Consider the following 72,089-nt stretch of genomic DNA (forward strand, 5'->3'; position numbering starts at 1 on the left):
GAGAACTCTTTAAAAAATCTTTCATATGACCACCATTTATCACGTTAACATATGCCCAGATGACTCCAATTCCTATCATATTCTTCTTACACCCACTCAGCCACATTTATTGTTATTCTATTCACAATATCTTGAAACTAGCAACAGTCTACATATACTTCAAATGGCAAATGAATGATAAAAATTGGTACATATGCAATATGGAACATTGAGTTGTAATTGGAAATATAATCTTGAGGATTAAAGGGAATAGATGGAACTAGAAAGTATATTGACTGAGACTTGGAAAGACAAATGCTGCATATTTTTTCTCATTTGAGGCATTTATCTATGAGTATTCAGTTCTGAGTTTCAAACATAAAATAAGCATGAAACAAGGAAGTAAAACAAATACAATGTGGTATAAGGTTTAGAGGTGTATCATAGAGGGTAGCAGGAAGAAATACAGGTAAAGAACGTAGAAGTAGAAAAAAATGTTGAGAAGGACTTTTGTATTTCTTTCCATTGGTGACAGTAGTATGTTGAAGTCTCCTATTTTTTCTTTTTCCATTTTTATTAGATATTTTCTTCATTTACATTTCAAATATTATTCCAAAAGTCCCCTGTACACTCCCCCTACCCTGCTCCCCAACCCACCCACTCCCACTTCCTGGCCTTGGCATTTCCCTGTAGTGGGGCTTATGATCTTCGCAAGACCAAGAGCCTCTCCTCCCATTGATGGCCACCTAGGCCATCCTCTGCTAAATATGTAACTAGAGACACAGTTCTGTGGGGTACTGGCTAGTTCATACTGTTGATCCACCTATAGGGTTGCTGAACCCTTTAGCTCCTTGGTTACTTTCTCTAGCTCCTTCTTTAGGGGAACTGTGTTGCATCCAATAGATGACTGTGAGCAAAACCTTGCTGGCATATGCAATAGTGTTTGGGTTTTGTGACAATAGTTCTTTTACAAATGTGGATGTCCTTGTATCTTGGACATTCATGTTCAAAAGGAGGTCATCTTGATAGATTTTTTTTCTTGGATAAGTATGAAGTGTTGCTCTGTATCTCTTTTGAGAAATTTCGCTTGAAAGTAAATTTTGGTAGATATTAGAATGGCTACTCTACCCTATTTTATGGATCTCTTTCCCTCCCACCCACCCACCTATTCCTGCCTCCCTGCCCTTGTATTCCCCAACATTTTTATCATTGATATTAGGTTTTGTTTGTTTCGTTTTGGTTTTTGATTTTTCAGACAGGGTTTTGAAACCTTAGAACCTTTGCATACTCAAAAATGCATAGATCTTTTTCTTTAGTCTTCTAATCTGAACCATACCTCAATTATTCGCATTCATCCAATAGGAAAATCAAAATAAGAGAAATATCATGGACTTATTTCCTGAACCTACCAGGCTTCAGGTAATGCCTTCTGTACAAGCAGTATTTGTATGTTACCAAAGAAAGTAAGGGCTCCTTGCTTTCTTGGGATGCTTCATTGATATGTATTTGTCCAGGTACTTTGTTAAATGAAAAAAATATCTAAACTTATATTCTGACAGACAATATGCAGTGCTTGAAGTGCAGCATCTAGAATCAGTGTGGATTTCTTCATCATATGATAGTTAATGAATGTATTTCCTATGTAAGGTTTATTATCAAGCCTCAACCGTCAGATGGTATAACTCCAGCAGGAATACTGTCAAATCATATTTGGCATGTGGATGTTACTCATTTCTGCAGTTTGGGCAAGTCAAAATATGTAGGTAAAAATCTTATGAATATAGGTGATCAACCTTTTACTTAGAGCCTTTGCTATATCACTTCCCTGTGAAAACTGACAATTCTCCATATATTACCAAGCATTTTCAGGGATTTTCCCAAAAATATGCTGTAATTTATGTCACAAGCATTCAATATAATGCCAAGAAACATTATTTTCTGAAAACAGATAATGGACAATCTAAGCATTATTTAAAAATGAATGAGGGGAGGAGAGTAGGATGGCTACTCCATTATAATATATTTCATATTTTTATGCCTTTTTAAAAATTGTATAAAGATGGTATATTGCTGAATAATATTTTTGACCTCTTCAAAACAAATTTAAGGTCAAGGTCCTTTGTTGAGATCTTATGTCAGGTCATTGAAAGTGCCCAGAGCTGAGCACTGGCTAATTTACTAGAGCTGGGCTTATGTTTTGTGTTTCATTTTTTTTTCACTCATAGTGTTGAACATGAAGCACTTATGCCTTATATGAAGTGCTGAATTGTGTTCCTTGCTATGTGGTCTCTATTTAATGCATCTGGTACAGCTAATAATAATACACCCTACGCAGTGATGTTAATATGTCAAGTATTAATTTCAGGCCTTACACATTGACATATTAACTATTCAGCAGTGAAATTTAGATTTCCTCCTTTATTGATGCACAAAACCTAGCAAAGATTTTTAGTCATTTTTTAAAAATGTCTAATTGGTCTTCTACAACATGGTCCATAAGAATGCCTTTGGGAATTTTGATTTACAATTCCATGTCTACTTTAAATTTGACTTGCATACTTTTAAATTATATGTGGCAGTGATATTGGTCTTGTCTAGCTGGATGGAATTGCTTTTGCCGTATGGCTTTCAGTTTAGAGTTCATAGCTCCTGTGAAACTGTAGGATTTTAGATCCTGACATCAAAAACACTTCCTCAGTAGTGGAGTAATCATACCACCTGTGTCTCTTTTCATTGCCTAGACATGGGGAAAGCATATAGAATCTTTCCAGAACAATTAGTCTTATACATTAATCTTGTGTACCCTTGTTGTACCCTCCAACTACATTTGTATTGTTCCTGGAAACAACCATCATATTTTGTTTCTAATGAAGGTGTAAAAAATCTGATTACATACAATAAACTTGTGACAACCTCATGCTTTGTGTTGTCCTTCTATCCTGTGCCAGATAGATAAAATTCCCTCAGACGATAATAAGGTAACCTGGCTTGGTAAGTGTTTATGCTTACACCAAGCCAAGGAACTTTTGAGTCTCCTAAGGTTTGCTCATATTTATTGATTCTATGTTGAAACTGTAGCCCATTTTGACCTGCTGTCATTTTCAAAATCAGTAACCAACATAACATACATCATGGGAGTCAGGGCAAGGTAATTTATAAATTATAATAGACATATGTGAAGAAATGACAAAGTGAGATGATTATGTAGGCATCTGTATTTGCATTTAAAATTTCATCTAAAACAAACAAACAAACAAACAAACAAACAAAAAACAAAGAAACAAACAAACAAAAAGCCAGGCAGTGGTGGCATACGCCTTTAATCCCAGCACTTGGGAGGCATAGGCAGGTGAATTTCTGAGTTTGAGGCCAGCCTGGTCTACAGAGTGAGTTCCAGGACAGCCTGGGCTATACAGAGAAACCCTGTCTCAAAATAAAATAAAATAAAATAAAATAAAATAAAATAAAATAAAATAAAATAAAATAAAATAAAATAAAATAAAATTTCATCTCTATGAAATCCCCTTTCCTTTTCACAGGTGCCTCATTTCCCACTGGAAAATGTTTATGACTGTTATTGGAAATAAACAAACTCTTCTGCTGAGAGCAGACCGATCTTTTCCTGCCTTCTCTCTTTCTACATTGCCTCAGAAACACAACAGTCCATGAAGTTAAGACAATCTATTGTGCCTCTCAAAATCCTTACTTTTCAATTATACCACAAAGGTAGCAAACCCTCTATCAGATAAACTATAAGGGGCTTGACTTGTCCAAACTACATTAGCTAAAACTGATTTGCATTGATGACATTTAGGATGTTACTTGAATAAGAGAGCTTAATATCTTTTTTCACAGAGCCATAGTATTTCTCAAGGGTACTGAGTATCCAAACATTGTTAGTATGATCATGTTCAAAGTCTCTCCCTGAAGTTATTATAAATAATATTTTAACTTCCACTGTCAATTACTCATGACATCTACTTCTCCAAGAAAAAGACATAATTTTTTCAATGAACTATATGTTCTCAATATTATTCTGCTGTATAATTTTAGGAACACCGTCTTCCATAATGCCTGTTGTTAAACTGAGCTCATCCTACTTGCTTATACCCCAAATGCAATATAATCATAACAGACTAGGACACACATCCTTTTCCTGAGCTGAGTATTTCTAAGCAATACCCCACATCAAAAGTTTTCATTTTTCCTCATAACAAAATCATGAGATATCAAAATACTAAAATATTTCTACTTTCTTTCTAAACGATGAAATTTTTCTCAAAAACATAAAAAAGGAGCCTGTTAAATGGATGCTTGAGAGACAATCTGCTCGTATAATATTCAATTTACACAGAAAAATATAAGAGATTCTTCAGGAGTTCAAAAACAAATGAAATCAATGACAGAATATTTAATTTTTCCTTTTTTTAATCAAAGAAGGATAAAATAAATACAGCATTGCTTCAAATGGTGACACATGTTAAGCCCTAGGAACTTTTAGGCAAAGGAAGGCAGACACACATTTGCTTATGCCATACTGCACTGCAGGCCAACAAAAAATACTTTGTAATAGTTCCATACAGAAAAAAAGTATAACATGAATCTCAAACATGAAATAAAAATTATAGTTCCAGCACAGAGATTTGAATACAATCATGTAAAGTATTATGAACCAACAGAATCACATCATATTATACATAATTAAGAGATTTAGAATGGAGTGGCACTGCTTTCAACCATTGTATTTAATTTATTATCATAGTTTGATTTTTAAATAAAATTTAAACCATTATTCCTTTTTGAATGGGATTTATGTCTGATGTCAACACAGACATTCTTATCTGGACTTAATAAAATAATGTAGCACTTGGGGGCAAAAATCAAGCTAAGGAGAGCTGTACTGGAAGCCAACATAGAGAAGGCTTCCATAGCCACCATTACTTTTCCTTTTGTGCTATGGTAGACAGGGAGGAAGGTGATCCAGACACAGAAGAATACTTGCATGCTGAATGATATGAATTTGGCTTCATTGAATGTGTCAGGCAAATTCCTGGAAAAGAAGGCCAGGGTGTAGCTCACAAGTGCCAGGGAGCAAAGGTATCCCAGAACACAATGGAAGGCAACTGATGAACCCTTGTTGCACAAAATGATGATGTGACCATGTTCAGCATGAGCATTTTGATCAATGAAAGGTGGAGAAGTAATAATCCAGATTCCACACAAGAGCAGTTGGATGAGTGTGCAGATGGGAATGATGAAATTAGGCACCCTTGATATCATTAACCGCCTCACCCTTCTATCTGGAACAGTGACCTTGAATGCAATAACCACTGTAATAGCTTTGGCCAACACTGTGGAGAGAGCCACAGTGAAAAAAATTCCAAATGCTGTCTGCTGCAATATACAAGTTGCAGTGTTTGGCTGGCCAATGAACAGCAAGGAACTGAGAAAGCACATGATGAGTGTCAATAAGAGTGTGTAGCTGAGTGTCCGATTATTGGCCTTGACAATGGGTGTGTGTCTGTGCTTCACAAAGACTACAAGAACCACGGCTGTAAGCACAGATAAGCACAGTGCTGTGGTGGTGAGAGCTATGCCCAAGGAGTCTTCATAGGCCAAAAAGCTCACAGATTTCTGGAGGCAGTGGTTCTTCTCTGAGTTTGCATAGTGAGTTTCTGGACATGTCATACACTCATCCATATCTGTGCAGAAATGCAGATAAGTGTGAGTCAATCCCCAGGATGTCTCCTTTTTCCTAAGGTGATGCTCAGCTGCAGCTCTTTGAAATCCTTCCTGAATCACCCTTTTTCATTATCATAGAAAGAAGTATTTACATATTCTTTGAATCATTTCAAATCTTTACTACCCTCACTGCATATACAGTCACAAATAAATTAAAAAATGGCCAGTGCCTTTCCTATGTTTTTGTATGCTTTTCATAATTTTCACTTTGTTGCATCTATTTGATAAGTCATAATATTGCAGAATTATACTGTATGCTCCTAATTTGACTCTGGCATTATCTTACAAAGCTTTTTAATTCTAGATTACATGTTTTATAGAATATACATTTTTGAAATTCATTTCCTATATTTTGTTGTTAGATTTAGGACCCATATTTACTTATTTTCATTGAATCCATTGTGTCCTCTAATTTAGCTCATACTCTGAATGAGTTTGAAATAGAAAATACCATTAAAATCTTGAATCTTAAATTCTTCCATATTACTATGTTGTTACATTTGGCTATATCATGATTTTGTTAACATGTAGAGAAAGAACTATTAAAAGATTTCAAGGTTCTCAAAAAAAAGACCAAGTTTTTAATACTCTGCTTTTAAACATTTGTGATTCTTATCTTTAACTAAAAAACATATAGTCACCTGCTTGCTGAGTTCTCTGGAGAAAGCCTACCTGCCCTGAGCCACCTCCTATCCCACTGAGACCTTTTTTCTACCACCTACATTCCGTTTTAGTCAGGAAGCTGATCATGAGCCATGCAGGTGATCTTTCCTTCTTGATCCATCTTCCCTGCTTCCTGGGTCCTCTGGAGCAAGCCAAACTGCCCTGAGCAGCCTGCTATTCCAGTGGATAATGCTTTTTCCCATCACCTCACTGCTCATCTTCATTGAATCTGAGGCTCCTGAGCCATACAGACCTGCAGATCCTGAACATTACAGATGTGAAGAGCCAGAACCATACAACACAAGGAGGCCTGCCACACCAGGGCAACCAAGGTTAATACCTCTCCCAATATTTACTACAATAGGAATATCTAGAGACCTAAGCCATCCAGATGGCTAAAGTTCCTTGAAAGAACACAACCAAGAAAATCCAGGGAAATATGATGCCTTCAGAGCACAGCTATCTTTCTTTTTCTACAGCAAGCCTCAGATATCCTAACACAATTCAAATACAAGAAAATGACCTTAAATTCAATCTTATGAAGATGATAGCCTCAGGCCTTTAAAGAACAAATGAATAATTCACTTAAAGAAACACAGGAAAATACAATCAAACAGGTAGATGTCTTTAAAGAAGAGAAAAGTAAACCCTTTAATGATGCACCAGAAAATACAATTAAACAGGTGAAGAAACACTAAGGAAGTGAAAAATCTCTATGATAACATCAACTCTCTAAAGTAAGAAATTGAAGATCTCAGAAGATGGAATGTCATCCCATGCTCATGGATCGGCAGGATTAATATAATAAAAATGGCTCTTCTGCTAAAAGCAATCTATAGATTCAATGCAATCCCCATCAAAATTCCAACTCAATTCTTCACTGAGTTAGAAAGGGCAATTTGCAAATTCATCTGGAAAAATAAAAATCCTAGGATAGCAAAAACTATTCTCAATAATAAAAGAACCTCTGGTGGAATCACCATGCCTGACACTAAGCTGTACTCCAGAGCAATTATGATAAAAACTGCATGGTACTGGTAAAATGACAGACAGGTAGATCAATGGAACAGAATTTAAGACCCAGAAAGGAATCCACACAGCTATGGTCACTTGATCTTTGACAAGAGAGCTAAAACCATCCCATGGAAAAGAGACAGCATTTTCAACAAATAGTGTTGGCACAAATGGTGGTTATCATGTAGAAGAATGCGAATTGATCCATTCTTATCTCCTTGTACAAAGCTCAAGTCTAAGTGGATCAAAGGCCTCCACATAAGACCAGGGACACTGAAATTAATAGAGGAGAAAGTAGGGAAAAGCCTCGAAGATATGGGCACAGGGGAAAATTTCCTAAACAAAACAGTAATGGCTTGTACTGTAAGATCAAGAATTGACAAATGGGACCTCATAAAATTGCAAAGCTTCTGCAAGTCAAAAGACACTGTAAATAAAACAAAAGGTCACCAACAGATTGGGAGAGGATTTTTACTAATCGTAAATCTGATAGAGGACTAATATCCAATATATACAAAGAACTCAAGAAGCTGGACTCCAGAAATTCAAATAATGCCATTTTTTTAATATTATTTCAAAGCTAAACAAAGAATTCTCAACTGAGAAATACCGAATGGCTGAGAAGCACCTGAAAAAATGTTCAACATCCTTAATCATCAGGAAAATGCAAAACAAAGCAACCCTGAGATTCCACCTCACACCAGTCAGAATGGCTAAGATCAAAAATTCAGGTGACAACAGTTGCTGGCGAGTATGTGGAGAAAGAAGAACACTCCGCCACTGCTGGTGGGAATGCAAGCTTGTACAACCATTCTGCAAGTCAGTCTGGAAGTTCCTCAGAAAATTGGACAAAATACTACCAGAAGATCCAGCAATACCTCTCATGGGCATATACCTAGAAGAAGTTCCAACTGGTAATAAGAACACATGCTCCACTATGTATATATCTAGGGAAATATGGTGCCTTCAGAGCACAGCTATCTTTCTTTTTCTACAGCAAGCCTCGGATATCCTAACACAATCCAAATACAAGAAAATGACCTTAAGTTCAATCTTATGAAGATGATAGCCTCAGACCTTTAAAGAACAAATGAATAATTCACTTAAAGAAACACAGGAAAATACAATCAAACAGGTAGATGTCTTTAAAGAAGAGAAAAATAAACCCTTTAATGATGCACCAGAAAATACAATTAAACAGGTGAAAAAAACTAAGGAAGTGAAAAAATCTGTATGATAAAAACTTCAAGTCTCTGAAGAAAGAAATTGAAGAAGATCTCAGAAAACGGAAAGATCTCCCATGCTCATGGATCGGCAGGATTAATATAATAAAAATGGCTATTCTGCCAAAAGCAATCTACAGATTCAATGTAATCCCCATCAAAATTCCAACTCAAATCTTCACTGAGTTAGAAAGGACAATTTGCAAATTCATCTAGAAAAATAAAAATCCTAGGATAGCAAAACCTATTCTCAATAATGAAAGAACCTTTGGTGGAATCACCATGCCTAACATTAAGCTGTACTCCGATATGATAACAACTGCATGGTACTGGTACAGTGACAGACAGGTACATCAATGGAACAGAATTTAAAACACACAACTATGGTCACTTGAGCTTTGACAAGGGAGCTAAAACCACGCAGTGGAAAAAAGACAGCATTTTCAACAAATGGTGCTGGCACAACTGGTGGTTATCATGTAGAAGAATGTGAATGGATTCATTCTTATCTCCTTGTACAAAGCTCAAGTCTAAGTGGATCAAAGACCTCCACATAAGACCAGGGACAGTGAAATAAATAGAGGAGAAAGTAGGGAAAAGCCTCGAAGATATGGACATAGGGGAAACATTCCTAAACAAAACAGCAATGACTTGTACTGATTTGTACTGATAGTACAAATACTTGTACTATCAAGAATAGTAAGATCAAGAATTGACAAATGGGACCTCATAAAATTGCAAAGCTTCTGCAAGTCAAAAGACACTGTAAATAAAACAAAAGGTCACCAACAGATTGGGAAAGGATTTTTACCAATCCTAAATCTGATAGGGGACTAATATCCAATATATACATAGAACTCAAGAAGCTGGACTCCAGAAATTCAAATAACGCCATTTTTTTTTTATATTATTTCAAAGCTAAACCAAGAATTCTCAACTGAGAAATACCAAATGGCTGAGAAGCACCTGAAAAAAATGTTCAACGTCCTTAATCATCAGGAAAATGCAAAACAAAACAACCCTGAGATTCCACCTCACTCCAGTCAGAATGGCTAAGATCAAAAATTCAGGTGACAACAGTTGCTGGCGAGTATGTGGAGAAAGAAGAACACTCCGCCACTGCTGGTGGGAATGCAAGCTTGTACAACCATTCTGCAAGTCAGTCTGGAAGTTCCTCAGAAAATTGGACAAAATACTACCAGAAGATCCAGCAATACCTCTCATGGGCATATACCCAGAAGCTATTCCAACTGGTAATAAGAACACATGCTCCACTATGTTCATAGCAGCCTTATTTATAATAGCCAGAAGCTGGAAACAACCCAGACGTCCTGAAACAGAGGAATGGATACAGAAAATGTGGTACATTTACACAATGGAGTACTAATCAGCTATTAAAAACAATGGATTTATGAAATTCTTGGACTAATGGATGTATCTGGAGGATATCATCCTTAGTGAGGTAACCCAATCACAAAAGAATTCATTAGATATGCATGCACTTATAAATGGATATTAGCCCACAATATAGAACACCCAAGATACAATTTGCAAAACACAAGAAAATCAAGAAGAGGAAAGACCAATGGGTGGATACTTCATTCCTCCTTAGATTAGGAACAAAATACCAATGAAAGGAGTTACAGAGTCAAAGTTTGGAGCTAAGATGAAAGGATGGACTATCCAGAGACTACTCCACCTGGGGATCCATCCCATAATCAGCCACCAAACCCAGACACTATTGCATATGCCAGAAAGATTTTGCTGAAGGGACTCTGTTATAACTGTCTCCTATGAGGCTATACCAGTGCCTGGCAAATACGAAAGTGAATGCTCACAGTCATCTATAGGATGGAACACAGGGCCCCCAATGGAGAAGCTAGGAGCTAAAGGGGTCTGCAACCCTATAGGTGGAACAACAGTATGAACTAATCAGTACCCCCAGAGCTCATATCTCTAGCTGCATATGTAGCAGAAGATGGCTTAGTCAGCCATCACTGGGAAGAGAGACCCCTTGGTATTGCAAACTTTATATGCCCCAGTACAGGGGAATGCCAGGGCCAAGAAGTGGGAGTGTGAGGGTAGAGGAGCAGGGCAGAGGGAGTGTATAGGAAACTTTTGAGATAGCATTTGATATGTTTATAAAGAAAATATCTAATAACAAATAAATAAAATAAGAAAAAAAAAACTGTGCGAGATTGAAAGTAGAAGTAAAGCCAATAAAGAAAACATAGACTGATGGAATTGTGGAGAAGGAAAACCTAGAGAAGGAAACAGAAACAACAGATGCAAGCATCACTAAGAGAATACAGGAAATGGAAGATATACTCTAAGGCATAGAAGACACAATAGAAGAAATCGATACCTCAGTCAAAGAAAAGATAAGATTCTTGACACAAAACACCAAGGAAATCCGGGATAGTATGAAAAGACCTAACTTAAGAATAATAGGAATAGAAGAAGGTTAAGAGTCCCAGCTCCAAGGCCCAGAACTCCAGAATACCCAACAAGCAGCTGAAAGAGTCAGAGTCAGATAGTTGCACCCAACCAATGGACAAAAGCAGCTGACTTCTGTGGTTGAATTAGGGAAAGACTGAAAGAAGCTGAGGAGGAGTGTGACCCTTTAGAAGGACCAGCAGTCTCAATTAATCTGGATCTCCAACATTTCGCAAACACTGGACCACCAAATAGGCTGCGTACACCAGCTATTATGAGGTCACCAACACACCTACAGCAGCGGACTGCTGGGTCTGTGTTGATTCATAGATGATGCACCTAAACCTCAAGGGACTGCAGGCCCCAGGGAGTTTAGAGGTCAGATAGGGTGGGGGGTAGGGACATCTAAATGGAGACAGGAGGTGGGAAGGAGGTATGGGATGTGGAGCAGTAGGAGGGTAGACAAGAATGGGGAATAAAATATGGAGTTTAAAATAAATAAATAAATAAATGAAGTTTTAAAAAATAAATGGAAAATTCTTAAGCAAAAAAGTTTAAGAAAAGAATGAAACAACAACAACAACAACAACAACAACAATAATAATAATAATAATAATAATAATAATAATAATAATAAATCTGGGATCCATTTCGGTCGGGGCCAGCCCCACCATCTTCCTTCTGAGCCCAGCAGAGGCCACTAAGGGCTCCAGAGTGCTCTCCTCACCACAGGACCTTGCGAACACCTCGGGATCACAGGTGTGTGGAATGCAACACCATCTTCAAAAATCGCGGAGGGTCTTTTGCCCACAAGAACAGGGACAAAAGAACCCCGCATAACCAGAGGCTGGGATCCGTTCTGGGCGGGGCCACCCCCACCATCTTCCTTCTGAACACAGCGGAGGCCTCTAAGGGCTCCAGAGTCCTCTCCATGGACAAAGAAATCCTGCCAAACAAGAGGCTGTGATCCATTCATGTCGGAGCCAACCCCGCCTGCCATCTTCTGCATGAACCCAGCTGAGGGCATCTAGGACACCAGAGGACTCTCCACACCCCAGGACCTCCTAGCACACCCAAAACCTCCTGATCACCTGAGAGCACGTGGGCGATGGAAGCAACAGAGCTTCTTGATCAGGGTCACATTGGGCCTTCATCCTCAGCCAGGAGGCAGAGCTGAGACCCAGACCCCTGGGCACATTCCTTGCCAAAGGAGAGTCTGCCTACAGGGAGGATTCTGATCCCAGAACACAGGAGGTGGATCAGAGCTCCACACTGCTGGATACCTGTCCTGCAAGAGGAGAGCTTGTCTGCAGAGATTGCTCTGACCACTGTAACTCAGGTGAGAGTTGGACTCCCAGGAGTGCTGACAGAGACTAACAGAATCACAGGAGGATTAAGCTCCAACCAGAGACAACTTGAACATTAACAGCAGAGATTTCCAGATGGCGAAAGGCAAATGTAAGAATCTTACTAACAGGAACCAAGAACAGTGGGCATAATCAGAAACCAGTACGCCCACCACAGCAAATCCTGGATACCCCAACACACCCTAACAGCAAGACACGGATTTGAAATCATATCTCATGATGGTGGTAGAAGAGTTTACGAAGAGCATTAATAACTTACTTAAAGAAATATAGAACACTGCTAAACAGGTAGAAGCCCTTAAAGAAGAAGCACAAAAATTCCTCAAGGAATTACAGGAGAATACTGCTAAACAAGTAGAAGTCCTTAAAGAAGAAACACAAAAATCCCTCAAGGAATTACAGGAGAACACTGCTAAACAGGTAGAAGAATCAAAAAATCCCTTAAAGAATTACAGGAAAACACAACCAAACAGGTGATGGAATTGAACAAAACCATCCAAGATCTAAAAATGGAAGTAGAAACAATGAAGAAAACACAAAGGGAGACAACTCTGGAGATAGAAACCCTAAGAAAGAAATCAGGAACCATAGATGTGAGCATCAGCAACAGAATACAAGAGATGGAAGAGAGAATCTCAAGTGCAGAAGATTCCATAGAGAACATCGGCACAACAATAAAAGAAAATGCAAAATGCAAAAAGATCCTAATTCAGAACATCCAGGAAATACAGGCCACAATGAGAAGACAAAACCTACAGATAATAGGAGTAGATGAGAATGAAGATTTTCAACTTAAAGGGCCAGAAAATATCTTCAACAAACTTGTAGAAGAAAACTTCCCATACTTGAAGAAAGAGATGCCCATGAAAGTACAAGAAGCCTACAGAACTCCAAGTAGACTGGACCAGAAAAAATTCCAGCTAGGCGTGGTGGCACACACCTTTAATCCCAGCACTTGGGAGGTAGAGACATGTGGATTTCTGAGTTCAAGGCCAGCCTGGTCTACTCTCCAGGACAGCCAGAGCTATACAGAGAAACCCTATCTCGAAAAACCAAAAAAAAAAAAAAAAAAAAAAAAGGGGGGGGGAGTACAGAGCTAAACAAAGAATTATCAACTGAGGAATACCAAATGGCTGAGAAGCACCTAAAGAAATGTTCAACTTCCTTAATCATCACGAAAATGCAAATTAAAACAACCCTAAGATTCCATCTCACATCAGTCAGAATGACTAAGAGCAAAAATTTAGGTGACAGAAGACGCTGGCAATGATGTGGAGAAAGAGGAACACTCCTTCATTGCTGGTGTAATTGCAAACTTGTACAACCCCTCTGGAAATCAGTCTGGTGATTCCCCAGAAAGTTGGACATCGTACTACTGGAAGATCCAGCAATATCTCTCTGGGGTATATACACAAAAGATGTTCCAACTGGCAATAAGGACACATGCTCCACTATGTTCATAGCAGCCTTATTTATAATAGCCAGAAGCTGGAAAGAACCCAGATGTCCTTCAACAGAGGAATGGATACAGAAAATATGGTACATTTACACAATAGAGTACTACTCAGCTATTAAAAACAATAAATTTATGAAATTCTTAGGCAAATGGATGGATATGGAGGATATCATTCTGGTTGAGGTAACCCAATCACAAAAGAACTCAAATGATATACCCTCACTGATAAGTGGATATTAGGGCAGAATATAGGATAGATGGACCATCTAAAGACTGCCATACCCGGGGATCTATCCCATAATCAGCCTCCAAACACTGACACCATTGCATACACTAGCAAGATTTTGCTGAAAGGACCCAGATATAGCTGACTCTTGTGAGGCTATGCAGGGGCCTAGCAAATATAGAAGTGGATGCTCACAGTTAGCTACTGGATAGATCACAGGGCCCCCAGTGGAGGAGCTAGACAAAGTACCCAAGGAGCTAAAGGGGTCTACAACTCTATAGGTGAAACAACAATATAAACTAAACAGTAACCCTCCCCTCCCCCCGCCCCCTGAGCTCATGTCTCTAGCTGCATATGTATAGGAAGATGGCCTTATTAGCCATCATTGGAAAGAGAGGCACATTGGTCTTGTAAACTTTATATGCCTCAGTACAGGGGAACACCAGTGCCAAGAATTGGGAGTGGGATGATATGGGGGTGGGGAGGAGGGTATGGGGGACTTTTGGGGTAGCATTGGAAATGTAAATGAAGAAAATACCTAATTAAAATTTTTTTTAAAAAGTTAGAAGCAAGTACCCAGAGGGAGAGAAGAGTCAGAGAAAATTAGACTTGGAAGAAATAAGCATTCTGTCCCCCTCTGTAGAATGTATGGTTTTCTAAAAGTATATGGAATGCCAGGATAAAGCTAAACTCAAATGAAATCTAAGTTATCTTGTATCCATTTTAAACATTATATGCCAACTTCTTTCTATAAAGCAAAAAGTGTATAAAAAAAAGATACTATTTGCAAAACACATGTAACTCAAGAAGAAGGAAGACCCACCTGTGGATACTTCATTCCTCCTTAGAATAGGGAACAAAATACCCATGGGAGGAGTTACAAAGTTTGGAGGTGAGATGGAAGGATAGACCATCTAGAGACTCCCCCACCTGGGGATCCATCCCATAATCAGCCACCAAACGCAGACACTATTGCATATGCCTTTGCTGACAGGTCCCTGATATAGCTTTTTCTTGTGAGGCTATGCCAGTGCCTGGAAAATACAGAAGTGGATGCCCAAGGTCATCTATTGGATAGAACACAGGGCCCCCAATGGAGGAGCTAGAGAAAGTACCCAAGAAGCTGAAGGGGTCTGCAACCCTATAGGAAGAACAACATAATGAACTATCCAGTAGCCCCTGCAGCAGAAGATGGCCCTGTCAGTCATCATTGGGAAGAGATTCCCCTTGATCTTGCACACTTTATATGCCCCAGTATAGGGGACTGCCAGGGCCAAGAAGAGGGAGGGGGCGCTGGGGAGCAGAGCGGTGGGAGGGTATAGGGGACTTTCAGGCTAGCAATTTAAATTTAAATGAAGAAAATATCCAATAAAAATTGTTAAAAGGATGAAAAAAGAAGTGAGTCTCTTATTCTCTTAAATGTTTGCAAACATTTAAGAATTTTACTTTTCTGATGTCTATCTTTCTCAAACTTCAACATAATGGGTTTTGTTTCACCTTATTATATTTTATTTGGATACATCGCATTTCTATTTCTTAGAAGCCTGTTCTTCTAATGAGAGACTATTAAGGAGTGGTTTTGGATGAGAGATGATGTAGGGGAGGAACTAGAAGTGGATAGAGAGGAAATGTATTCATATTTTATTTTGTGTAAAGAATCTATATGTAATAATAGGGAGACAAAGATTAAAATTTTTTCAGTAAAACAAAAGAAATTTGTCAGGATAGAGATAAAACATATATACAATGGAAATTAAACTGAACTCTCAAGTCACCTGCTATGTAACAATAGCAATAATAACAAAAATACTTACTTACTCATAAAGAGAATGTGAAATATCCAAGCTTTAAGTGAATCCTACATATGACTGAGCATAGTTTAAAAACATATAGAAATGGTAATAAATACACTATGTTCATAGTGAAATTGAAATGGACTGCTAACTTTTGGCAAGGTCAGGCACTTTTGGGAACAACATCTGCAATTTCACAAAAATGTAAATCAAGGATAGTTTCAATGTGTAGTGTGCATTCTTTCAAAAGGAAATAAAAGAAAATGCAATGTTCCCATTTTTTAATCATGGAAAAAAACTGTTTCTTCTACATCTCTCTAGTAAATTTCTGTTGGATTATGTATTGCAGATCACAGTGGACAAGTGAGAATATTCTCTGCAAACCTGTATTTACCTGTCTCATTGGAAATCTCATTGTCTGCACAAGGAGTGCAATAAAAGCAGCAGGTAGCCTCTCCTTCCTGGACAGATTTCCTGAATCCAGGTCTACAGCTCTCACTGCACACAGACTGAGGAATCTGAGAGAAATGACAGCTATTAGCAAATGCTTGAACATTTAGGAGAAATCCAAATAATAGAGTATTTCTGAGTATCATCAAACAGTTAATTTGCAAATGCTTACACTTACAATAAGGATATGGGTTTGGGTATTACTAGTTTTGTCAGATTTTGTGCTACTCAGCTCAAATGTTTAAATCTTCATCCAATACATGGAGTTGTTGTTAAGAGTAGGTCATTGAAGTAGTGTTCTACAAGGTCATGCTGATACTTCAGATTCAACTTACAGATTCTCTATTACCGGATATTATAGGAAGACCTTTTATCTGATGTGGTAATGCATGTAAATTGAGAACTTTAAAGGGCTTGGATTCATCACAGAAACAATCTTTGGGTATTTTCTGTGAGATTTATAGATACATTTACCTGAATTAGAAAGAGTCACCACCAAATGGGTGTCAGTATTTCACTGGCTACTGTCAAAAAGAGAAAGAAAAAGAGATACAAGTGGAGCAATCACATTTTTCATCTCTGATTTTGGTCCTGAATGTGATGTCATCACTTCCTCTGTCTCCTAAAACATTCTATTCTCAGTATGTTATGCTGCATGCTCACATTGTCAGCCAAAACAACATCTCATTCTGATGCTTTGGCAACATGTTATCTGAAGTAGCAAAGAAAGTACAACACACACACACTAGTCTACCTTTTTAAAAACTAATGAAACAAAGGTCATTTTAAATCTCACTGAAATATCTTAGGCTTGGGTGGAAAAATAAACCTCCTATCAGTGTTTTGAGGTATTGATGTAATTTAGCAGACATTTCATTCATGAGAAACATGTGGACATTATTAAAATTTTAAAATAATATTTTCCATTCACAGAGTCAGGGGATGATTAAGTATTCTACTTTTGCAGTTTATATGTGATGGTCCTAGTGGATAGTTGAATGATGATTGGTACCAAATAAGTATCCATGTATGATTAAGTCTGAGAATTATTATATTTTTAATGAAAGTCAAAGCCACAAAATAAAATGCAACTCACATTTGTAAACATTATAGGCCATTGTATCTTCTTTTCTGCTAAAAACAACTGTTGACCATGGGGAGCATTTGGAGAAAAGTTTCCTACTTTCACCTTTAATGCAAGACCCTTTGGAAAATTCCAAAAATTGAGAATGTCATATTCTGAATCTAAGTTTCTCTTCCCATCCATATCTGTGTGACCTCTCATATGATGCTTCAGTAGGGTGTTCTTTAGGAAAGGGAGTACCTAAAAGAGATGCAGGAAGATATTCTGAAGTATATCTGAGAAACAAAAGCATTTTCTTTTTCCTTTTTTTTTTACACATTTTTATTAGATATTTTCTTTATATACAATTTAAATGCTACCCTGAAAGTTCCCTATACCCCCCTCCCCGCCCTGCTCCACTATACACCCACTCCAGCTTCTTGGCCCCGGCATTCTCCTGTACTGGGGCATATAAGGTTTTTAATACCAAGGGCCCTCTCAATACCTCACTTGGGCATATACCCATAAGATGTTCCAAACTGTAATAAGAACACATGCTCCAGTATGTTCATAGCAGCCTTATTTATAATAGCCAGAAGCTGTAAACAACCCAGATGTCCCTCAACAGAAGAATGGATACAGAAAATGTGGTACATTTACAAAATGGAGTACTACTCAGCTATTAAAAACAATGGATTTATGAAATTCTTGGACAAATGGATGGATCTGGAGGATATCATCCTTAGTAAGGTAACCCAATCACAAAAGAAGACATTAAATATGCACTCACTGATAAGTATTTTCTTTAAAAAGTAAGACAAACAATAGCAGTGCTTTTTAACTCTCACAATAAAAGGAAGTATCAATACAGCTAAATAAATAAATGATACAAGGATTCAAATCCATTAGAATTTTAGAATTTTATTCTGGTCAAGAGAAATCATGAGATAACATTCTTCTTGCCCAGAACTTTGCCTGGGGCAGAGCCAGCTTTCCAGAACTCCTCCCATACCCAGAGACAGCTTGATTTCCATGAGGTCCATTACAACCAGGTTGAGGGCTGAACCCCCCTCAATCTCAATACTCGGTATAACTAGGACCCCCAACCGAGCCCAGTGGATATAGGACCTATCCACCCTACAAGAGACACATCAACCTTCCAGTCCACAACTGGGTTCAGGAGCAGATCAGGTGCCCTAGAATCCCCTGCCCATGCCCACATGCAGAGACTGATTCCTAGGAGGTCCTTAATAACCAGGATCACAGGTGAGGCTCACCCCAATACATGGCTTAATTTGGAACCCCTCAAGACAGCAGACATAGGGCCTAGCCACCCTTTATAGGTTTCTCCACCTATAAAGGAGAAACCTCATACTTCTGGCCTGAAATCCTAGAACCCATCACAAACCCATAGACAGCTTGAATCCTAACAGGCCCATCATAACCAGGCTCCCAGTAGGGACAACCTGCAGTCAGAGACAGCAAGGCCTGTTAATAATAGAGATAACCAGAGGCTGGACAGCAAGTATGAGAATATAAGCAAAAGAATACAATTCCACTTAAACACCGTTAAAATCTGGTTCTCGCACCAAAGCAAACCCCAGATAACCTAGCATACATGAAAATCAAATCTCATGAAAATGATAAAAGACCTTCAAGAGTACATAAATAACTCCTTTAAAGAAATACAAAAGAGCACAGGTACACATGTTAAAAAAAAAAAAACTTAAAAAGGAAACACATGAAACCCTTAAAGAAATACAAGAAAACATAATTAAACAGGTGAAAGATTTTTTAAAAAAATCAAGAATCTAAAATTGTAAATAGAAACAATAAAGAAAATGCAAATGGGGAGGGGGATATCCTGGAGATGTAAAACCTCGAAAATAGATCAGGAGCTACTGACACAAGCATCACCAACAGAATATAAGAGATAGAGAAAAATGAGGGCATAGAAGATACCATAGAAACTACTAACACCGCAGTCAAAGAAAACACAAAATGCAAAAAGTTCCTAACCCAAACATCTAGGAAATCCAGGACACAGTAAGAAGACTACACCTAGCCGGGCATGGTGGCGCAAACCTTTAATCCCAGCACTTGGGAGGCAGAGGCAGGCGGATTTCCGAGTTTGAGGCCAGCCTGGTCTACAAAGTGAGTTCCGGGACAGCCAGGGCTACACAGAGAAACCCTGTCTCGAAAAACCAAAAAAAAAAAAAAAAAAAAAAAAAAGAAGACTACACCTAAGGATAGTAGGAATAAAAGAGAGCAAAGATTCCCAACATAAAGGCCAGGGAACATCTTCAACAAAATTACAGGAGAAAACTTTACTAACCTAAAGAAAGAGACGCCCATAAACATACAAGAAACCTAAAATACCCAAATATATTGGACCAAATAAGAAATTCTTCCCATCCCATAATAATCAAAACACCAAATGCACTAAAACAAAGAAAAAATATTGACAGCAGTAATGGGAAAAGGCCAAGTAACATAAAAAAGGCAGAACTATCAGAATTACACCAGACTTCTCACCAGAGACTATAAAAGCCAGGAGATCTTAGAAAGATGCCATACAGAACCCTAGAGGTCTCAAATGCCAGCCCAAGCTGGCTCTCAATGCCCAACAAAACTCTCAGTTGATATAGATAGAGAAAGTAAAGTATTCCAAGAAAAACCCAAATTTAAACAAAAACGTTCTACTAATCCAACCCTACAGAGGATAATTAGAGGAAAACTCTAACACAAGGAGGGAAACTATACCCTAGAGAAAGCGAGAAATTAATCTTCTTTCAACAAACCCAAAAGACGTTAGCCTCACAAACATAAAAATAACATTAAAAAAAAAAACCCAGGAAGCAACAATTACTGTTTCTTAATATATCTTAACATCAATGGACTCAACCCCCCCCCCCAAAAAAAAAGACTTAGACTAAAAGACTGGTTATATAAACAGCACCCAGCATTTTGTTGCATACAGGAAACACACCTCAGTGACACAGACAGATGCTACCTCAGAATAAAGGGCTGGAAAACAATTTTCCAAGCAAATGGTCCCAAGAAACAATCTGGAATAGCCACTCTAATATCGAATAAGAGGAAAACTCATCCAAAAGTTATCAGAAAAGATGAGGAAGGACATTTCATGCTCATCAAACAAAAGGTCTACCAAGATGACCTCTCCAAGTCTGAACATCTATGGCACAAATGCTAGAGCACCGTTCATAAAAGAAACTTTGAACTGCACACAATAATAGTGGAAGTCTTCAACATGCCCCTCTCACCAATGGACAAATCATACAAACAAATGCCAAACAGAGAAACAAAGAAGGTACCATGAGGTCCTGAGAAGGTATATTCTTTAGTTTTAAGATGAAATGTTCTATAGATGTCCATTAAATCCTTTTGGTTCATAATTTCTGTTAGTTTCACTGTGTCTCTGTGACATCAACCAACCAGAGATCTCAGGGTCTAAAACAACAACCAAGGAGTACACATGGAGGGACCCATGTGCCATATATGTAGTAGAGAATGACCTTGTCAACATCAATGGGAGAAGAGGCCCTGGGTCTCGTGAAGGTTTGATGACCCAGTGTAGGGGAATGTGGGGGTGTGGAGGAGGGAATGGGTAGGTGGGTGGGGGCAGACCTACATATAAGCAGGCAGAGGGGGAATGGTATAAGGGGTGCCTGCGGGTGAATTAGTATTTACATATACATTTGAAATGTAAGTAAAATACCCAATAAAATGTATTACCACTACAAACCCCTTCAGGTCAGCACCAGCACCGTGTAACCTTGGGCGCAGTATCGGTGGAGACCCCCCACAGTCCCCAGAGGACTCTCCACACGATCTTAGGATCACTGGTGAGTGGAACACAACATCAGTACCAATCCAAGTGTGACAGGCCTTTGACAGCAGGAACAAAGACACCAGAGCCCTTCCTGACCAGAGGCCCAGGTTCTTTTTGATCAGTTCTGGTTTACCTTGATTTCGAACAGACTGGACAGCTCCATGGTCCTCAAAGGAGACATCACATCCAGGCAATGAAACTTGCCTAGAATCTTAGGAAAACAGAATCTCAGGATAACAGGAGTTCGGTCACACCAGTATTTCAGGGTCTCAGAGGAGTTTGACTGCCAAGAACTTTGACACACCCAGAATCTCAGGTTCACAGGAGCCCACAATCAAAGGATCACAGAGAAAGCTGGACTCTGAGAAGTACTGAATCAACTGGGATTATAGGAAGGACAGGCTCCAGTCAGATATATTGAGGACAGCAAGCACTTGAGATAATCAGATGGCAGGAGGCAAGCATATGAACAGACGCAAAAAAAACCAAGGTTACTTGGCATCATCAGAAACAAACTTTCCCACCATAGCAAGTCCTGGATACACCATTATATCAGAAAAGCAAGAGATGGATCTAATGTAACTTCTCATGATGATGATAGAGGACATTAAGAAGGAAAGCAGGAAAACACAGGTAAACAGCTAGAAGCCCTTAAAGAGGAAACACAAAAATCCCTTAGAGAGTTACAGGAAAACACTACCAAACAGGTGATGGAATTGAACAAAACCATCCAGGATCGAAAAATGGATGGAGAGCTCAAACTACCGGAGCAGGTGAGGGAGCCACATTGTGTCCCAGGTCCCTCAGAGACCAGTCTACATAGGTCAGCTCCAGTACTGCAAAATGTGAGTGAGCAGACTACAGAAGCAACACAGCTTCTGGGATGGACAAAAAGGCCACCAACAGTCTGGGAAAGGATTTTTACCAATCCTAAATCTGAGAGGGGGCTAATATCCAATAGATACAAAGAGCTCAAGAAGCTGAACTCCAGTCATTCAAATAACCCCATTAAAAATGGGGTACAGAGCTAAACAAGGAATTTTCAACTAAGGAATGCGAAATGTCTTTGAAGCACCTGAAAAAATGTTCAACATCCTTAATCATCAAAGAAATGCTAATCAAAATAAACTTGAGATTCCACCTCACACCAGTCAGAATGGCTAAGATCAAAAATTCATGTGACAGCAGATGCTGGCAAGGATGTGGAGAAAGAGGAAAACTCCTCCATTGCTGGTGGGATTGCAAGCAGGTGCAACCACTCAGGAAATCAGTCTGGCAGTTCCTCAGAAAATTGGACATAATACTATGGAAGATCCAGCAATACCTCTCCTAGGCATATACCCAGAAGCTGTTCCAACTGGTAATAAGAACACATGCTCCACTATGTTCATAGCAACCTTTGTTTATAATAGCCAGAAGCTGAAAAGAACCCAGATGTCCCTCAACAGAGGAATGGATACAGAAAATATGATACAGTTACAAGATGGAGTACTACTCAGCTACTAAAAACAATGAATTTATGAAATACTTGGACAAAATGATGTATCTGGAGGATATCATCCTTAGTGAGGTAACACAATCACAAAAGAAGTCATTAGATATGCACTCACTGATAAGGGTATATTAGCCCAGAAACTTAGAATACCCAAGATACAATTTGCAAAACACAAGAAATCTTGCAAAATCAAGAAGAGGGAACACCAACTGGTGGATACTTCATCCCTCCTTAGAATAGGGAACAAAATACCCATATAAGGAGTTACAGAAACAAAGTTTGGATCTAAGACGAAATGAAGGACTATCCAGAGAATACCCCACCTGGAGATCCATCCCATAATCAGCCACCAAACCGAGACAATATTGCATATGCCAGAAAGATTTTGCTGAAGGGACCCTGATATAGCTGTCTCCTGTGAGGCTATCCAGAGCCTGGAAAATAGAGAAGTGGATGCTCACAGTCATATATAGGATGGAACACTGGCCCCAAATGGAGAAGCTAGAGAAAGTATCTAAGGAGCTGAAGGAGTCTGCAAGCCTATAGGTGGAATAACAATATGAACTAACCAGTACCCCCAGAGCTTGTGTCTCTAGCTGCATATGTAGCAGAAGATGGCCTAGTCGGCCATCACTGGGAAGAGAGGCCCCTTGGTATTGCAAACTTTATATGCCCCAGTACAGGGGAATGCCAGGGCCAAGAAGTGGGAGTGGGTGGGTAGGGGAGCAGGGCGGGGTCAGTGTATAGGGAACTTTCAGGATAGCATTTGAAATGTATATAAAGAAAATATCTAATTTTAAAAAAAGGTAGGAAGTTTTAATATATGCCATGTGGGTAAAAATTGAGGATGCAATATACAGTGAAATACTTTATGATTTCACCTCAGTGAAGAATCTATGGAGCAGCATTTCTGAACCAGTGGGTCCTATGTTTCTCACATATCAGATACCTGCATAGCATATATTTATATTATGATTCTTAACAGTAGCAACGCTGCTATAGTAGCAATGAAATAATTTATGCTTGGGAGTGACCACAACATATGGAACTGTATTAAAAGGTCACAGAGTGGATATAAAATTGACTCAAACAAGTCAATGGCCTTTCTCTACACAAAGGATAAACAAGCTGAGAAAGAAATTAGGGAAACAACACCCTTCACAATAGTCACAAATAATATAAAATACCTTGGCGTGACTCTAACTAAGGAAGTGAAAGATCTGTATGATAAGCAAGAGGATAACATTTGAAATGTAAATAAAAAATAAATATCTAATAAAATACCTTGGTGTGACTCTAACTAAGGAAGTGAAAGATCTGTATGATAAGAACTTCAAGTCTCTGAAGAAAGAAATTGAAGAAGATCTCAGAAGATGGAAAGATCTCCCATGCTCGTGGAATGGCAGGATTAACATTGTAAAAATGGCTATCCTGACAAAAGCAATCTACAGATTCAATGTAATCCCCATCAAAATTCCAACTCAATTCTTCTCTGAGATAGAAAGGGCAATTTGCAAATTCATCTGGAAAAAATAAAAAAAACCCTAGGATAGCAAAAACTATTCTCAACACTAAAAGAATCTCTCGTGGAATCACCATGCCTGACATTAAGCTGTACTACAGAGCAATTGGGATAAAAACTGCATGGTACTGCTACAGTGACAGAAAGGTAGATCAATGGAATAGAATTGAAGACCCAGAAATTAATCCACACACCTAAGGTCACTTGATCTTGGACAAGGGAGCTAAAACCATCCAGTGGAAAAAGGACAGCATTTTTAACAAATGGTGCTGGCACAACTGGTGGTTATCATGTAGAAGAATGTGAATTGATACGTCTTACCTCTTTGTACAAAGCCCAATTCTAAGTGGATCAAGGAACTGCACATAAAACCAGAGACACTAAAACTTATAGAAGAGAAAGTGGAGAAAAGCCTCCATGATATGGGCACAGGGGAATAATTCCTGAACAGAACACCAATGGCTTGTGTTGTAAGATCGAGAATTGACAAATGAGACCTCATAAAATTACAAAGCTTCTGTAAGGCAAAAGACACATTTAGTAAGGCAAAATGGCCACTAACAAATTGGGAAAGGATTTTTACCAATCCCAAATCAGATAGGGGACTAATATCCAATATATACAAAGAACTCGAGAAACTGGACTCCAGAAAATTAAATAACCTCATTAAAGAATGGGGCACAGACCAAGGGGCCTCACTTTCCGTTTATGTAAATAAAGAAAATATCTAATAAAAAGAAAGAAAGAAAAAAGAAAAGAAAAAAATAGAATGGGGCACAGAGCTAAACAAAGAATTCTCAACTGAGGAATATCGATTAGCTGTGAAGCACCTGAAAAATTTTTCAACATCCTTAATGATCAGGGAAATGCAAATCAAAACAAACCTGAGATTCCAACTCACACCAGTCAGAATGGCTAAGATCAAAAATTCAGGTGACAGCAGATGCTGGCGAGGATGTGGACAAAAAGGAACACACCTCCATTTTTCTTGGGATCATAGGCTGGTACAACAACTCTGGGAATCAGTTTAACTTTTTTCTCAGAAAATTGGACATAGTACTAGCAGAAGATCCAGCAATACCTCTCCTAGGAATGTACCCAAAAGATGTTTTAACTTTTCATAAGGACACATGCTCCATTATGTTCATAGCAGCCTTATTTATTGTAACCAGAAGTTGGAAAGAACCCAGATGTCCCTCAACAGTGAATGGATACAGAAAATATGGTACATTTACACAATATACTACTGCACAGATATGAAAAAACAATGAATTTATGAGATTCTTAGGCAAATGGATGTATCTGGAGGATATCATCCTGAGTCAGGTAGTCCAATCACAAAAGACCACACATGGTAGGCACTCACTGATAAGTGGATATTAGATCAGAAACTTAGAATTCCCAAGATACAATTTGAAAAACATAGGAAACTAAAAAAGAAGGAAGGCCAACATATGGATACTTCATTCCTTCTTAGAATGGGGAATGAAATATCTATGGAAGGAGTTACAGAGACATAGTTCAGAGAAGATCTTGAAGGAACAACCATCCAGAGACTGTCCCATTAGGGATCCATCCCATAAACAACCACCAACCCAGACCCTAGGCAGATGCCAACAAGAGCCTGCTGCCAGGACCCTGATATAGCTGTCTCCTTTGAAGATCTGCCAGTGCCTGGCAAATACAGAAGTGCATGCTCATAATCACCCACTGGATGGAGCATAAGGTCCCCAATGAAAGAGCCATAGAAAGTACCCAGGGAGCTGAAGGGGTCTGAAGCCCCATAGGAGGAACATCAATATGAACTAACCAGTACCCCCAGAGCTCCTTGGAACTGTACCACCAATCAAAGAAAACACGTGGTGGAACTTGTGTTGTCTTGCTATATATGTAGCAGAGCATGGCCTAGTAGGTCATCAATGGGAGGAGAGGGCTTTGGTCCTGTGAAGGCTGTATGCCCCAGTATAGAGGAATGCTGCCAGGACAAGGAATGGGAGTTTGTGGGTCAGGGAGATAGGAGAAGGGATAGGGGATTTTCAGAGGGGAAATTAAAAAATGGAATAACATTTGAAACCTAAGTTAAAAAAATCTAAAAAAAAAATAATAATTAAAAAGTTCAACATCCTTAGTTACCAGAGAAATGGAAATCAAAATAAACCTTAAATTCCACTCACAACAGTCAGACTGGCTAAGATCCAAAATTCAGGTTACAGCACATGCTGGTGAGGATGTAGAGAAAGAGGAACATTTCTCCATGGATGATGGTACTGCAACCACTCTGGAAATTAGTCTAGTAATTACTCAGAATATAGGACTTAGAACTAACTGGGAACCCAGCTAAAACATTCATGGGCATATACAAAAGATGTTCTAACATATAACAAGGACACATGCTCCACTATGTTTCATAGCAGCCTTATTTATAATAGCCAGAAGCTGTAAAGAACACAGATGTCCCTCAACAGAGAAATGGATACAGAGAATATAGTACATTTACACAATGAAATACCACAAAGCTTTTTTTAATGATTTCATGACCTTCTTAGGCAAATGGATGGAATTAGAAAATATCATCCTGATATTTCAAAATAGAGTTTCAAAAGAGCACAGAATTCCCATAAATCACAGATCAGATGAAGCTAAAAATGTAGGAAGATCAAAGTATGGATGCTTCAGTAGTACTTAAAAGGGGGAACAAAATCATCTCTGAGAAGTAGAAGGACAGAGGAATCTGGGAGGAAGAGATGAGGGGAAGGGAAAAATGGGGGCAGGATCAGGTATATGAGGAGAAGGGGGAGATGTACAGAGCTTCTGGAAATTGACCTGAAGTGTGTAGCAATGGGGGATGTGGAACTGGAGGTAGCCACCAGAAATTCCCAGATGTCAGGCACTACAGAGCTCCCACAGACAAAACCACAAACCAAAGAATACACATGGAGGGACCCACGGCTCTAGTTGCATATGAAGCAGAGTATGGCCTTTATCTGGCATCAATGGAAGGGGAGAAGATCCCATTGAAGGCTCAATGCCCCAGTGTATGGGAATGAAAAGTCAGTGAGGCAGGAGTGGATATGTTGAGAGGGGGGAAGCACCCTCATATAAACTGTGGGAAGGGGGGGTGGGATCAAGAGTTTGTGTAGGGAAAAACCAGGAAATGTAAATAAATAAAATAGCCAATAAAAAATTAAAAATGCCTAAATATCAAGAAAAAACAGCAGTACGAGAAGTAGGCCAAACAACATATAAAGTTGGACCTATCAGAATTACACCAGACTTCTCAACAGAGACTCTAAAAGCCAGAAGATATTGGACAGATGTCATGCAGACCCTTAATAGAACACAAATGGTAGCCCTGACTACTATACCCAGCAAAACTGTTACCATAGATGGAGAAAGCCAGATATTCCATGACCAAATTTAAACAATATTTTCAACTAATCAAGAACTACAGAGTTTAATAGAAGGAAAAGTCCAACACAATGAAGGAAACTACACCCAAGGAAAGTCAAGAAATTAATTATTTCAAAACAAACCCAAAAGAAGGGAACCACAAAAACATAATTCCATCTCTAACAACCAAAATGACAGGAACCCACAATCATTGGTCTTTAACATCTCTCATCATCAACGAACTCAATTCCTCAATAAAACACAGAATGGATACCAGAATGGATACATAAGCAGGACCCAGAATTTTGCTTCATACAGGAAACAAACCTCAGTGACAGAGTCAAACATTATCACACTTTAAAAGCCTAGAAATTTTTTTCCCAGCAAATGACCCGAAGAAACATGCTGAAGTGGGCATTCAACTAAAATAAAATAGATTTTTAATCAAATGTCATCAAAAAAAGTTCGTGAAGGACACTCCATATTCATCAAAGAAAAAAATCCCCCAAGTTGAAACCTCAATTCTGAACCTAAATGCCCCAAATGCAAGTGCACCCACATTTGTAAAATAAATGTTACTATAGCTCAAAACACACATTGAACCTCATACAGTAATAGTGGGAGACTTCAACACCCCACTCTCACCAATGGACAAATCATGGAAACAGGAACTAAGCAGAGACACAGTGAAACTAATAGAAATTATGTACCAAATAGATTTAAGATATATCTTCAGAACATTCCACCCTAAAACCAAAAAAAATATATATATACCTTTTCAGCACCTCATGGAATCTTTTCAAAAATTGATCATATAGTCAGACACAAATAAGCCTCAACAGATACAAGAAGATTGAAATAATTACATGCCTTTTATCATCACCATGACCTAAGGCTGGGCTTTAATAACAACAAAAACAACAGAAAATCCACATACTTATGAACACTGAATAACTCTCTACTCAATGATAACTTGATCAGGGAAGAAACAAAGAAAGAAAATAAAGACTTTGTTTAATTTAACCAAAGTGAAGGCACAGCCTACCTAACCTTATGGGACACAATGAAATCAGTGCTAAAAGGCAAACTCATAGCTATGAGTGCTTTCATAAAGAAATTGGAGAGATCCTATACTAGCTAGAAGTTTAATAGCACATCAGAAACCTGTACAACAAAAAGAAGTAAATACATCCAAGAAGAGTATAAGGAAGGAAATAATCAAACTCAGTGGGGATATCAACCAATTAGAAAGAAGGAGAAGTGTACAAAAATTAATCAACAAAACTGGGAGCTGGTTCTTTGAGAAAACCAACAAGATAATAAACTCTTAGCCAAGCTAACTAGAGGGCACAGAGACAGTATCCAAATCAACAAAATCAGAAAGAAAATGGTAGACATAATAAAGGAAACTGAGGAATCTTTAAAAATCACCTGATCCTACTTCAAAAGCCTGTACTCAACAAAACTGGAAAGTACAGATGGAATGGATGAATTTCTAGATATATACCAAGAGTTAAATTTGAATCAGGATCAGATAAAACATCTAAACATCCACATAAACCCAAAGGAAACATAAGCACAAATTTAAAGTCTCCAAACCAAAATATCTATGTCCAGATGGTTTTAGTACAGAATTCTATCAGACCTTCAATGAAGACCTAATACTAATACTTCTCAAAGTATTCCACAAATTAGAAACAGAAGGAAAATTACCAATTTTATTTTATGAATACTTAAAACTGTACAAAGACCCAACAAAGGGAACTTGAGAACAATTTACCTTATGAATATCAATGTAAAAATTCTTAATTAAATTCCCCCAAACTGAATGCAAGGACACAGTAAAATGCTCATTCACCATGATCAAGTAGGTTTCATCTCAGCAATGGAGGGATGGTTCAATACATAGAAATTCATCAATGTAATCCACTATATTGTGGGGCGATGGGTTACGCACAGACAGCTTAGTCTCCAGTCAAGTTGAGGTCTTGACCCACCCAGTGGTGGTAATTTTCAGCTACATGGGATTGAAGGTGGTTCTTCACCCCGGCTTGTGTCAACATTACCACCCCCACAGCCCTCACAGGAGAGTCTCATGGCTGTCAGTCATGTACACAATGTCCCAAGCTTCTGGCCTTCTGGCTAGACTCCTCCACACAGTTACCTAGCAACAGCACAATAACAAGCCCGCTTTAAAAGGGGCTGTTTGGCCCTTCCTCATTCTCTTTTCTTTCTCTCTAAGCTCTCTCCCTCTAAGCTTTAACCTCTCTTTCTCTAAGCCTTCACCTTTCCTACTCTCTAACTCTCTTTCTCTCTTCCCCTTTCTCTCCTCTTGGCCAGGGCTGGTCTCTCTCTTTTTACCTTCTCTCTTTCCCCCTGCTTTTCTATAACAAAGCTCTAAAGCCATAGACTGTCTCTGTTCATCAAGGCGTGCCATGGTTGGACGATGTGATAGGCTTTCTTCTAATGAGCTGCTTCTAACATTCCATCAGAAGGCCTTCCTGTTCTCCAGCCACATAAAGGACTAAAGACTCTTGCCTGCATGGGAACCTACCCAGCGCCCCCTTCCTCTTTCCTCCTGCCCTCTCTTCCCATATCTCCGGGGTCTAGTGCCTCCCCGGGGCCCCTATGTTTTCAGCTCCTCTGCCTTATCCAGCGTAGGATGCCAGAGACTGAGAACCTGGTACCAGGAACTGCCCCTTGTCCATTCCCTGCCGTGTGGGGTCAATGGCTTCACACAGCCAGATGCCCACCTGCATGGGGCTGCATGGAAAGTGTCCAGCAGTCCTCCAGCGTCTGCCTTCCCAGAGCACTGGAACTCTGGCAGAAGGTGAGCTCTCTTCCTCTTCCCTCATTCCCTAACACCCACAGCCCTGAACTATATAAACAAACTCTAAGGAAAAAAATCACATGATCATCTCATAAAATGCTGCAAAAGCCTTTGACAAAATACAACATGCCTTCATGGAAAGATCAGAAATTCAAGGAATATGACTAAGGGACATACAGCAAACCAACAACCAACATCCAATTAAATGTAGAGAAACTTGAAGCAATCCCATTAAAATGAAGGACAAGACAAAGCTCTCTACACTCTAGAGAACCTGGGTGGAAAAGGGGAGCATGAGAGGGAGAAAAAATGTCGGGGGGCAGGAGCAGGTATGGAAAGAGACAAGAGAGAAGTTCAGAGGGCCAAGAGAATGAATAGAAATCAGTAGGAGTGGGGGCTGTGGAACTGGGGGAACCACCAGAAAGTTTCAGGTGTCAGGGATTCAAAAAGCTACCAGGATCTAGTGCGGATGACATCTGCCTGCCTCTGCCTCTCAAGTGCTGGGAATAAAGGTATGAATCACCAATTCCTGGCTGGAACTCCATTTATAAGACACCTACTTAGGATTTTGCATTGACCTCAAGACAGGGAAATGAGTATTTAGACCAGTTAATATTGATAACATTCTCAAATTTAGGATGCACAATTCGGGTGGCTTGGGAAATAATAAAAATATCTCCTTGTAGACATAACTACGCTCATGAAAGGACATTACCTCCCAAGGGAAGGCTACCATTTTTTCTCCATTAGCATGTCTTTGTATCTGTATTTGCTGAAGATTCATTTCATGGAGACTGTAGGCAACAGCATACACAGCATTATATATATTGTAGCTCTCTTCACTCATGACTGGGTCAAAAAGGGATCTTGGCAGTAACTCCAAAGAAGCATTGGGTTGGCAGTTTTCCAAAAGTTGGCAATCAAACTCAGAAAATGAGCACTTGAAAAATAAATACCAAAACCTGGGAAGATAATTGTCTTCTGGGTATTTGTAGGGGTTAACTGTTCTAATAAAATTTGTAAATTCAGCCATCTCTTCATGGTGGTGTGAAAAAATGAAACTTCCATGTAATGACTCTAACATGAAATAATCAGTATCGGTGTCAACATCCCATTGAGAGTTTAAGACCCAGACTTTCCAAGTCACTAACAACTGTGCAATATGTCGCATTAAACCTTGTAGAGAAACAATGTCACGACAAACAACTGTCACATTTTCTGATGATTCCTTAGTCTGGACCAGACTTTTCCATAATGCATTTGAAAATGAATTCCAGACGCCAGGGATCATTTGCACAGAGGCTATGCAAATGTTATTTCTCTCCATAACTTGTCTCAAGTCAGACAGAATCTGTGTCCCTTTGTGGTCATCTGGGATAATTAGACCAACCCAGGACCAACTGAAATGAAGCATCAAAGAGACTATGGCAAGAGAAAGAAATGTGTCCTTGGGGGCCATCTGATAGACATAATTAAGCTGTTCTTGGTTTAAAATAGAATCAAAAGGCCCAAAAGTGAGCTGCAGAAAACAAAATTGGATACAAGGGCAAGAATATTGTCATCCAACAAATCTCAGTTTTGAATCAAAGGATGGAAAGGGAAAAGATGAAAATGGGTTTAGCATGTTTTAAAGAAAACCCCATTACAGAGTTTTCCTCCCAAAATATGGACAGATCTCCAGTTTAAATAACCTAGATGGTCTCATCCTCCTATCCTTCATTCATACTTCAAGTTCTAAAATCACAATGCACCTTCATAGTTTGCTTTGATAGCAGATTAACTCAAAGTGCCCTATTTTATAGTATCTGACACCTCTGACATCAACAAAGTATAGTTCAGACTTAGTTCTTACACACCACTCCTTACCTGAGGTATTTTGTAGAGTTGTAACAGTGTCCCAATGTGAGCAGATGTTGACCATGATGTTCCTGTGAGGGCAGCAGGGGGGTTACTCTTATTTTCACAGCTATAATTAGGTATACCATATGGAAACTTTGTGAGCCAAATCAGAGGACCTTCAAGAATACATTTTTCAGTAAATCGAACATTATAGAAATCAAAGCCCAAAGTTATATTGGGTAGAAGATGAGGGTTTTTGTTGATCTCCTCAATGGCAAATAACAGGGCCAGAAGAAACTGGTAGTTTTTGAATTTATACCTGCACAGATTACATAAAATTATGCTGGGAGAAGACATAGACCATACAACCTTCATATTTTATCACTTTTTCATAATTTACATGTCAAAGTTCCTATAAAATCATTATTTTAATCTCTTCTTATTATTGACTGAAATTAGAATTGGCAATTTAAGTAGATAGGATTAAGTAATATCTACAGTGTTAACAATCATTATGATTTGGGGGAATCTAATTTATTATGTTGCTTTATTTATCATTTATGTGTGGTAAAATTTAAAAAGGAATGTTGATGAGTAAGGAATTAAGTTCTGAGAAAACATCATATATCTTGGTATCTTGGTTTCTGTATGCCTCTATCTGTAAATGTAACTTTTATTTCTTTGATGTAATTATCATCTTTGAGGCTTTCTGCTGAGTAAGCTCAGCTTTTCTGGTTCTTTCTGAACAGTGGTTGCCTAGTTCAACTTAGCTGTTTGGGCTCAAAATCTTCTTCTAGCTGAGTGATTCAATCTGACTTCTCTCAGCTTCTCACTAAGTTGCTCTACATGTGCTCAAACTAATTCTCTCAGTCTTTTCTAATCCTCATGCTTCATCTCATTTTTTTCACCTTGTTCTTTCTTCATCTGTTGTAGAGTATTCACTCTGCAACATATCTCTGTTAAACTGTCCCTGTAAAACCTGCCTCTGTGCTCCACAAACTGAACTGCCATGAACTCCACCCCATTGAATTGCCTCTCAACTCACTAACACAACCAAATATAAATGGCTAGAACTCAGAGACTTCCATGTATCTGTCTCCTGAGTACAGGAGTTAGTTTCACCTCTCCTGGATGGACGTAACCTTTTTTTTTTTTTTTTTTAATTTTCTTGAAATGTGCTGTCCACCAGCCTGACCTTGAATTCAGATATCTGCTCATTTCTGTTTCCTGAGATTAAAGGCTTATACTAAGGGCATGTCTGTATTCTAGCCAGACCAGTCATATTGCTATATTAAAATCCCACTAAATCTATAATTATAAAGTATCATCTTGTCTTCATGCAATCACACAGTTTTCTCTGACAATATCTTATTTAAAGAACAGCACAAAGTTCATTCAAATAATGAATTAATACAGGTGTTAATTCTATGATAATTTGAATATGGTAGCCTGGAATATACTATGTAGACCAGGTGGGCCTGGAACTCATAGGGATTTTCCTGCCACTGCATCTCAATTGATGAGATTAATTCATGTGACTCTACACCCAAATTTATTTTAACTTTTTGTGTATTCATGAGCTGTGTGCTTTATTTATGTCAATGTGAGTCTTTGTGAAGGTACAGGTTCAGGAGTCTCAATAACTATGAGTAAAAGATAGAGAAGATATAGATGGTCAAAACTATACACATTATTTCACACAGTATCTCTTACTCATTTGTTTAGTTATTGACTGGCTGACTGATTTAATTGACTGGTTGTGACAAGAGTCTGACCATGTAGCACTGACTGGCATGGTACACATTATGTAAATCCAATCTGTCCTGGAAATCACTAAGATCCTTTCTGTCTCTCTGTTTCCAGTGGTTTGAAGAAGAGAGAACCATACCATCTGACCCTCCATTTTCTTCACTGTTTGCAGCACATAAACCTAGCACTCTGTCCACAACACTTTTAGGGCATCACATATTCTTGTTTGTACCTTCCATATGATCATGAGATGATAAGAGTACATTCATGTGTTTTGGAAGATTTTAACTCATGCCCTTACACTTGTACTCACATTAAAAGCATTTCACTTTATAATGCAACTCATTTTTTCAGTTAACTTTACTATTTTATTTTTATTTTTGCTTTCAGAGAAATTATATTATTTAATTTTTCAAATTATTCATATAATTATTTACACCCCAAACACTGCTACACCTTAAGTCCCAGCCAGGTGCTTCAGTTCTTTGAAGGATTAGTCACTTCCAGGAAAGTAGCTGTTACCCATGGCAGCCTTACTTTCTGTTTTACATCTACGGGTCTATGGTGTGTATCATGGACTTTCTGAACTTTTTGGCTAATATCCTTTTCTCATGGAGTACATAACATACATGTCCTTTTGTGTCAAGTTATCTCATTCAGGATAATATTTTCTAATTCCATTCATTTGCCTGTCACCTCTCACCAATGAACATATCATTGAGACAGAAACTTAACAGAGAAATACCAAAATTAATAGAGGTTATGATTCAAATAGCAGATATCTATAGAACACTTCACTCAACCACAAAAGAATATACCTTCTTCTCAGCACATAGAACCTTCTTCAAAATTTACCATTTAATTAATCACAAATCAAACATCAACAGATAGAAGATTGAAATAACACTTTGCATCTTATCAGATCTTCATGAATTATTGCTGGACTTCAATAACAACAGAAACATCAGAAACTTCCATACTCATGAAAACTAACAACCCTGAAAAATCTTTAAAGAAGTATTTCCATGGCCAACTGCAACACAATTCACTAAATATAATCTTATAGTAACTCTATGAATAACACACTGACACTAAACGAAATGCTATTCTGCATCATCAAGAGAATAAATTATTCACACCATGTTATTATTAGACAGATCAAGAGCTGTCTCATTAACACCATAGGTAGACCAACAATGTTACCTAACCTGGACCACTGAGAATTCCAAGAGACTGAACTGTGAGACTCTGGCTTAAAGCATTTCTCCCTGAAAGGTAGAGCCCCTAAAACATTTCCCCAAACTTGTTTTCCCTGATCTTTAAAAATACAGCTAGAAAGAAGCTCTTTTTTCTCTATAGCCAGCAAAAAGCCTTTTTGTTTCTACACTGTACAACCAGAGATGCCTGCCTTCCTGTGCTGAGGACATGGAGATAAAAATTCAGAAAGAACTCACTCCCCACTTCTGCCTTGTAAATTTCACCAAAGACATCCAGAAGAGAAGAACTCTTCCCAACTCCTCCCAACTACCCAACTCCTCCCAATTCCTCAGCTAGCTGTTAAAAGCCCCCTACTGTCACTGCTTGGGGTCAAACTCCCCTGCCCCTGCAAGGCGCAAGGGGTTCATACTCAGCTAGCTGATAATAAAACCTCTTGCAGTTTGCATCAGTTGTGGTTTTTCTCTCCAGACATTGGGGTGCTGGCCAGCTCATCCCGGGACTTGAGCAGAGGCCCAGCTTCGAGGGTCTTACAGAACCACCCACCAAAGAACATACGTAGGCTGGACCAATGTCCTCATAACATATGTAGCAGATGTACAGCTCAATCTCTATGTGGGTCCCCCAACCACTGAAGTGGTGAATGTCCCTAAAGCTGTTTCCTGACTGTTGGAAAATGTTCCCTAACAGTGATGCTTTGTATGGCCTCATGGGAAGAGGATACACCTAACTCTACAGAGACTTGATGCACCAGGAAGGAGGATAGCTGGAGGTCGAAGGGAGTGTCACTCTTTCAGAGAAAATGGGGGTGGGAGATAGACTCTGTGAGGGGGGCTTGAGGTGGGCAGCATTTGAGATGTAATTAAATTAATTAATCAAAAAGAAAGTAAAATACCATACATCATTCATAGTCATTATCTAGTATATATCAAGAATGTACAAGATTAGATTCTGCAGAACTTGATTTTAAACTCCAATGCTGATATACTACAAACTTTAATTATGGAACATGGAGAAAAAGAGCTGCTATTCAAATGGGCTTTCTATTTTTTCTTGGCTAAACTCATGGTTCTGAAAAGGTGCTATACATGATATCAAGGAAAATAAAATTAAAGTAACCCATACTCTCACTAATCTTTGATACATGAGAGATAAAGTAATGAATTGTCTTGTACAATATGCCCTTTGTAACAAAAATAGACACTTGCTATATGTGGAACCAACCTTTGTCTAATTTGATATAAGGATCTCTCCATGCTATGGAACACATGCTCATCACTATAAAAATGGCCAAGTCTCTGTGACTAGATGAGACATAGATCCAAGCAGTGAACTTAGTAATCTTATTCTTCTAAACGGATTCAGTATAAAATTACCCCTAGTGACTTATTGCTATGGCTGTGGATTGACTGCATTCCTCAGCCCTTGTAAGTTTGTTTCCCCAATAGATGGCAAATAACAAAGAAAGCAATGAGTGATCATAACATAGAGAGTAGTATACTATGAAATCCCTGGTCATAAACAGAGCTTGTGCATAACACCCTTCCCAACAAGGCTGAGAGACCACAGCTAAAGAGAACTTAAAAGAATGTAAGGTCCAAAGGTTGGCTGAAGATAACCTTGAGGAAACCATATTTCCTGTCCACAACAGGGTAGTTGCACATTTGAATACAATGATTATAAAAGGATGCACAAGACCATGTATGGCCACAGAAGATAAAATAGCAGTATGGAGAAGGAGGAAGGCACAAAATCTCACCCCTATCTGAGATGCTATCAAGATTTGATAGTTATTGGGGGAAAGAGAGTCACTCTCTTCACTCTTGTGACCACAAGGAGGAAAACAACACTCAAGGGATGTCACCAATTACAATATACTTAGCGAACATAAACTGCAATAAATTGGAAAAAATAAAAGAAGTGCAAATAGTTGGGTAGAGAGGTAAAGGCAGAGAAAGTGGTTATAGGAGAAGGTGTCAGTGTACATGCATATGCTCAAAATACTTTGGACCAAATTTTTAGAGAATTAATAAAATAATTTAAAATGCCAAAATACAACAAAATTTATTTCTAATAAATAGGTCATTTATCAGAATTGTGAAAAATAAGAAAAATAAATACAGTTTTGGCCATTGTATACACTCAAATGCATATCTATCTATCTATCTATCTATCTATCTATCTATCTATCTATCTATCCATCTATCTATCTATATATTTATAATGGTGAGTATCATTTTGACAACTTTAAGCATATAAACAAAGGTTTACATACATATTTTGGGGTGCTATTATTACTACATATTTCATAATAAAGCCGAATAAGGACTCCAACCTTCCAAACACAAAGCAATGTTGGAGATGGAATCTTTATAATGGAGATTTCATCCATTTTTTAGATTCATGTTTTGACAACACATAGTATGTCATAAAATGTACAATTCCTATACGATAGTAAATAACTGTAGTTCAAATTGAATACAGTTTTATTTGATTCTTCCATATTGTGTTCATATAGTAAGCTTGTATTCTACTTTCCATAGCCTGTGTATGAGCATGTTTAATATATTTCTATTATAATCAAAATTTTTACTTCTACTTTTCTATCCATCAAAATTCATGCCTCACTCCTCTCTTTGTCTTTAGAATACAATCAGTTAAAAATTTAAATTAAGCAAATCATTATTATTAAGAAAACAAACAAACAAACAAAAAACAGGGAAGACATGTATCATGGGGCTCAGCATTAATGCCAGCACTCAGGGACCTAACAAAGCCTAACATAATTGAGAGTTTCATGATATCCAGGGCTACACAAGAAAACCCTAACTCAAGAAAAGAAAGGAAGGACAAAGGAATGAAAGAGAAGAGAGAATTAAAGAGAGTAAAACATTTAGCTGGAAATGGGAGAACATGCCTTTAACGGTGGATAGGATGTGGAAAAAGAGTAACACACTTCCATTGCTGGTGAGATTGCAAGCTGTTACAACCACTCTGGAAATCAGTTTCACGATTCCTCCAAAAATTGGACTTATTACTATCTGAGGACCCTGCTATACCACTCCCGGGCATATACCCAGAAGATGCTCCAACATGAAATAAGAGCACATGCTTCACTATGTTCATAGCAGCCTAATTAATTAATTAATTAATTTTTTATTTTGCAGATGTTGTATCTTCTTAAAAAGATTTATTAGATATTTTCTTCTTTTACATTTTAAATACTAACCTAAAAGTCTCCTATACCTTACCCCTGCCCTGCTCCCTAACCCACCCACTCCCACTTCCTGGCCTTTGCATTCCCCTGTACTGGGGCATATAATCATTGCAAGACCAAGGGACTCTCCTCCCAGTGATGGCTGAATAGGCCATTGTCTGCTACATATGCAGTTAGAGACAAGAAATCTAGGGGTACAGTTTAGTTCATAGTATTGTTCCTCCTATAGGGTTACAGACCCCTTCAGCTCCTTGGGTACTTTCTCCAGTTCCTCCAGTGGGGGCCTTGTGTTCCATCAAATAGGTTACTGTGAGCATCCACCTCTGTATTAGCCAGGCATTGGCATTGCCTCACAGCTATATCAGGGTCATGTCAGCAAAATGTTGCTGGCATATGCAATATTGTCTGCGTTTGGTGGCTAATTATGGGATGGATCACTGGGTGGGGCAGTCTCTGCATGGTTGTTCCTACCATCTCAGCTCCAAGCTTTGTCTCTGTAACTCGTTTCATGGGTATTTTGTTCCCTATTCTAAAGAGGGAAGAAGTATCCATACTTTGGTCTTCCTTCTTCTTGAGTTTCATGTGTTTTGCAAATTGTATCTTGGGCATTCTAAGTTTCTGGGCTAATATCCACTTATCATTGAGTGCATATCATGTGAGTTCTTTTGTGATTGGGTTACCTCACTCAGAATGATATCCTCCAGATCCATCCTTTTCCCTAAGAATTTCATAAATTCATTGTTTTTAATAGCTGAGTAGTACTCCATTGTGTAAATGTACCACATTTTCTGTATCCATTCCTCTGTTGACATCTGGAGCACCTTTATTTATAATAGCCAGAATCTGGAAAGAACCCAGATGTCTCTCAACATAGGAATTTTAAATGTAAATAAAGAAAGCGTCACATTAAAAAAAGAAAAAAAGATTTCTTATTGGTGTATTGTTCCTTTGATGATTATGAAGGGTCCTTCGCCACCTATTTTGATAACTTTGTTTGAAACTCTATTTTATTGATTATTACAATGACTACCCCAGAAAACTGTCAATAGGACAAAATGGCAACTTACCGAGTAGTAAATATCTTCACTAACTCTACATCTGATAGAGGGCTAATATCCAAAATACATAATGAATCCAAGAAGTTATACTCCAAAAAAAACCAATAATCCAATTAAAAATGGGTATAGAGCTAAATTAAAAATTATCAAGAAAGGAATTTCAAGTGTCTAAGAAGTACTTAAAGAAATGTTCAACATCCTTAGTCATCAGGGAAATGTAAGTCAAAGAGACCCTGAGATTATACCTCACACCAATCAGAATGGCTAAAATCAAAAACTGAAGTGACAGTACACTGACAAGGATGTAAAGAAAGAGGAACACTTCTCCGTTGCTGGTACAAACTAGTACAAGCATTCTAAAAATTAATCTGGCAGTTATTCATATAAAAGTTGGAAATACTTTTATATGAAGATCATGCTATACCCTGTGACTATAACTGAAAGATTTTCCACCCTACCAAAATGACAAGTACTCCACTATGTTCATAGCAGCCATGTTGGTAATGGTATGAAGTTGTAAATAACACAGATATCCCCCAGTGGAAGAATGGATACAGAAAATGTGATTCATTTACAAAATGGAGTACTATTCACTTATCAAAAATGAAGATATCATGAATTTTGCAGACAAATGGATGGAAATAGAAAATATGATACTGGGTGAAGTAACTCAGCCAGATCCAAAAGAACATCCATGGTATGTACTCACTGATCAGTCAATATTAGACAAAAAGTTCAGAATATCAATGATACAATTCACAGATAGTAGGAAGCTTAATAAGAAAGAACACCAAAGTTTTGATACCTCAATCCCAGTTAAAAGGGGGAACAAAATAATCATGGGAAGGCAGAAGGAGAAAGCAACCTGGGGGGACAAGGAAGGGGGCAGGATCAGGTATGGGGCAGACAGGAAATACCGAGGGCCAGGAGAATGAATAAAAATATGCAGCAATGAGGAGTAGAGGGCAAGAGGAACCTCTAGAAAGTCCCAGAGACCTGGGATGTGAGAAGCTACCAGGATTCTGTTGAGAGAATATTAGCTGATGTACCTACCAGTGGGGAGATGGAACCTAAAGAGAACACCTCCCTTATATAGACATTGTCCCTGTTGAAGCAGGGGGCTACCCATCCATCTTCAAACAATTTAACCCAGAATTGTTTCTGTCTCAAGGAAATGCAGGGACAGAAAAATGGAGCAAAAACTAAACGAAAGGCCACCCAGTGACTGGAACGACATAGGATCCATGTCATACCTGCATACCAAACCCGGAAACTATTACTGATGCCATATTGTCCTTGCAGATAAGTTCCTGGAATGTCTGTCCTCTTAGAAGTTCTATGAGAAACAGACTGAGACAAATGCAGATACATAAACCATCCATTGGATTGAGGTTGGGGACTCATATGTTAGAGTTAGGAGAAGAGCTAAAGGAGCTAAAGGGGATTGCAACCCCATAGGAAAAACAACACTATCAACTTGCCTGGAACCCTCAGAGCTCCCAGAGACTAAGCCCAAAACCAAGGAACATACATGGAGTGCCTCTGGGAACCAGGGCACACTTGTAGCAGAGGACTTGCCTTGTTTAGCCTCAGCAGGAGAGAGTGTGTTTAATGCTCTGGAAACTTGATGCCCCAGCAAAGAGAGATGCAGCTGGAATTGAGAGATAGGGTGGGGGAGTACCCTCTCTGAGGCAGGGGGAAGAGGGAATGTGGTGAAGTTTTAATCCATACAGACTTTAATTTAAAAATTATCTGAAGTTAAAAAGTAATAATTATACTTACTGTAAGTGCACATCCTTGAAATAGTATGGATCTATTGTATCAGGAATTATATTGCCAGTGTAGTAAATATGAAGAGAAAAAAATGCACCAATCTTCACATCTCCTTTAACATGAAAATTGTCCTTGATTGCTGTATAGCAGTAATTGTTAGTAATGGCACACACGATATTAGGAACATACAAGAGCCCAAAAATCAAAATCCAGAACATCTTCTTAATATATGTGTATATCCTGTCATAAGACTAGTGTATACATACCTAATGATATTCATCAGGTCTATGTTCAGCTCAAGTATTTATGAAAACCTGTGCTCCTAACTTTTTTAATGAGTGTAATTGCCTCACTATTTACCTCAATCTCTAACTGGTCCCACCTTCACTGTCATTGAGTATTCTGAAACTCTGCCCTTAGGCTCTGCACCTGATGCCCTGTGTTCTTCTTTTAAAAAGTTGAAAAATATGTTTTAGATTGTCTTTTCTAGCCATAGGCACTATGATTTTAGCTGAAAAAATAGACAGCAAGACCTCAGGGGTCAACATCCCAAATGGGGTGTTTTGGCCAAGTTTGATTCCAGATACTTTTCCCATGAAAACAATTTCAGCTGATGAAAACAGTCTTCATCAGAGGTTTCCATGATAAGAGAAAGCCTGAAAATTCCTATAGCACTCATACACAAGCAAAATAATTGAACCACGCTCTTTCAAACTAAAAACAGTTAATGGACTATGTTCTTCCTATTGACTTTAAGTGTTTCAAATATTTCTTCAATGATACATTCATATCTGTAGAACAATATGTGTCCACCCAAAATAATCATCTAATTTTGCACATTGGAAAAGTCAATAGTCCTGAAGCATTCCTCATTTCCAAGTTATCTACTTAATTTCACTTCAAAATTTATGTTTCCTGTTGAGAGGACTGTTAGCCAGACCAGGCAAACTCCATGACAGACTGCAAACTGGCAATTTGGGAGACTACAACTAAGTATCTTTTCCCCAGAACTAAACAAGTCAGTTCCAGGAAAAATCACCTCTCGTGGGCAGCCAATCAATAGCTATCAGGTGTTGCCTCATCACCTAGTCTGAGTCACCCATCATGGGCAGGCTATCCAGAGATGTCAGGAGCTGACCCATTACCTAGCCTTAGCCAAGTATATTCAATCCACAGAAGTCTCCCAAATCCCCCAGAGCCTTAACCTATCAATCACAAGGGCATCCATAACCCTGGAGTTAGAAACAACCAATCAAGGTAAAGAGAGATCAAATTCATTCACTCCTTCACTAATAGACTTTAAATTGACATTGCATGCACACACCTCTCTCTTCCATCCTGACATATGGTAGACACCTGTGCCCTGGTCCTTTGCAGAATAAAGGCTCTTTGCTGTTATATACTCGGAGTCAGGAGAATCATTCTTTGGCAAATCATAGACCCTTACATTTGGGGGTTCATTTGGGATTTGCTGAAGACATCTGACCAAAATATTTGAGTACCTTTTCTTTTTAAATCTGTAAGTCTAGGTGCCCGGTGTCTATTTCTTGTTTTATCAATAGTCACTTCTTTGTTTTCTTGTTTTGGTACAATCTGGAGACTCAGAAGGACAGAGTAGATGCATATTCTGCCAACCAACCTGGGACTATGGAGGATTCTCCTGAACCCCATCTGGGAGAACTTGCTAGTTCTCATGTGATTACTGGATTGGCTGTGGGTCTGTGGGTCTTCCATGCACAAGAAGAAAGAATATCTGACATAACTTTTTCTTTTTGGTTATGCTTTCCTGGGATCAACATTCTGTGTCTGTCCATGAGTACTTATTCTGTGACTTTTGGTTTAGTGTACAAGATCTTTTTTTCTGTCTCTGTGAATATTTTTCATGTTTTTGTTTTGTTTTGTTTTGTTTTGTTTTGTTTTGTTTGGCCCTGTGTATAAGATTCTTAGATCTCTAAAACGGGATAGGCTCAGAGTACCCTACTAGGTTTGGTCCTAAATCCTTTCAAGGACTTCCACCAAGTCTAAAAAGACTCAGGTCTGGTTATTCATCCCAGCAAACATCTTTTGTAGGAATGAATGGCCCATTTTTAATGTATAATGGCCTGAGGAGGGAACTTTTTATCTCCTTACAACTTACAAGATGAAAGTTATTGTCTAAGAGGAACAAGTGCCTTATATCATCATATGGCAGTACCTGGTAGAAAAGTCCTCTATTGAAACCCTTTTTGTGAACTGCCTTTTTGTAATAGACCCTGCTCTAATTCCTCTGAAGGAAGGTTGGCTTCTACTGTTGCCTAGCTTCTCTGAACCCAAGGAGGTTTTTAGACCACCTCCTTCTATCTCTGCTTCTGCCACCACTGAATCTGCCCAACTGGCACTGGCAGAAAAAGGAGCTGCCACTGACTCTCTTGTCTCTCCTGATTCCACTTAGTGTCCACCTCACACTTGAGCTCATATTGCCCACAGAGCTGACTCTAGTATAACATTATCCCTCTGGTCTGCAGGATTCCCAGGATATAGGGAAGACAGATTATGCCCTATGAACCATTTGCCAGTAATGACCTTTATCATTGGAAACTGCAACTCCCCTCCATCCCCCCATTTTCAGAAAGAACCTCAGTTCTTATGGATCTAGATTCCATCATGCTGACTCACCAACTCACCTGATGACTGTCAGCTATGGCTCCAGGACTTCTTCACAATCGAGAAAAGTAAGAATCCTGATAGATACCAGGAAATTGATTCTGAGAATGAATGGGATGTCCACCCAAGTCCAGGCAGATATTGACAGTTTTCTTTGAGCTAATCAAACACTACTGAATGTAGGGAGAGGCACTGGTTCTACTGCCAGAGTCTGATGAGAGACCCCGAGAAGCTGCTACACTGCCCAAAAAATTTTATTAAGGTTAGCCAGGTGATGCAGATAAAGAAGGAGAGCCCTAGAGAATATCTACAAAGGCATTGAAGGTTAAAGGCATACACTGCCTTTGACCTAGAAGCAAGAAAAAGTCAGTCAGCAGTGAATATAGCTTATGTTAACCAAAATGAGCCTGATATATATCAGGGATGTTTTTGCTGATCAGAAACGGACTTAGTTAGTAGCTATAGCTGAGAAGCTTTTCAACAACTAGGAGATCCTTGAGGATCGAAAGACCAGAGGACCAGCAAAAGTGCTAATTGTCTCCACAACCTGCAGCTCTTTCAATGAAAGAAAGTTGAAAGATCTAGCTTACAGGAAAGGCAGATGTAAGTCACTTTCCATTAGTAGGGAGACTTGTCCTCTATCCAAAAAGGATCAGCTGGAGAGGATCCAATGTGCCTACTGCAAAAAAAAAAAAAAAAAAAAAAAAAAAAAAAAAAAAAAAAAAAAAAGGCTGTTGGAAGCATAGATGTCCAACAAAATTTGTAGAGAGGGCCCAAAGACTTTGGAATTAGAAGAATTAGATGAATGGAGGCATTAGGGCTCAAGCTCCCTTCATGGGCCCTGGGTAATCCTAAAGGTGAGTGTCCTCTCTCTGGCAGCAGGTCTAGGCAAGAGGACAGAACCCAGTCCAGCATAGGTCTTTTCTTCCGCGGTTGAACAGGATGGTGAGTGTCACGGCCTAAAACAAACATACCTGGGCTGGGAGTCTATCAAATCAGGAACTCATTTTGTTTATATAGGGTTGAGGAAGGAAGTGGGGAATTTTGGTGAGGTGAGCTGACATACGGGATGGGGAAGGGTGATGGAGGGTATGGGGTGACTGACAGGGCCAATAAAGTTAATCTTCATCAGAAGTAGCTAGGCCAAGGCAGGCTTAGGCAGGTTGTTCTGAGTCACTCCAATATGGAAGTGAATGAGACAGGTCTCTAAACTTGAGAAAAGGCTCAGGCTTCCTCACTAGGCCTCAGTATCTAGACAAATAAGTCACAAGAGTGGAGTAGTAACACATAGACGTTTTGGTGAACATGGGGCACAACATTCTGTTTTAAAACAACCATGGAAGCCATTGTTGAATGAAAACACATGGATACCAGGGGCAATGGGCACCAAGCCCTATCCATGTGTTATCTGAAGAAATGGTAGGGAGTAGGACATGTGACTAGAACAGATAACCTACTCATTCATGTTCATTCACGGATGCCCATACCACATGCTGGGAAGAGACCTCCTCACCAAAATGGGATCCCAAATCCATTTTGATCCAGAAGAATTGAAAGTGCTGGCTAAGAATGGTCCTATCCACGTAATGACTTTGTTTCTAGAAAAAAAAAATACAAATTCTTTCCTCAACCATCCCTATCTCTGAATGATTACATATAAGATTCCAGGCAGAAGTCCCTGAGGTGTGGGTAGAAAAGGATACAATAGGATTCATCTACCATTGGGTCCTATTAGTCTAACTGAAGCCTGGCGCCACACCAGCCTGAATCAGGCAGTAACCAATGCCCAGAGAGGCCAGAATTGGTAATAAGTCTGCATATCAACTGACTCTGGGAGTCCAAAATTAATACTCCTCTTTACCCAGTTAAAAAAAAAATCAGACACTATGGACTTGTGCTGGACTTGAGGGAAGTAAACAAGTGGGTGGAAGGCATCCATCCCACAGTTCCAAATCCGTACACCTGAAAAGCAGTCTCCCTCCAGAGCACAGTATGAACACGATGCGCAATATGAAGGATGCTTTCTTTAGCTTGCTTCTGGCACCCAAAAACCAGCATCTGTTTACATTTGAATGGCAAGATTTGCACAGAAGCTGCATTGGAGAACTAACTTGGACCCATCTGCCTCAAGGATTCAGGAACTCACCTGCTGTCTTAGGGTTTTCCTACTGTGAACAGACACCATACCAAAGACAACTCATATAAGGACAACATTTAATTGGGGCTGTCTTACTGGTTCAGAGGTTCAATCCATTATCATCAAGGTTATGGCAGCATTATCATCATGGCAGCATCCAGGCAGGCATGTTTCAGTAGGAGCTAAGAATTCTACATCTTTATTGGAAGACTGCTAGCAGATCACTGACTACCAGGCAGCTAGGATGAAGGTCGTAAGCCCACACTCACAGTGTCATTCCTTTTAATAATGTCATGCCCTGGGCCGAGCATATACAAACCATTACACTCACCATCTTTGATGAGGCACTACATGAAGATTGGGTTAGTATCAGTGTTATCAACCTCAAACAACCTTACTGTAGTATGCAAATGATGTCATTAGTGTGGCCCTTGACTTGGAGACATGTCAGGAGGCCACACAAGACTTGCTACAGGAATTGAGTAAGCTAGTATACTGAGTGTCTGTTAAGCTTTGTCAACTAGAGTTCCCCTAATTCGAGTACACACTCAAACAGGAACAGTGTATGCTTTCAGATGTCCAGAAACTAACCATCCTTAGCATCCCAGTTCCACCAAGTTAAAGTCAAGTATGGGAACTAATGGGATTCAACAGATATTTTTAAGAATCTGGGTGAGAGTGTTCACTGAGATATTCATACCATTATATATGAGGCCACCAGGGGCCAAGAAGAAAAGATACAATGGATCCCTGAGATGGACACAAGTTTTTTTTTTCTTTACTTTTCTTTGCTTTGCTTTTCTTTTATTCATTCTTTTTCTTTTTTTTTTCTTTCTTTTTTTTTTTCTTTATTTTTTTTAGAATTGCTTTCTTGGAAGTTTATTTCTTGTTCCGGTTAATGCTGGCTTTTTTTTCTAAAGATTTATTTATTTATTTATTTATTTAATATGAGTGAGTACACTGTCACTGTCTTCAGACATACCAGAACTGAGTATAGGTTGAGAACCACTATGTGGTTATGGGAATTGTACTCAGAACCTCTGGTAGAGCAGTCAGTGTTTTTAACCACTGAGCCATCTCTCCAGCCTGGACACAACTTTTATAACCTTGAGAAGAGCCTTGTTTGAGGAGGCCATGTGTGTGTTTTGGGCCTAGGTTACCTCACTCAGGGAGATATTTTTTAGTTCCATCCATTTACCTGCAAAATTCATGAAGTCATTGTTTTTAATAGCTGAGTAGGACTTCATTGTCACTACTGTCTCCGACCAGCAGAAAAGAAGGAATGAAACTGAAGTCCTTCTCAAGGCAGTTTATTCAGGCACTTAACAATGTGCAGGAAACAGAAGAAGATTGCCCCAACCTCTCCAGTCCACTCCCCCTCACCCCAGTCCACGTAGGCACAGTTCATTAGCTCAGGACTACATTCGTCACATCATCTGATCTTATGTCATGGTGCATCTGTACAATGTATCTCAAGGTACATGGCTATCTTGAGGCATATGAGGAAGTCAGGTGCCAGTCCTAAAACTTGGCAGCAGTCCCGGGTGCCATCTTGGGGCCACAGCCACACCTGCTCCTCACATCTCCCCCTTGTTCTTTAAATTGGCAAAGAGAATGCCTGTCTTAGGGTGCCCCTGCAACAATGCTCCTTACCTGTCATCAGGAGACAGACAGCAGTGGTCTGATCCCTGTCTTAGGTTGGTAACTGATCCAGGGAATCTTACCCGTCATTGACTACTTCCCTAGCATTCCAAGCCACACATGAGGAGATTATCCCATCTCCACACCTGCAAAGGCTTGTATCAACAGAGCTTGAGCCCTGTGATGGCGATGTTGCATGCGGCAGATGCACCTAAAGGCCAGGACACTGATGAGCATGCAGCACAGTGCCAGTCCACTAATACCGGCCTATTCCTTTAGGTGTGACATAGCTGTGGCAATCCAATTTGCAAGTCCTTCAGCCATGGATACCTCCACCTGAGTGGAATTGATATGGACTATCCTAAAATTTCTTCTGGGTCTAAACAAGGTCATAACCGAAGGGGTCTGCAAGGGCAATGGTACAAATCTAGGCATTCTGGTCACAATAGCTAAAGAAAACATAGAAGCATTCCAACCAACACCTACTATAAAAACAACTATCCTCCTTACATTCTACAATATCATCAAAATAACTACCATTATAAACTAAAAATATAAAATGAGGCCAAACAATACAGGCGTGGCTTTAAAGAACACATTCTTCCCATAAGCAAATTGATTAACAGAAGACTCAAATAATAAAGATCCATTCCAATAAAAGCTACCATTTCCCCATGCCCCACCCATCAACATACTCAAAGAAGAAAGATCTGTACAACTTCCAAATTTTCCCACACAACAGCCAAACATTAAATGGATTGCTTGCCCCTCTCTGGGCTGAATTTTGATATGTCCAATAAAACCCTGAAAACGTTTGATTATGACTGGTACTAATATAAGGGGAAAAGGCAAAATATTTTTTCACACCACACGCAGCTTTCCTTGACTGGCAGCCGGTCCATGGTGGCAGCGAATCTCGAATAACCCTACAAAAGGGAGCCCATCATAGATCTTCAGTTATCACTGCAGGCAGCATCATCACTCCCAGGAGCAGCTTCATCAGGGCACCTCTGTCCATCTTGAACTACCCTTGTCAATCGCTCTGGAACCCACAGCAGCTGGTGATGATCCTGTGGAAACACACAAACACACCCTCTCCTCCAGACCAACACAGGATCGGGCCCATGCCATTGTCCACTCAGAACATCCTTCTACATGACTGTGCCTTTGTAGGATGCCTTGGGCTTGGCAAACCATTCTGCAGCAATCAAATCATTTTTATCTTTATTCAAAAAATTCAAGGTAAAGAGAACAATGGCTAATCTCTCCCTAGGAGGAGCACCAGAGGCTACTCCCCCTTTCTGTTTTATTAGACACTCTTTCAGAGTGCAATGGGCTCTTTCAATGATGCCCTGGCCCTGAGGATTGTAGGGTATACCGTGCACCAAGCAGACACCCATCATTTTACAAAAGGAAACAAAAGAAGCTGAAGTATAAGCAGGTCCATTATCAGTCTTATACTCTCTGGGCTGACCCCATGCACCCCATGCCTCAAAGAAATGGGCCGTGTCATGTCGTGCCTTTTCTCCAGTATGCAGGGAGGCAAACAACACCCCAGAGGCTGTATCTACAGAAACATGAACAAATTGCAGTTTACCAAATTCTGAAAAATAAATCATGTCCATTTGCCAAATGTGGAGGGGAAGAAGGTCACGAGGTTTACTCCCACACTTGCCTGAGGCAATACGGGGGCACAGACTTTGCAAGCCATAACAATATCCCTTGCCTCTGCTCTAGTAATATGAAATCGAGAAGAAAGTGTTTTGGAATTCACATGAAACTGTGAATGAAATTCACGAGCCAGTTCTACAGGTGTTTGAATCAAAAAGGCAGAAGCAGCTCTAGCAGCTTTATCAACCAAATCATTGCCCTCTGCTAAAGGGCCAGGCAAACATGTATGAGCTTGAATGTGTTGGACAAAAACTGGAGAACTTCTATTTAAAATAAAGGATTGCAATTTATTTAACAAATCCCCTATAGTGGATCGAAAATTTACCTTCCCTACCACTTCCAGCACTGCTAACGAATTAACCACATACTGACTATCTGAAATTAAATTAAAAGATTCAGAATACAATTCAAAAACTTTTATAACAATGTGCAACTCAATAACTTGGGGAGAAGCAGGGGGAAACTGTAGAGTTACTGGCGTGGAGCCATGGACCAAATATGCTCCGCAGCCTGTCTTAGACCCATCTGTAAAGATTAAAGGGGCATCAGGCAATGGCACTAGAGAAGTAATTTGTGGAAAAAAAACTGGATGAGCTTTAATCAGCTGCAAAATGGGATCCTAAGGGAAATGATTATCCATCTTTCCCACAAAGCTACATCTCAAAATTGCCCAGTCATCAACAGTAGCTGATAATACATCTATTTGCTTCATATTATATGGAACAATCAATTCCGGAGGTGGATTGCCAAAATATTGAATACATTGTTGTAGGCCAATCAAGGCCAATTGTGCTACCGAGGCAAGGTAATAAGACAAGATTTTTGCAGGTGAAATCTTGTGATGTATCCATAGCAAAGAGGCGCCCTGCCAGAGGATTCCAGTAGGCTGGGTCTCTGAGGGCAGGATGCACAAAATAATAGGACTGAATAAATCTCTTCTCTTTAATGCTGCTGTTTGAATACCCTTTTCAACCAAACTCAATGCTACTCAGGCAGAATCAGTAAGCTGCCGGGGAGAATTTAATTCTATATCTCCTGGTAAAATATCATATAATGGTTGTAATTATTTGTTGGTTAGGCTCAAAAGGGGCCATACCCACTGTATATCCCCCAATAGCTTTTGAAAATCATTCAGTGTTCTCAAATTATCCGTCCGAATCTGAATTTTCTGGGGAGATACTCGACTATCAAAAATTTTTCTTCCTAAATAATTCACCACTTTTCCTTTCTGAACCTTTTCCCGGGCTACAACCAATTGCTTTTCTTTTAATTTTTGGATCACTACACTATATGCATGTGTAACTTTAATTGTCTCACTCTGAGAACCTCAATAGTCCCTAATCCGGGAACTTAATAGTCTCTAACCAAGAACTTGAATCGTCCCACTTACTTGGGAGTTTTTCAGCCAGCTACCCTGATGCTGAGAGTTGTGGACTCATCACGTCCCCATACAGGCCACCACTTGTTGCTACAGTCTCCGACCAGCAGAAAAGAAGCAAAGAAACCAATGTCCTTCTCAAGGCAGTTTATTCAGGCACTTAACAATGTGCAGGAAACAGAAGAAGAATGCCCCAACCTCTCCAGTCCACTCCCCCTCACCCCAGTCCACGTAGGCACAGTTCATTGGTTCAGGACTACTTTCATTACATCATCTGATCTTACGTCTTGGTGCATCTGCAAAATGCAGCTCAAGGTACATGGCTATCTTGAGGGATATGAGGAAGTCAGGTGCCAGTCATAAGACTTGGCAGCTGTCCCGGGTACCATCTTGGGGAATCCTGATGAGTAAGGATGGTGAACATTTCTTTAGGTGCTTTTTAGCCATTGAAGATTACTCAGTTGAGAATTCTTTCTTTATCTCTGTACCTCATTTTTTAACAGAGTTACTTGTTTCTCTAGGTCTATCTTCTTGAGTTGTGGCTATTGTAAAGGGTGCTCTTTCTGTAATTTCTTTATCAACTCATTTATTGTTTGGATAAATGAAGGCTGCTGATATTATTTTAAATTAAGGTTGTATCAAGCCACTTTGGTGAAGTTGTATATTAGCTGTAGAAATTCTTTGGCAGTATTTTTTGGGCTGTTTTTGTGTACTTTCATATTATCTGTTAATACTGAAACTTTGAACATTTGCATTACAAGCACTCACATCAAGGTGTAGAGAGGTCAACCAGTAGAAGGAAAAGAGTCCTAAGGGCAAACAAAAGTCCAAGACACACTGACTCCCTCAGTCAGAAGCCCTCACACACACGCCCAAAATATCAGCAAACTACCATAACATATATGCAGAGTGCCTAGTATAGATCCATGCAGGCTACAAGATTGTGCTTCATTATGTGATAAACCCCATGAGTCCAACTCAGTTATTTCTCTTGGATGTTCTCTTCCTGTGTCTTCAACAGGTCTGTCTTCCATGATTTTGCCGCCAATCTTTTCTTTGGGTTCCTAAGCTCCTAGGTTAAGAAAGTAATGGAGACTGCAAACCTGGGTCCTCTCTGCCTAATGTTTAAGTGTGGATCTCTTCAACTACTCTTATCACCTGCTGGATGCTGACTGTCTAATTATAATTGGAATAGACGCTAAATTTTGAATAAACAGCATATAATTAGGGAGTTTCTTGAGGTTTTTATATTTGGTTGATTTGGTTGCTGTGTATGTGTGTGTGTGTGTGTGTGTGTGTGTGTGTGTGTGTGTGTGTGTGTTTTGAAGCGATACCTAATAATTGTATGTCTGCAAAAATCCATCTATTTCCCCTTACAGGAAGATGCATGCTCCCCTTTCCCCAATTCTTGAGACTTCCTTGGTACTATGACTCTTTGTGAATTGTAGCATAATTTTTCTTTATGTAGCAGATAATATCCATCTATAAGATAGTATTTCTAATGTTTTCCTTTCTGGGTTTGGGTTAATCACTCAGAATTTTGTTTTTTGTTCTAATTTCATCAATTTGCCTGCAAATACTATGATTTTCTTTTTTTCTTTTTTTCTTTTTTTTTTGGTTTTTCGAGACAGGGTTTCTCTGTATAGCCCTGGCTGTCCTGGAACTCACTTTGTAGACCAGGCTGGCCTCGAACTCAGAAATCCGCCTGCCTCTGACTCCCGAGTGCTGGGATTAAAGGCGTGCGCCACCACACCAGGCTCTGATTTTCTTATTTAAATGATGTATAATACTCCATTGTGCATATGTTCCACATTTTCCATACCCCATTTTGTTGAGGTACATCGAGGTTGTTTCCAGTTTGTGACTTTTATTAATTGAAACACTGTGAACATATTTGAGCAAGTGTCATTGTGGTAAGATCAGTATCTGTTGGGTATGTGTCCAAGACTAGTTTAGTTGGGTCTTGAGAGAGATAGATCCACAGTTTTCTGAAGAAGCAATATCTAATATCTAAAATTTATCTGCTCCACAATTTGGAAGTACTTTTGTCTAAATATTGCTAATTAACAGTCTTAAAATATTTACCTCTAAAATTCCTGTGGTCTCCAAAAACATTTCTTAAGAGTATGCTGAGCCGGTCATTGGTGGTACACACCTTTAATCCCAACACTTGGGAGGCAGAAGCAGGTGGACTTCTGAGTTCGAGGCCAGCCTGGTCTACAGAGTGAGTTCCAGGACAGCCAGGGCTACACAAAGACACCCTGTCTCAGGAAAACCAAAAAAAAAAAAAAAAAAAAAAAGAGTATGCTGAAAACTATGCCCACATTTTCCACATTTTTAAGTTTATTACATATGGGGGGAAAACCTGTAACAAAATTTAGCCTAAAACTTCTTTTTCTTCGTTTTGTTTTGTTTTGTTTTGTTTTGTTTTGTTTGTTTTGTTTTGTTTTGTTTGTTTTGTTTGGTTGGAGACAGGGTTTCTCGGGGTATCCCTGGCTGTCCTGGAATTCACTCTGTAGACCAGGCTGGCCTCGAACTCAGAAATCCACCTGCCTCTGCCTCCCAAAATCTAGGATTAAAGGCATGCACCACCACTGCCCAGCAGCCTAAAATATCTAACAAAATATACTTAAATTAGGGAAAACTCTGCTCATTGTAGTCAAAATCCACCAATGACTAGATAGTTTTTTGAGGCTTAACACATAATGGAAAATGGCCTTCATCGTAGGGTTCTCATTTTCTGGCCTTGTCTGGGGATTTTAAAACCTCTAACACAGGCCTCTAACTTAGGAATGTCACAGAGACCTAGTTGGGATATAGAATTAACTACCTTCATCCTGGTAAGGACCAATATATCTACTTTCTCAGATTGCTGAAATGCTTTTCCATGCTAAGGAAGCATTTTGGTACAGTATGCCTTCAGCTTTGTCCATTCTGTACAGTCCTATCCCCTGCTCTCCAAATTATATAAGTCTTGATTCACCTTAAGTGAAGTTGATCTGACTCTCTGTAGATGGTACTGAATTGATCATTCATTGTCCATATGCACCGGGATTAATTAGCCCAGATTTGCTATCTCTGTTCCCATTGCCCCAATGTGCCAATATCAGCTAATGATGCTTGGGGGCAGGGAGACTCACAGTGAAAAATCTATAGATATGTTATCTTAATCTATTACAACTCAATGTATATTTCACTCATATCTTGTTTAGAAAGTGTATATGTAAATGTGTGCAGTTATTTTTTCTTACTTTATTCTCATCTCCCACTTTATAACTGGAACAGTTCCCCTTCTCTACACTTGTCTCCATTCCCTCAAACTACAATCAAACCCAGATATTCTGCCATTTTCCTTCAAAAAAGTGTGGGCCTCTTAGGAATATCAACTGAACAAAGCATCTCATGAGCAAGCAAAAGAGTCAGACACCCACACACTACAATCTCACAATGATGATTCTTTTCATATCTTAGAAAGTGAATGTTATGAAATGGCTTTATTAAATTGATTACTTTTATAGAGTTCTCTCAAGAATGAGTTGTTAAAATTGCTTTTAAGACCATCATATCATGCAAATCCTTTACCACATTTGATACATTATATGGGTTTCTCTCCAGTATATGTTCTTTCATGACTTGGAAGGATACTGTACTATACAAATACTTTACCACATTTGTAACATTCATACGGTTTCTCTCCAATGTGTTCTTTTATGCCTTTGAAGATGACTTTGATAATAAAAGGCTTTGCCACATTGGTTACAATCATAGATATTTTCTCTAGCATGTGTTCTTCTATGTTTTGAAAACCAGCATAATACACAAAGGATCCAATGTGTGTGCTTTTATGTATCTGAAGATGATTGTGACTTGCAAAGTTTCCAACATATTCCATACATTCATAGGTGTCTCTCCAGTATTAATTGGTTCATCCATTTGAAAGTACGTGTGATATAAGTAAACTTTAACACTTTGGATGTATAGGATGTATTCACAGTGTTTCTATTCAGTAGGACTTCATTTAACCCTGTGTCTGTAATTGGCACATGTAAAAGGTTTACCCCATTCATTATAATTATGAATCACTTTTTTGTGAGAATTAATTCAACAACTTTTTAATTGTAAAGAGGAATCAGATATAATAAAGTTCTACTACTTTGTTTATTATCCATGGTCATTTCCTACATTATGGGAAATATTTACTTCTTTAAAAATACCAGTGATGACCTTCCAGCTGCCATCTGCACTCAGAAGCTGGGGTTCTTCCACAGCCCTCTGTGCATGGGTCCTGCCAGGAGAGAGCTGCTCTCCTAAGAGTGCTCTCACTCCTGGGCTTGGAAGTGAGCTTTCCACTTTCTTTCCAATAACTGTCCTGAGCAGGACAGCTAAACCATCTAAATTATCCCATAAACTCTAAGGAAATAGAAGCAGTCATTAAAAGTAACCCAACCAGGGCTAGAGAGATGGCTCCACAGTTAAGAGCACTGATTGCTCTTCTAAAGTTTCTGAGTTCAAATCCTAGCAACCACATGGTGGCTCACAACCATCTATAATGAGACAGGATATGTTCTTCTGGTGTGTCTAAAGACAGCTACAGTGTACTTACATATAATAATGAATATTTTTTTTAAAGAAGTCACCCAACCAAAAAAATCTCAGGGCTAGATGGCATTAGTGCAGAACTCTACCAGAATTCGAGGACTTACCAGAAGTAGATCCAAAGAGGACCTAATACCAATATTTCTCAAACTAGTCCACAAAATAGAAACAGAAGGAATTCTACCTAATCAATTCCACAGTTAGTCTGATACCTAAAGCACACAAATACCCAACCAAAAAAAAAAAAACATAGATTAAGACCACCTTCCTTATGAATATCAATGCTCAAATACTTAATAAAGTTCTCGCAAACAAAATCCATGAACACGACCAAATGTTCATTCATCATGACCAAGTAGGCTTCATGCCAGGGATGTATGGATAGTTCAATAAATGAAAATCCATCAATGTAATTCACTATATAAACAAACTAAAAAAGGAAGAAAAGACTATCTTATTAGATGCTGATAAAAACCTTTGATAAAATGCAACAGCACTTCATGTTAAATGTCATGGAAGGATAAAAAATGCAAGGCATATACCTAAACAAAATAAAAGCAATATGCAGCAAACCAATAGACAACAAAATTAGAGAAACTTGAAGCAATTTCATTAAAACTAGGGACAAGCCAGGTGTGGTGGCACACACCTTTAATCCCAGCACTTGGGAGGTATCAGCAGGCAGATTTTTGAGTTCGAGGCCAGCCTGGTCTACAAAGTGAGTGCCAGGACAGCCAGGGCTACACAGAGAAACTCTGTCTCGAAAAAAAAAAAAAAAAACCTAGGGACAAGACAATTCCACTCTCTCCCTATTTTTAGTCAACACAGTACTTTAATTTTGAGTTAGGGAACTTAGACAAAAATAGATGGTCAAAGTGATACAAATTGGAAAGGAAGAAGTCAAGATATTACTATTTGCAGTTGATAAGATTGTATACATAAGTGCCATGCAAAATTCTACCAGTCAACTCCTACAGCTGATAAACAACTTCAGCAAAGTGGCTGGATATAAAATTAATTCAAACAAATCAGTAGCCTTCCTCTCTACTCAAAAGATAAACAGGCTGAGAAAAACATTAAGAAAATGAGATCCTTCACAATAATCAAAAATAATATAAAGTACCTTGGTGTGACTCTAACCAAGCAAGTCAAAGATCTGTATGGCAAAAACATGTCTTGGGAGAAAGAAATCAAGAAGATCACAGAAGATGGAAAGATCTCCCATGCTCATGGATTGGCAGGGTTAATATAGTAAAAATGGCCATATTGCTGAAAGCAATCTACAAATTCAATGCAATTCCCATTAAAATTCCAACTCAATTCTTCATAGAGTTAGAAGGAGCAATTCTCAAATTCATTTAGAGTAACAAAACCCAGGATAGGGAAAACTAACCTCAACAATAACAGAACTTCTGGAGGAGTCACTATCCCTGACCTCAAGCTGTAACTATTTAGCAATTGTGATTTAAAAAAAAAAACTGCATGGTATTGGTACAGTGACAGGCAGATATATCAATGGAATAGAAATGAAGACCCAGAAATGAACCCACATAGGTATGATAATTTGGTCCTTGACAAAGGAGCTAAAACCATCCAGTGGAAAAAAAAGACAGCATCTTCAACAAATGGTGCTGGTTCAACTGGAAGTTAGCATGTACAAGTGTGCAAAGTGAACCGTTCTTATCTCCTCATACAAAGCTCAAGACCAAGTAGATCAAGGAGCTCCACATAAAACCAGATACACGGACCCTAATAGAAAAGAAAGTGGGGAAGAACCTCAAACACATCAGCACAGGGAAATTTTTTCTGAACAGAACACCAGTGGTTTATGCCCTAAGATCAAGAATTGACAAATGGGATCTCATAAAATTGCAAAGTTTCTGTAAGGAAAAGGCCACTATCAATTGGACATAACAGCAAACAACAGACTGGGAAAAGATCTTTACCAATCCTATATCCAATAGAGGACTAATATCCAATATTTACAAGAACTCAAGAAGTTAGACTCCAGAAAAATAAATTACCCTATTAAAAATGAGGTACAGAGATAAACAAAGAATTCTAAACTGAGGAATACCAAAAGGCTGAGATGTACCTAAAGAAATATTCAACATCCTTAGTCATCAGGGAAATCCAAATCAAAACAACCCAAAGATTCCACCTCACACCAGTCAGAATGGCTAAGATCAAAAACTCAGGTGACTGCAGATGCTGACAAGGATGTGGAGAAAACGGAACACTCCTCTATTCCTGATGGGATTGCAAGCTGGTACAAGCACACTGGAAATCAGTTTGGCAGTTCCTCAGAAAATTGGACATAGTACTACCTGAGGACCAAGCTATATCTCTCCTGGGCATAAACCCAGAAAAATGCTCCAACATGTAAAAAGGACACATGCTCCACTATATTCACAGCAGTTTTATTTATAACAACAGAAGCTTGAAAGAATCCAGATGTCCCTCAACAGAGGAATGAATACAAAAATGTGGTACATTTACTCAGATATTAAAACCAATGAGTTCATGAAATTCTTGGGTAAATGTATGGAACTAGAAAATATTATCCTGAGTGAAAAAACCCAATAACAAATGAACACACATCATATGCACTCACTGATAAGTGGACATTAGCCTAGAAGCTCAGAATACCCAAGATATACTTCACAGACCATATGAAGCTCAAGAGGAAGAAGACCTCTTTAAAAGGGAGAACAAAATAGCCATGGTAGAAGATACAGAAACAAAGTGTGGACCAGAGGCTGAAGAAAAGACCATCCAGAAACTGCCCCACCTGGGAATCCATCCCATATACAGTTACCAAACGCAGACACTATTGCCAAGAACTGCTTGCTGATAGGAGCCTAATATAGCTGTCTCCTGAGAGGCTCTGCAAGAGCCTGACTAATACAGAAGTGGATGTTCTCAGCCAACCACTAGACTGAGCACAGGGTCCCCAAATGAGGGGGTAGAGAAAGTTCCCCAGGAGCTGAAGAGGTTTGCAGACCCATAGGAGGAACAACAATGTGAACCGACCAGTACCCCTAGAGCTCCTAGGGACTAAGTCAACAACCAAAGAGTCCACATGGAGGGACCAATTACTCCATCTGAATATATAGCAGAGGATGGCCTTGTTGGACATGAATGAGAGTACAGGCCCTTAGTCCTGTGAAGGCTCAATGCCCCAGTGTAGGGTAATTCTAGGACAGGGAAGTAGGAGTGGGTGGGTTAGTAAGCAGGTAGAGGAGAGGGGACATGGGGTTTTAGGAGGGGAAATAAGGAAAGGAGATAACATTTAAAATGTAAGTAAAGAAAATATCTAAAAAAAAAATACCACTGATGATAAGAGCAATTATTACAAGGTTCAACATGATAATATCCTTTTCCTATATGATGTTTTTAACATAATTAACAAAATGTGCTAGCCTTCACAACTTTACCACTACAGTTGCATTCCTATATTTTCCTATAATGTGAGGCTGTACCGGCTAGTTTTGTGTCAACTTGACACACCTGGAGTTATCACAGAGAAAGAGCTTCAGTTGAGGAAATGCCTCCATGAGATACAACTGTAAGGCATTTTCTCAATTAGTGATCAAGGGGGAAAGGTCCCTTGTGCGTGGGACCATCTCTGGGCTGGAAGTTTTGGTTTTATAAGAGAGCAGACTGAGCAAGCCAGTAAAGAACATCCCTCCATGGCCTCTGCATCAGCTCCTGCTTTCTGACCTGCTTGAGTTCCAGCCCTGACTTCCTGGGTGATGAACAGCAGTATTGAAGTATAAGCCAAATAAACCCTTTCCTCCCCAACTTGCTTCTTGGTTTGTGCAGGAATAGAAATCCTGACTAAGACAGAGACATCCAGAGTTAACAGGACAAAAAGAAAATTTCTACTTTGTTGATGTATTCCTAAGGAGGTTGTGAAATCAATTAATTGTAAACCTTCATTGTTTTCAACAATTTTACTCTAATTCGGGAAAACTACAAATCTTCTAATTGTCCTCTGAGAGAGCCACAGTGTTTATTTCAGTATTCTTAGGCATAGAATATTCTATTCTTTGTGTTCAATACAGAGATAGACAGACAGAAAGGCTAGATCGATAGATTGATTGATTGATTGACTGATGATAGAGATACACCTGACCCATATAAAACAACAATAGAAAAAGGAAGAATAACAAATAAAACATATCGACATTGTATTCACACAGTTTTACTTTTTATTTTTCATACACATGTGCTATTTGGATTAAGTTTTCTCTACAACAATCTTCATAACTTCCATGAAATTCCACTCTCAATAATATTAGCAAACTTGCTACAATTATATAAGCAACATCAGTATGCTATGGACTTTCATATCAGACAGTTTTGGATATAATCTGATTACATATTGAATGTGTACACTATTTGCCCTATCTGAGTGGTATGGGACCAAACGGACTGGGGGTTCTACAGACTAGCTTGAATGAGGTTGTACTTAAAATGGTACTATCTGTTATGGCATTGTTGCCATGTTTTCTGTCTTAAAGGAATGCCTTGCAAACACAAATAGACTACCTAATATTGAGGTACTGCATTTGTGAGAACCTAATAATTGTATCCTTAAATACTTATTTACACTCTTGATTTTAACTGAAGTTTCAAGAACCCATTAAGTTTTCTGCAAATGCCAGGCAGTAGTGGTGCATGCCTTTAATCCCAGCACTTGGGAGGCAGAGGAAGGTGGATTTCTGAGTTTGAGGCCAGCCTGGTCTACAGTGAGAGTCCTAGGATAGCAAGGGATACACAGAGAAACCCTGCCTCGAAAAAAAAAAAAACAACAAAAAATGTTTTCTGCAAAGGCATATTTGGATCAGCATGCACAAGAAAATTACCTGTTATGTCTTCCAGAATTTCCACAATATTTTGACCTTGTGATCTTCCAACTTATACCCTAGAATATAACACCAGAAAATGTATGATAGATTACTAGAAGTTAGAAAAATTTTCAGAAACTGTCATCATGAGCTTTACAAACTGGCGTGATCTATTCACCTCATTCTTATTCTTTCTCAAGTGAAATTAGAGAAGTGCATCAATAACAACAACAGAAGCAAACAAACAAACAATCACAACAACACAAGTACATTTGCCCCCTTATTTAAAATAGAGAAACAACATTCACAGTCTTACCTATTGCAGTGAGGTTACTACAGGTCTCCAGCATCACATCTTTGAAGAGACTCTTCTGAGCAGCATCCACCAAAGCCCATTCTTCTCGAGTAAAATTCACCACTATATCCTCATATGTCACTGCATTCTAAAATGTCCCATATATGTAGAAAAGAAAGCAGAATACAGAAATATATGACATTTATATTTCATTGACCATACTATCAAATAATTTTAGTACTTCCCCCACCTTTTTCCTGACACAGAAGTTATAATGTAGTCATGATCACCAAGTTAATTTAGAAGGAAACTGAACAATAAGGTTCTCATCTGTCATTTTTTTCACCGTTTGAGTTGGATAAACCATTGAAAGAGAAAGGCCAATTAATGGACATAAAGATCAAGTAACTGGATCAATAGTACTAAGCACACACAGAAATACTGTATGAATAATTACTAACAACAAAAGCAATGAGCAAGATGGTTGTATTGGCAAATGCATTAAATGTCAGCATTTAAGACACAGAGGTAAAAATTTATCATTGTTTTTGATGCTAGTCTGGTCTATACCATGAGTTCTAGGACAGCCAGAGTTACATACTATGACACAGTATCCCTAGCAAAAAAAAAAAAAAATCAAATAATCAAACTACAAGGAAGGAAACAAATCAGGATATTCTTAAAATGAATCATACATTCACCCCAGGTGTATATTCATCTTCTACAACCTGTCCCAGTTTTAATTGTAACAATAATAATCTCTTACTACAGGGTAAAGCATGTTTACACAATTAAAAATGGACAGATGAAAATATTAGCAATGTAAATATTGCTGATAAATAAATGGCAAAAAACTGGAAAGCTGGCTCAAAAGTGAAGAGCAATTGCTGTTCCTACAAAGATGGGTCCTCAATCGCCAGTACTTATATGGGGGCCCATAAGTAAACATTACTATAAGTTTAAGAGTTCTGAGGCCATCTTCTGACTACTGAAAATACCAGACACACATGAGATGCATATTTATGCATATAGGCAAAATACTCATATTATTTTCACCATAAATTCAAAGGCAACACAACAGACAGGAAGAAGGCCATATACCTACTGTCCTATGACTAAGAAGGTTTAGGAAGTAATAAGGTTATCAATACATGCCATCTTGGAAACGGAATGATTCTCCACCAAATTCAAGACATTCAAGACGTGGGGGAAGCTTACCATAACAGAACATGCTTGACATGTACAAAAGCCTACATTCCAGGCCAATAGGCCAATAATGTAAGAACAAACCAACAAAACTGACAGACATGTTGTCCCACATTTTGTACAACTATCCAAGGACAAGACTCAAGTTGATATCGGAGACTGACGCCTACCTTGTATCCATTCCTGCATTGAGAACAGCCGAGCATACACAGACAAGCATTATCTTCTAAAGCAAACACATAAGAAAAACAAAAAAAAATATATATGAAATTTTTTTTGTTTTATATTTTTTATTACATATTTTCCTCAATTACATTTCCAATGCTATCCCAAAAGTCCCCCATACCCACCCCCACTCCCCTACCCACCCATTCCCACTTTTTGTCCCTGGCGTTCCCCTGTACTGGGGCATAAAGAGTTTGCGTGTCCAATGGGCCACTCTTTCCAGTGATGGCCTACTAGGCCATCTTTTGATACATATTCAGGTAGAGTCAAGAGCTCCTGGGTACTGGTTAGTTCATAATGTTATTGCACCTACGGGGATGCAGATCTCTTTAGCTCCTTGGATATTTTCTCTAGTTTCTCCATTGGGGGCCCTGTGATCCATCCAATAGCTGACTGTGAGCATCCACGTCTGTGTTTGCTAGGCCCCGGCCTAGTCTCACAAGAGACAGCTATATCAGGGTCCTTTCAGCAAACGCTTGCTAGTGTATGCATTGGTGTCATCGTTTGGAGGCTAATTATGGGATGGATCCCTGGATATGGCAGTCTCTAGATTGTCCATCCTTTTGTCTCAGCTCCAAACTTTGTCTCTGTAACTCCTTCCATGGGTGATTGTTTCCAATTCCAAGAAGGGGCAAAGTGTCCACACTTTGGTCTTCGTTCTTCTTCAGTTTAATGTCTTTTACAAATTGTCTCTTATATCTCGGGTATACTAAATTTCTGGGATAATATCCACTTATCAATGAGTACATATCATTTGAGTTCTTTTGTGATTGTGTTACCTCACTCAGGATGATGCCCCCCAGGTCCAACCATTTGCCTAGGAATTTCATAAATTCATTCTTTTTAATACCTGAGTAGTACTCCATTGTGTAAATGTATCACATTTTTTATATCCATTCCTCTATTGAGGGGCATCTGGGTTCTTTCCAGCTTCTGGCTATTATAAATAAGGCTGTTATGAACATAGTGGAGCATGTGTCCTTCTTACCGGTTGGGACATTATCTGGATATATGCCCAGGAGAGGTATTGCAGGATCCTCCGGTAGTACTATGCCCAATTTTCTGAGGAACCACCACACTGATTCCCAGAGTGGTTGTACAAGCTTGCAATCTGACCAACAATGAAGGAGTTTCCTCTTTCTCCACATCTTCACCAGCATATGCTGTCACATGAATTTTTGATCTTAGCCATTCTGTCTGGTGTGAGATGGATTCTCAAGGTTGTTTTGATTTGCATTTCTCTAATGATTGAGGATGCTGAGCATTTTTTCAGGTGCTTCTCAGCCATTTGGTATTACTCAGGTGAGAATTCTTTGTTTAGCTCTGAGACCCATTTTTTAATGGGGTTATTTGATTTTCTGGAATCCACCTTCTTGAATTCTTTATATATATTGGATATTAGTCCCCTATCTGATTTGATAGGTAAAGATCCTTTCCCAATATGTTGGTGACCTTTTTGTCTTATTGATGTTGTCTTTTGCCTTGCAGAAGCTTTACAGTTTCAAGAGGTCCTATTTCTCAATTCTCGATCTTACAGCAGAAGCCATTGCTCTTCTATTCAGGAATTTTTTCCCCTGTGACCATATTTTCAAGGCTTTTCCCAAATTTCTTTTCTATAAGTTTCAGTGTGGGTTCATTTCTGGGTCTTCAATTCTGGTCCATTGGTCTACTTGTCTGTCACTATACCATTACCATACAGTTTTTATCACAATTGCTCTGTATTAAAACTTTAGGTCAGGTATGGTGATTCCACCAGAGGTTCTTTTATCCTTGAGAAGAGTTTTTGCTATCCTAGGTTTTTTGTTATTCCAGATGAATTTGCAGATTGCTCTTTCTAATTCGTTGAAGAATTGAGTTGAAATTTTGATGAAAATTGCATTGAATCTGTAGATTGCTTTTGGCAAGAGAGCCATTTTTACAATATTGATCCTGCCAATCCATGGGCATGTGAGATATTTCCATCTTCTGAGATCTTCTTTAATTTCTTTCTTCAGAGACTTGAAGTTCTTATCATAAAGATCTTTCACTACCATGTTAGAGTCTCTTAGTTGCTTCCGTGTTAGATCTGTGTTAGAGTCATGTCTAGATATTTTATATTACTGGTGACTATTGAGAAGGGTATGGTTTCCCTAATTTCTTTCTCAGCCTGTTTATTCTTTGTGTAGAGGAAGGCCATTGACTTGTTTGAGTTAATTTTATATACAAATACTTCACCGACATTGTTTATCAGGTTTAGGAGTTCTCTGGTGGAATTTTTAGGATCACTTATATATACTATCATATCATCTGCAAAAAGTGATATTTTGACTTAATCTTTTCCACTTTGTATCCTCTTGATCTCCTGTTGTTGTCGAATTGCTGTGGCTAGGACTTCAAGTACTATGTTGAAGAGAAAGGGAGAAAGTGGGCAGTCTTGTCTAGTCCCTGATTTTAGTGGGATTGCTTCCAGCTTCTCACCATTTACTTTGATGTTGGCTACTGGTTTGCTGCAGATTGCTTTTATCATGTTTAGGTATGGGCCTTGAATTCCTGATCTTTCCAAGACTTTTATCATGAATGGGTGTTGGATCTTGTCAAATGCTTTCTCTGCATCTAAAGAGATGATCATGTGGTACTTGTCTTTGAGTTTGTTTATGTAATGGATTACTTTGATGGGTTTCTGTATATTAAACCATCCCTGCATCCCTTGAATAAAACCAACTTGGTCAGGGTGGATGATTGCTTTAATGTGTTCTTGGATTCGGTTAGCGAGAATTTTTTTGAGTATTTTTGCATTGATATTCATAAGGGAAATTGGTCTGAAGTTCTCTATCTTTGTTGGATCTTTCTGTGGTTTAGGTATCAGAGTAATTGTGGCTTCATAGAATGAGTTGGGTAGAGTACCTTCTACATTTATTTTGTGGAATAGTTTGTGCAGAACTGGAATTAGATCTTCTTTGAAGGTCTGATAGAACTCTGCACTAAACCCAGGTCCTGGGCTTTTTTTTTTTTTTTTTTTTTTTTTTTTTTTTGGCTGGGAGACTATTAATGACTGCTTCTATTTCCTTAGGAAATATGGGACTGTTTATACATTAACTTGATCCTGATTTAACTTTGGTACCTGGTATCAGTCTAGAAATTCGTCCATTTCATCCAGGTTTTCCAGTTTTGTTGACTATAGCCTTTTGTAGAAGGATCTGATGGTGTTTTGGATTTCTTCAGGATCTGTTGTTATGTCTCCCTTTTCATTTCTGATTTTGTTAATTAGGATGCTGTCCCTGTGCTCTCTAGTGTGTCTAACTAAGGGTTTATCTATCTTGTTGATTTTCTCAAAGAACCATCTCCTCGTTTTGTTAATTCTTTGAATAGTTCTTGTTTCCAGTTGGTTGATTTCGCCCCTGAGTTCGATTATTTCCTGCCGTCTACTCCTCTTGGGTGAATTTTCTTGCTTTTTTCTAGAAATTTTAGATGTGTTGTCAAGCTGCAAGTGTGTGCTCTCTCCAGATCAGCCTTATTCCATGGAAGTCATATAGGATGCATGGGACAATTTCAATATTTTTGTATCTGTGGAGGCCTATTTTGTGACCAATTATATGGTCAATTTTGGAGAAGGTCCCGTGAGTTGCTGAGAAGAAGGTATATCCTTTTGTTTTAGGATAAAATGTTCTGTAGATTTCTGTTAAGTCCATTTGTTTCATAACTTCTGTTAGTTTCACTGTGTCCCTGTTTAGTTTCTGTTTCCACAATCTGTCCATTGATGATAGGGGTGTGTTGAAGTCTCCCACTATTATTATGTGAGGTGCAATGTGTGCTTTAAGCTTTACTAAAGTGTCTGTAATGAATGTGGCTGCCCTTGCATTTGGAGCATAGATATTCCAAATTGAGGATTCCTCTTGGAGGATTTAACCTGTGATGAGTATGAAGTGTCCCTCCTTGTCTTTTTTGATAACTTTGGGTTGGAATTCAATTTTATTCGATATTAGAATGGCTACTCCAGCTTGTTTCTTCAGACCATTTGCTTGGAAAATGTTTTCCAGCCTTTCTCTCTGAAGTAGTGTCTGTCTTTTTCCCTGAGAATGGTTTCCCATAAGCAGCAGAATGTTGGGTCCTGTTTGTGTAGCCAGTTTGTTAGTCTATGTCTTTTTATTGAGGAATTGAGTCCATCAATATTAAGAGATATTAAGGAAAAGTAATTGTTGCTTCCTTTCATTTTGGTTGTTAGAGTTGGGGTTCTGTTCTTGTGGCTGTCTTCTTTTTGGTTTGTTGAGGGATTATTTTCTTGCTTTTTGTAGGGCTTGATTTTCATCCTTGTATTGGTTGTTTTCTGTTATTATCCTTTGAAGTGCTGGATTCGTGGAAAGATAATGTGTGAATTTGGTTTTGTCGTGGAAATCTTTGGTTTCTCCATCTATGGTAATTGAGAGTTTGGCCGGGTATAGTAGCCTGGGCTGGCATTTGTGTTCTCTTGGTGTCTGTATAACATCTGTCCAGGATCTTCTGGCTTTCATAGTCTCTGGTGAAAAGTCTGGAGTAATTCTGATAGGTTTGCCTTTATATGTTACTTGACCCTTCTCCCTTACTCATTTAATATTCTATCTTTATTTAGTGCATTTGTTGTTCTGATTATTATGTGTAGGGAGGAATTTCTTTTCTGGTCCAGTCTATTTGGAGTTCTGTAGGCTTCTGTATGTTTATGGGCATGTCATTCTTAAGTTTGGGATGTTTTATTCTATAATTTTGTTGAAGATATTTGCTGGCCCTTTAAGTTGAAAATCTTCATTCTCATCTACTCCTATTATCCATAGGTGTGGTCTTCTCATTGTGTCTTGGATTTACTGGATGTTTTTTGTTAGGATCTTTTTGCGTTTTGTATTTTCTTTGATTGTAGTGCTGATGTTCTCTATGGAATCTTCTGCACCTGAAATTCTCTCTTCCATCTCTTGTATTCTGTTGCTGATGCTCACTTCTATGGTTCCAGATCTCTTTCCTAGGGTTTCTATCTCCAGCGTTGCCTCACTTTGGGTTTTCTTTATTGTGTCTACTTCCCTTTTTATGTCTTGGATGTTTTTATTCAATTCCATCACCTGTTTGGTCATGTTTCCCTGCAATTCTTTAAGGAATTTTTGTGTTTCCTCTTTAAGGTCTTCTACCTGTTTAGCTGTGTTCTCCTGTATTTCTTTAAGTGAGTTATTAAAGTCCTTCTTGATGTCCTCTACCATCATCATGAGATATGCTTTTAAATCTGAGTCTTGCTTTTCGGGTGTGTTGGGGTGCCCAGGAATAGGTGGGGTGGGAGTGCTGCGTTCTGATAATGGTGAGTGGTCTTGATTTCTGTTAATAGGATTCTTACATTTGCCTTTCGCCATCTGTTAATCTCTGAAGCTTACTGTTATAGTTTTTTCTGGTTTGAGCTTCTTCCTCTGGTGACTCTGTTAGCCTCTATCAGCAGACTTGGGAGCCTAGCTCTCTCCTTAGTTTCAGTGGTCAGAGTATTCTCTGCAGGCAAGCTCTCTTCTTGCTGGGAAGGTACCCAGATATCTGGTGTTCGAACCTGCCTCCTGGCAGAAGTTGTGTTCCACTCACCTGAGGTCTTAGGATCCCATGGGTGATCCTGTGTGGGTCCTTGCCGGTGTCCGGAGACTCCACATGCAAGGCACCCCTGGGCTGGAGTGGACCGGAAGGGACTTGTGCCCCTGATCAGGCCGGGTTATCTGCTTCCCTAGTTAATGCAGTCTCAGGTCTGGCACAATTGGATTGGAGCAGACACTGAGTTCCACTCACCATTGGTCTTAGGATCCCGTGGGGGATCTTGTGTGGGTCCTTGAGGGTGTCAGGAGACTCGGTGGGCAAGGCACCCCGAGGATCTCCTCAGCTTCATGCATCCAAGTCTGGGATGAGTCTCCTTTATTTTGTTCTGAGTTCAGCCACCAGCTGGTTCACATCCGTCTCCTCCAAGGCAAATTTCCAAGGCCATTCATATATTAAATTTTTAGGTAGCAAAATTTTCATCATAATATTATTGTAAATAGTACAAAGATTATTGTTGTATTATTCACACACTGATATCTGTGCTACCAAATCTGGGCACAGTATCAGGTTAAGTATTTCCTGCCTCAATATTATATAAGGATTGATAACCATTTTTCTCTATTTTTTTTCAATAAAAGCTGATAAGCCAATGACTGAGAGGGTGATAGAAGAATGAAGGTATTTCTCCCAATCATAACATGGAAAATATTAATGGCAGAGCAGATTCTATCTAGAGACAGTCCAGAAGAGGATGAAAAGAGATGAAAACTACTCAGTTACTCTTTCCTTAAAGGTTGCAAAATAAATATCATAGTCTAGTTTCAATTACTTAGGAGTGCCAGGTGTTGGTTACTTATGAGTGCCAGGTGCCAGGTGCATGCCTTTAATCCCAGGACTTGGGAGCAGAGGCAGGCAGATTTCTGAGTTCGAGGCCAGCCTGGACTACAGAGTGAGTTCCAGGACAGCCAGGGCAACACAGAAAACCCTGTTATCCCATCACACAGGATTCAGTTATTCGTGGGTACAAGGGGGACCGCAAAACTGTAAGGATATGGGAGGAAGGGGAAGAAAAGCAGAGACCAAGAAGGGTGTCTATCAAGGTCTCTGTTTATTAGTCTGAGGTGCCTTGTTTTAAAGCATACATCACAGGGAATAGGGAGGGGTCGAGGGGGAATTTTACAAAGAACAAAGAAGTGGGCATCTGCTGACATGAGGGACGAAGTCAGGCTCCAGGTGGCGGGCACTCTGCATCTTATCTCCGGAACATAGATTCTCCTTGACAGCCTTGGGGTGTCAAGCCGGGCTCAGGCATAATAACTCATGACCTTGGATGGCATGGGAGTTCAGGAAGAGATAGGGAAAAGGGGACTATAATTCAGCTTTTACAGCCTCAGGTGCCAGGAAGGGAATAGGGAGGAGGGAGTGATAACCAGTTCCTAACACAAGGCCATTTGGCCTGTCAGGGAGATTGTGAAGGGCTTGCTTTCTCACGGGATGGTCTCTGATATCTCCCCCTTCTAAATTAAATTTAATAAGGCCACACTTAATTGAGGTGATCAAATAATCTTTCTCATCCTTAAATGAGTGGGCGTTAACCATGGCTGGGTGGGACAGTGACCCGATTCCTCCCGTGGGTGCTGTCATGACCCACACTTGTGGCTCTTGGTATCTTTGGGAGATGGGAGGCAAAGCCTTAGAAAAGTTCTTTATTTGCAACTGAAACTAGATACCAATCTCCATCCAAACCAGGTTTGTCTCTCAGGGAACTCAGAAACGGTCTATTTGGACCTTCCCCTGCAATGCCTAGCTTGTACCCATACTGGGCCTTTACCGGATTGGTATTATCACAAACCAGTATGCACAGTTCTGAGTTCAGTGCAGCTCCTAAAGGAGAATTGTCAACCTCAGATTCAGTAAAGCCTCTACAAGAAGTATGCCAATTGTAACACCACAATTTGTGGCTCTTAAGCTATAGTAGGAGCAGGAGGTCACCCTTTCTTGTCCCTATTGTCTCTAAAGCCTGAGGAACCAAGGGGACCCTGAATTAGCAGCAAGGGTGGAAAACTGGAGATGAGTTGCTGTTTCTGCCTCGGTGGGAGGAGGATCTTCTTCGTCTGAGTCCTGGATATCCAGCTAATGGTAGTGGACTGCAACTGGCTTATTTAAAGCAGCTTCAATCTGTGACTTAACAAAAGTTTTTAATTTTCTAAAGGCCCAGGGGCCAAAAGACAAAAGCAGCAAAATACCCAAGAAAAGTCCCAAAAGGCTGGGAAGTAAGGTGGTGACCCAAGGAGAAGTAGAAAACCAATTTTTATACCAATATTCTTGTTTCTCTCTGTTGCATTTTCTCTCTTCTAAACTAGCTCTAACTTTGCCTATACTACCTTGAACTAAACCAGTCTTGTCAGAATAAAAACAACATTCTTCTTTGAGGGCTGCACATAATGATCCTCATTTGAGAAAGAATGTCTCTCCCCCATAAATTAACGGGCAGACCAGGGACGACATAAGGCTGAATAGAACCAGAGTTTCCTTCATCATCTTCCCAAGTCAACAACTGTGAACTCTGGAGAGTATTTTTTGATTGTCCAATTCCCTGTAAATGAGTTAAAGAGGTCTTTAAAGGCCAACCAGGAGGCCAGGCACTTTGTGAAATCACAGTGGAATCTGCACCTGAGTCTAAAAGGCCCTCAAAACGCTTGCCATTTATCTTAAGGCAGAGTGTCGGGCCATCTTTGGTAATTGCTTGTACCCAATAAAGGTCTGATGACCCTGGCTGGGAAGAGCTATGGCGTTTGCCCATTGCTGGATAGGAAAGGTAGAGGCAAGGCTTGTGCTAAACGTTGCCCTTTGTGTATAGATATTGGCCCTTGAGAGGCACTAACTAAAATTTTAATTTCTCCAGTGTAGTCATTATCTACTAATGAGGGATGGACAGTAATTCCTTTTAAAGTGACGGAAGCACGCCCTAATATTAAAAAATAAATATTGGGTGGAGGAGGCCCATAGACCCCCATGGAGAGGATGTAAATACCATCCTCTGGTGTTAAAATTGCGCTGGTGGAGGAACACAAATCCAGGCCTGCGCTGCCTGTGGTGGTTCTGGAGAGACCAGTAGCTGATTTGTCTGCCAGCTGTAACCCGTGGCTGGAAGAAATGAGTTGGTTTTGTGGACTCGGGGCTGTCTCCCATACTTGTTTCCCTGAACAGGAGGCAAGGGACTTCCAGACAAATCTGTCTGAGCTCTGCAAGTGTTTACTCAATGCTTGACTTTCTTAAAGCGTGAGCAAAGAAAATTGGGCCGTGTAGGGCGAAAAGAATGGTCAGCAAGTTGTGCTGGAACACCGTTATGGGAGGGTGCAGTGGGTTACTGTCATGCAAAATGTCCAGGCTGGCCACACTTAAAACAACTTTTCTGGGGGCCAGCTTGCTGAAGAGCTGTGCCTATTGCCATAACAGGCCGAAGAGCTGCATCCATTGCAAGATTGACTGAGATATCTTGTGAGTAAACATATCAACATCACGACAAAGATGAATCATCTCATTAAGATTTTTGTCTCTAATCTTACCGAGCAAGACTGCCATACAAGCTGAATTGGCATTATCAAAAGCCAATTGTTTTACAAGTTTATTGTCTGCATCCTCATGACCTAAAGTCCTCTCTGCAACCTCAAGCAAACGACTTACGAATTCAGTATAGTCCTCTTGTGCTCCTTAAATAATTTTAGTTAAAGGAGTAATAATGGAACCTTTCATAGGAATGGCATGCCAAGCTCCCAATGCTGCGTTACCAGTCTGAGCCAAGAGACCCACTGGAAAAAGTTTTTGTCTGGCTTCTGCCACATATTTTCCTTGACAAGAAAGCTTTTCAAAGGTCCTGACAGTAGATGGCGCTGGAGGGTTTCTTTGATTAGCTACTGCAATGGTCTGGCAATGATCAAAATCGGCCTTCCAAGAAAGTAACTGTGCATGAGTTAAAACTGTCTGAATCAAACTGATCCACTCACTAAGGGAGCATATGTCCGCCTCCTGGGAGGGCTTCTAGGAGCGAGAGTGTATAAGGGGCAGATGCAGAGTTAAGCTCTTTTAAGTCCCTGAAATGTAGTTTACGAAACTCTGTCTGTCAGATAGGAAGAGTCAATTGTTCTTCCAGCTCATGCTCTACTTCATTTTCACTCTCATAATCCTCTCCGCCCTCGCTGTTAGTGTTTGTGGAGAGATCTGCCTGGGGCAATTCTAAAGGCCCTATTTCTGCAGATGCAGATTTGGCACGGATGGCTGAAGGCTGCTTCTCCCCTGAAGAAGTGGGCAGGTGCACAGCTAGCAGTTCTGGTGAAGCAAGTGATTACAGGGAAAGCCAACGTTTTGGTTTTTAAGACTCGTGGAGCTTTCTTTATTATGCCGCCTGAGACTGCAGCTGGAGGAGGGGCAAGGATAGTCTCTTTTAAAGAATTTTAGAGTGACGCGAGCTCTGTGGACAGGCAAGCATACTGTTGCTGTAACTCTAACACTTCTTGTAATTCTGCTACCTGAGAGGGGAGCTTATCTTTAGCATCAATGAGTGTGGGAACCTGTAGAGCCTG

General features: G+C 39.2%; 1 protein-coding gene across 3 annotated transcripts; it reads right to left on the reverse strand.

The window, feature by feature from the left end:
• Nucleotides 1-4,648: 4,648 nt before the first annotated feature.
• LOC147000507 (vomeronasal type-2 receptor 116-like) lies at nt 4,649-41,737 on the reverse strand. 3 transcript variants are annotated; one of them, XM_085832586.1, is made up of 6 exons: nt 41,363-41,737; nt 32,369-32,468; nt 31,218-32,021; nt 17,446-17,673; nt 16,294-16,417; nt 4,649-5,681 (listed from the first exon to the last, which is right to left on the reverse strand). In XM_085832586.1, exons 1-6 carry the CDS (start codon nt 41,569-41,571, stop codon nt 4,750-4,752), a joined length of 2,397 nt encoding a protein of 798 aa, XP_085688712.1. In that variant the 5' UTR covers nt 41,572-41,737; the 3' UTR covers nt 4,649-4,749. The 3 variants fall into 3 exon arrangements, with proteins under 3 accessions (XP_085688712.1, XP_085688711.1, XP_085688713.1); XM_085832585.1 differs by having other exon boundaries at nt 32,369-32,660; nt 41,363-41,736; XM_085832587.1 differs by having other exon boundaries at nt 32,369-32,430; nt 41,363-41,507.
• Nucleotides 41,738-72,089: the final 30,352 nt, after the last annotated feature.

This window comes from Mus caroli, unplaced genomic scaffold (assembly GCF_978045245.1).
Source record: "Mus caroli unplaced genomic scaffold, Mus_caroli_1 scaffold_18, whole genome shotgun sequence".
Taxonomy (NCBI): Eukaryota; Metazoa; Chordata; class Mammalia; order Rodentia; family Muridae; genus Mus; species Mus caroli.

Excerpts from the sequence above, each read along its gene's own strand:
- LOC147000507 (XM_085832585.1), bottom strand. The coding sequence starts at position 41,571 with ATGTTCTGGATTTTGATTTTTGGGCTCTTGTATGTTCCTAATATCGTG. Across the intron at positions 17,674-31,217 it reads TGGTAGCCTTCCCTTGGGAG|GTACTCCCTTTCCTAAAGAA; the intron begins GTAATGTCCTTT and ends CATCTCTTTTAG. Across the intron at positions 5,682-16,293 it reads TGAGATTTCCAATGAGACAG|ATATGGATGAGTGTATGACA; the intron begins GTAAATACAGGT and ends ATTTCTGCACAG.